Here is a 72,089-nt window from a genome sequence, read left to right on the forward strand (position 1 = left end):
AGAGCCCCACAATCCTGGCACTGTACCCTCCTGTCCTCTGCACACTCCAACTCATTATAACTAAGCCATTATACTAGCAAACACTCAGTGTACCTAGTGGCATCCTAAACGTGGCTATTGGACTTTGCTATAGTCCCACTAGTGCAAAGATATTTACAGCACCTCTGCCTGCATTGCACACTCCAACTCATTATAACTAAGCCATTATACTAGCAAACACTCAGTGTACCTAGTGGCATCCTAAACGTGGCTATTAGACTTTTGTCTAGTCACACTAGTGCAAAGACATTTGCAGCACCTCTGCCTGCATTGCACACTCCAACTCATTATAACTAAGCCATTATACTAGCAAACACTCAGTGTACCTAGTGGCATCCTAAACGTGGCTATTGGACTTTTGTCTAGTCACACTAGTGCAAAGACATTTGCAGCACCTCTGCCTGCATTGCACACTCCAACTCATTATAACTAAGCCATTATACTAGCAAACACTCAGTGTACCTAGTGGCATCCTAAACGTGGCTATTGGACTTTTGTCTAGTCACACTAGTGCAAAGACATTTGCAGCACCTCTACCTGCTTTGCACACTCCAACTCATTATAACTAAGCCATTATACTAGCAAACACTCAGTGTACCTAGTGGCATCCTAAACGTGGCTATTGGACTTTTGTCTAGTCACACTAGTGCAAAGACATTTGCAGCACCTCTGCCTGCATTGCACACTCCAACTCATTATAACTAAGCCATTATACTAGCAAACACTCAGTGTACCTAGTGGCATCCTAAACGTGGCTATTGGACTTTTGTCTAGTCACACTAGTGCAAAGACATTTGCAGCACCTCTGCCTGCATTGCACACTCCAACTCATTATAACTAAGCCATTATACTAGCAAACACTCAGTGTACCTAGTGGCATCCTAAACGTGGCTATTGGACTTTGCTATATTCCCACTAGTGCAAAGATATTTGCAGCACCTCTGCCTGCATTGCACACTCCAACTCATTATAACTAAGTCATTATACTAGCAATTGATGCTGCCAGTTTAAGGGCCGTAGTTGCATTGTCAGAGATATTTATTCTTTAATATTCTGCTGTTAATAAAGCTAGACCACCGCTGCAATCTACACCACCTCTCAATTTTTACTGCCACATTTTCAGTGCACAATCTTGTCGCAATCAACATGAGTGGCAAAATGACAGATGCTGGTGGAAAGGGGACGAGGCGTGGTGAAAAAGGAAAAAAAAGGTTTGTCCGTGGGGAAGGTGGCAAAGCTCCATTATCATCTGCTGAAGATAGACCATCTACCAGCAAAAGTAAGATGTCTACTACTTACCGTGGACAATCCGATGTGCTCCCTTTTTTACGGACACGAACAACAGGAACAAAGGTAGATGATGGCCAAAAAAGGAAAATGCTTGAATGGATCTCAAGTGGTCCAACAAGTGCCCTCTCAGCCACTTCAAGTACTGCATCCAAAAAACACCAGTCCTCTGAGTTGTCATCCCAATCAAACTTGCTTTCTCCCAGCTCTGAAGTCTCCATCAGCCCTGCACAGTATGGTGGAACTGAGATGGCTGAGTCTGCAGAGCTGTTCAGTCACACTATAGCCTGGGAATCAGAGGTCTGCTCCCAAGCTACAGTGAGTACAGAACAGGAAATGGTCTGCAGTGATGCCCAGAACCTTTGTGACTCTGATTCAGGCCGTGAGGACCAAGTTTCTGAGCATAATGTTGACCCTTTGTCACAAACTGTAACACCTGTGGTTATAGACAATGAGGAACATACTGATGAAGATGAGACGCAGATACCCAATTGGGATGACAACTTAAATATTCGGTCAGGGCAAGAAGAGGCTCGGTCTGAGGGGGAGGGGAGTGCAAACACAACAATTGATGATGAAGTTCTAGATCCCACCTACTGTCAACCCACAGTCAGGCACTCGAGGAGGTCAACAGAGGTGGTGGAGGAGGATGCAACTGATGACGAAGTTACCTTGCGCCTTCCTGGACACAGTCGGAGTACTGGTAGCACGTCTACAACTGCATCCTCAGCCACCACTCTGCCTCTGAGCATTATTCGGGGTGGATCAACAGGTCGCATGGCCTCTAAGCCTTGCCTAGCCTGGTCCTTTTTTGACATAGAAAAAGATCGCCCAAATTATGTGATCTGTAAAATTTGTCATGGTTCTCTTAGTAGAGGTCAAAACCTCAGCAGTTTGACAACTTCTTCCATGAATCGTCACATGAATAAATATCATATGTCCCGGTGGGAAGCTCACCGTGCTGCAATGCGGCCTAGCGGAGCGAACCATCCACCGCCTGCCCCTTCCAGTGCATCCGCGCGCTCGTCATCTTCTAGGACTGTGGGGACAGCTGTCACACCTGTTTTTCCACCCACAACTTCCACCACTGTAACCGCAACAGGCAGTTTGCTTGGTAGGTCGTCAGTTGGTTTGGAAGGGGAAACAAGTGAGTGTGTACAGCTCTCTCAGACATCGATAGCACCAACGTTGGATGAAGGCAACATCATGTCTCCGCCTGCACTTTCCTCACAAACCTGCATTTTTCCAGGGACACCCTACTCAACACCGTCTACACACAGCAGCCAGATCTCTGTCCCTCAGATGTGGTCACATAAAAGGCCACTTCCTGCGACCCATGACAAAGCTAAGAGGTTGACTCTATCCCTCTGTAAGCTGTTGGCTACCGAAATGCTGCCTTTCCGCCTAGTGGACACACAGGATTTTAGAGACCTTATGTCTGTCGCTGTGCCCCAGTACCAGATGCCTAGTCGCCACTACTTCTCTAAGAAAGGTGTGCCCGCGCTACACCAGCATGTCGCACACAACATCACCACTTCCTTGAGAAACTCTGTGTGTGAACGGGTGCATTTCACCACCGATACTTGGACCAGTAAGCATGGACAGGGACGTTACATGTCGCTGACTGGGCACTGGGTAACTATGGTGATAGATGGTGAAGGGTCTGCTGCACAAGTCTTGCCGTCCCCACGACTTGTGTGTCAATCCTCTGTCTGTCCAAGGTCCGCCACTGCTTCTGCATCCTCCACCTCATCTGGGTCCTCCACCTCCGCCCCAAGCCTGCCTGGTCAGGCCACCAGCGTTCTCACTGCGCAGAAGGAATCACGCACCCCTCATTACTATGCTGGCAGCAGAGCGCAACGGCATCAGGCGGTCTTTAGCTTGACATGTCTTGGGAATAAGAGTCACACAGCTGAGGAGTTGTGGTCAGCTCTGCGGTCCGAGTTTAATAAATGGTTGTCTCCACTCAACCTGCAGCCTGGTAAGGCCGTGTGCGACAATGCTGCAAACCTGGGTGCGGCCCTTCACCTGGGCAAGGTGGCACACGTACCTTGTATGGCTCACGTGTTGAACCTTGTCGTCCAGCAATTTTTAACACACTATCCCGGCCTAGATGGCCTTCTGAACAGGGCACAAAAACTGTCTGCTCACTTCCGCCGTTCAAGCGCCGCAGCTGAGCGACTTGCATCGCTCCAGAAGTCTTTCGGCCTGCCGGTTCATCGCCTGAAATGCGATGTGGCGACACGCTGGAATTCAACTCTCCACATGTTACATCGACTGTGGCAGCACCGCCGAGCCCTGGTGCAATACGTGATGACGTATAGCCTGGGCCAACGAGATGCAGAGGTGGGTCAGATCACCCTGATGGAGTGGTCTCAGATCAAGGACCTATGCACCCTTCTGCACAGTTTCGACATGGCGACGAATATGTTTAGCGCTGACAATGCCATTATCAGCATGACGATTCCAGTCATTTACATGCTGGAGCACACGCTAAACACTATTCGGAGTCAGGGGGTGGGACAACAGGAAGGGGATGAACTACAGGAGGATTCATATGCGCAAGACACAACAACATCACCAAGGTCCAGACGTTCATCATCAACAAGGCGCCAGGCATGGGACCATGGGGGACAGGGATCAACAAGGGCGCATAGTAGCAGGCTAAATGTTGAGGAAGGTGCAGGAGAACATGAAGAAATGGAGGACGAACTGTCCATGGACATGGAAGACTCAGCAGATGAGGGAGACCTTGGTCAAATTTCAGTTGAAAGAGGTTGGCGGGAGATGTCAGAGGAAGAAAGAACGGTTAGCACCTCTATGCCACAAACACAGCGTGGACTTGGTCCGCATGGCTGCGCAAGACACATGAGTGCCTACTTGTTGCACTACCTCCAACATGACCCTCGTATTGTCAAAATTAGAAGTGATGATGACTACTGGCTTGCCACACTATTAGATCCCCGGTACAAGTCCAAATTTTGTGACATAATTCCAGCCATAGAAAGGGACGCACGTATGCAGGAGTATCAGCAGAAGCTGTTTCTCGATCTTAGCTCGGCTTTTCCACCAAACAACCGTGCAGGTGCAGGGAGTGATTCTCCCAGTTGTAACTTGCCAAACATGGGACGGTCTCGTCATCTTCAACAGTCTACCCGTACCAGTAGGACCGTATCTGGTGCTGGTAACAGCAATTTTATGGAATCTTTTCATAATTTTTTTAGACCCTCTTTTGCAAGGCCACCAGAGACAACAAGTCTGACACATAGTCAACGGCTGGAGAGGATGATACAGGATTATCTCCAAATGAACATCGATGCCATGACTTTGCAAATGGAGCCTTGCTCCTTTTGGGCTTCAAATCTAGAAAAATGGCCAGAGCTCTCCAGTTACGCCTTGGAGATTTTGTCGTGTCCAGCTGCCAGCGTTGTCTCTGAACGTGTCTTCAGTGCTGCTGGGTGTGTGCTGAGAGATAAGCGCACGCGTCTGTCCAGTGACAATGTGGACAGACTGACGTTCATCAAAATGAACAAGTCGTGGATCCAGAAGGAATTTACTACTCCTGTGTCATCCTGGGGAGAGTAAATGCTTGTGGATTTGGAATGTGCTTGATGCAAATCAAAACATCCTGTTTGCAACTAGGGCACAACTGCTGCCACTGAAGGGGTGGGTGTGTGTGGGGCCCAATTTTTGGAAAAAAGGGAGACTCCGCTTGGAGTAACCCTTGCTTGCTGTGTTTTTTAAAAGGAGCCAAGATGAACAAAGCTGGGATCAGGAAAGACTTTGCTACCTACCCTGGTGTCATCCTGGGGACGGTTAATTATGGCGTATTTTTGAATGTGCTTGATGCAAACCTAGCTGTGAATTGTACAACTGGGGCACAACTGCTGCCACTGAATGGGTGGGTGTGTGTGTGGCCCAATTTTTGGAAAAAAGGAAGACTCCGCTTGGAGTCACCTTGCGGTGTTTTACATGATTTTAGAAGGGCGTGCCATGCCTATATCTGTGTCTCCTCCTCTTTTTCCTTGTCCTGCTCTTTTGTTTTCACATGAGTATATGTCCTTGTCACTTTCTCATGTGTTTGTGTTGTGTTGTGAGTTGTTTGTCACCTTTTGGACACCTTTGAGGGTGTTTTCTATGTGTTTTTATGTGTTTGTGAATGCCTGCCATTGTTTCCTATGCGGTTCGAGTTCGGTTCGTCGAACGTTCGACGAACCAAACTCGAACGGGACCTCCGTTCGGCGAACCGACCTCGAGCCGAACCGGGACCGGTTCGCTCATCTCTAATGCTAAGTACACCCAGTACACCAGCAGTACGCAGGTCACAGCGTAGTACTCAGGGTCAGATACCAGCAAGATATAAAGACTAATGTGGAATTGCATATAAAATGTACATATGTTATAATGTTTATATGAAAAACCGTAACAGTTTAGTGTACAGAAAAGGTGAGAGAAGAGTGGTGTAAGGTGGCAGCACGGAGAGTTACAACTTGATTACATTGTTGGTGGCCCGAGGGCCGTGAGGCCTACTGCACTTACGACCAGAGTAGAGACACCTGTAAGAAGCGTTTGGTTGTTTAAATGTTTATATAATTGCAACGTTAAGACCAAAAGCCCAGTACCTACAGAGACTATCCTGTATGAACACTTATATATTTTTGAACATTTTGGACTCTTTTTGAGCTTTAAGGTTTTTGTATTTTTTCCTTTTGAGACTCTGTATATATATAATTGTTGTGATAACTTGTTTGTTTGTTTCACAGTCCCGGAGTACTGTTCTTCACTAAGGGGGAATGTGGCACCCCAGGGTTGCCACAGTAACAACACAAAGGGTTAACTCCCCACACACAACACCAAGACCTCCTGGCCAGAAGGGGGAGACCAAGCTGCTTCCCTGTATATTCTGGTGGGAAGGGGAAATGGTCAGTAGTTTCAGTTTGGAAGTTCAGTGCAGAGCACTGAGGAGAAAGGATCTGCAGGTTGGAAGCTGGCTTTAGCTCACCTCAGGATCCACTGACCATTTCTAGGCCTAGCTGAGGGTCTGAGGGAAGGAGACAGAGTACACAGAGGAACATTCCTGGGAGGCAGAGCATTGCAGAGCTCACCCCAGTGGAGCACACAGAACGGATGCTGGATCCGAGACTGCAGGTTACATACTGTACAGTTAACACCAGAGAAGTGAGGATTCCACATTCTCTATCTGTACCACAGACACAGCAACAAAGGAGAGTTCAGGAACATACTAGGAAGGACTCGAGTTGCCTGTCATGTCGGTTCCTAGGAGCAGAGCAGAGCCGGCTGCCTAGTTCACACAGCAGCAGGGCCACAGACACACAGTGCAGACAAGGAAGCCAAAACGGCCCGGCTGGGTGGGAGAAACCCTGAACCCCTCACAGACTCCGTGGACAGTACTCTGCTGAATACCATCATCAGTAAAGGACAAAGAAACTGCAAAACCGTGAGTCTGCCTGTTTATTGTGCTCGTGTCCTGCACTCCCCCCATAGACTAACACACTGCCCCGGGGAAAAGGCTCTACCCGTGGGGAGCCGTCCCATCTCAAGCTGCCTTCCATCACCCCGGAGGTTCGGCAGCAGCGGTGGTCATCTCTGATCACATTCCACGGGTGGCGTCACGAACATAACCCCCCTTTTTATTGTGGAACCAGGGAGCACAGACCGGGTCACGACACCGTGATCCCCTTTCCAGAAGCGACCCCTTGGCCTGGTTCTGGGTATCCCCTTAACCCCTGGCGACACACTTGCTTACATTGTTTTTTAAAAGGAGCCAAGATGAACAAGTCATGGTTCAGCAAAGACTTTGCTACCTACCCCGGTGTCATCCTGGGGACGGTTAAGTATGGCGTATTTTTGAATGTGCTTGATGCAAATCTAGCTGTGAAGTGTACAACTGGGGCACAAGTGCTGCCACTGAATGGGTGAGTGTGTGTGTGGCCCAATTTTTGGAAAAAAGGGAGACTCCGCTTGGAGTAACCCTTGCTTGCTGTGTTTTTTAAAAGGAGAAAAGATGAACAGAGCTGGGATCAGAAAAAGACTTAGCTACCTTCCCTGGTGTCATCCTGGGGACGGTGAAGGATGGCGTATTTTTGAATGTGCTTGATGCAAATCTACCTGTGAAGTGTACAACTAGGGCACAAGTGCTGCCACTGAAGGGGTTAGTGTCTGTGTGGCTCAATTTTTGGAAAGAAAGGGAGACTCCGCTTGGAGTCACCTTGCGGTGTTTTACATGATTTTAGAAGGGCGTGACATGCCTATATCTGTGTCTCCTCCTCTTTTTCCTTGTCCAGCTATTTTGTTTTCGCATGAGTATATGTCCTTGTCACTTTCCCATGTGTTTGTGTTGTGTTGTGAGTTTTTTGTAACCTTTTGGGCACCTTTCAGGGTGTTTTCTAGGTGTTTTTATGTGTTTGCGATTACCTACCATTGTTTCCTATGCGGTTCGAGTTCGGTTCGTCGAACGTTCGACGAACCGAACTCGAACGAGAACTCGAACCGAACTTGAGCCGAACCGCGACCGGTTCGCTCATCTCTAGTCATAACGTATTGCAGCAGGGTTTGGCGGTGCTGCAACAAACGCTGCAACATGTGCAGATTCAAATTCCTGCGTGTCGGCACATCGCATTTCAGGCGTTTAACCACCAGACCTAAATACTTCTGGAGCAAGGAAAGTTGTTGAGCTGCTGTGTACAAACGATGGAAGTGAGCACATAGCGAGCGTACCCGCTGCAGAAGGCCATGTAGGCCGGGATGGTGTTTTAAAATTTGCTGGAGAATTAGATTCAACACTTGAGCCACACAAGGCACTTGTGTCACATTGTCATGGCGAAGGGCCGCACCCATGTTTGCATCATTGTCACACCCGCCCTTCCCTGGCTGCTGGTTGAGTGGAGACATCCATTGATGAAACTTGGTCTCCAGAGCTAACCGTCCACAACTTCTCAGCGGTGTGACTCACATTTCCCATACATTTCAAAGTAAACATTTGACCGCATGATGGCATTGAGCTCTGCTGCCAGCATAGTAAGGAGGTGTGTGGTTTTCCTTGTGCGCAGTTACAAGGAAGGGTGCCCTGACCACACAGGGTTTTGGCTGAGGTGAAGGACCCACACGAGGTTGAGGAGGCAGAAGCAGTGTATTAACTTCTACATACAGAGGAAGGATTGATACAACTCGTGGGGACAGCAAGACTTGTACAGCAGACCCTTCTACATCTCTCCCCATAGTAACCCATTGCCCAGTCAGCAACATGTAATGCCCCTGTCCATGATTACTGGGCCAAGTATCTTTGGTGAAATGCACCCTGTCACACAGTTTCTCAAAGAAGCGGTGATGTTTGGTGCGACATGCTGGTGTAGCGCGTGGACGCCTTTGTTGGAGAAGGAGTGGCGCCTGGGCATCGGCTCTTGGGGCACTGCGATGGGCATAAGGTCTCGAAAATCCTCGGTTAAAAAGGTTGGAAAGGCAGCATTTTGGTAGCCAACAGTTTGCAGATGCAGAAAGTAAACCTCTAAGCCATGTCATGCCCTTCTAAAAGCATGTAAAACACAGCAAGGGGACTCCAACCACAGTCACCCTCGTTTCCACTAATTGGGCCACACACACCCCACTTGACTGGCATCATTTGACCCCCATTTTCAAGATGAAAAAGATGCTTTGCATGAAGCACTCTCAAAAATACGCGTGCCTTTCACCTCCCCTGGATGAGCCAGGGGAAGAAAAGTCCTCTGAGAGCCATGACTTGTTCATCTTGGTTCTTTTTTCAAAAGCGAGGGGACTCCAACCACAGTCTCCCTCGTTTCCACTAATTGGGCCACACACCCCCCCCTTGACTGGCATCAGTTGACCCCCCTTTTGAAAAAGAAAGAGATGCTTTGCATGAAGCACTCTCAAAAATATGCGTGCCTTTGGCCTCCCCTGGCTGACCCAGGGGAAGAAAAGTCCTCTGAGAGCCATGACTTGTTCATCTTGGTTCTTTTTTCAAAAGCGAGGGGACTCCAACCACAGTTTTCCTCGTTTCCACTAATTGGGCCACACACACCCCATTTGACTGGCATCAGTTGACACCCCTTTTGAAAAAGAAAAAGATGCTTTGCATGAAGTACTCTCAAAAATACGCGTGCCTTTGGCCTCCCCTGGCTGACCCAGGGGAAGAAAAGTCCTCTGAGAGCCATGACTTGTTCATCTTGGTTCTTTTTTCAAAAGCGAGGGGACTCCAACCACAGTCTCCCTCGTTTCCACTAATTGGGCCACACACACCCCACTTGACTGGCATCAGTTGACCCCCCTTTTGAAAAAGAAAAAGATGGTTTGCATGAAGCACTCTCAAAAAAACACGCGTGCCTTTGGCCTCCCCTGGCTGACCCAGGGGAAGAAAAGTCCTCTGAGAGCCATGTCCACATTGTCAGTGGACAGACACGTATGCTTATCTGCCAGCAGACCCCCAGCAGCACTGAAGACAGGTTCCGAGAAAACGCTGGCTGCAGGACACGACAAGATCCCCAAGGCGTACGTGGCAAGCTCAGGCAATTTATCCAGATTGGAAGCCTAAAATGAGCAGGGCTCAAGTTGCACAGTAATGGCATCGATGTTTCCTTGCATATACTCATATATCTGTGTCTCCTCCTCTTTTTCCTTGTCCAGCTCATTTGTTTTTGCATGAGTATATGTCCTTGTCACTTTCCCATGTGTTTGTGTTGTGTTGTGAGTTGTTTGTCACCTTTTAAACACCTTTGACGGTGTTTTCTAGGTGTTTTATGTGTTTGTGATTGCCTGCCATTGTTTCCTATGCGGTTCGAGTTGGGTTCGTCGAACCAAACTCGTACAAGACCTCCGTTCGGCAAACCGAACTCGAGCCGAACCGCGACCGGTTTGCTCATCTCTACTAGTGACTGCGCACACAACATGGCCAAGCAAACGCAAAAGTCTTTACCTGGCTTATCAATCCAATGGAAACTCATAGACAAACCGGTCCATTGGACTAGACAATTACATGCAACCATACAAAATCCATGGGCCTTGCCTCATAGTCGAACCCACAACTTATCGCAGTCAAGCAAAGAGCCTACCACTACACCAACACAGAGAAGTGGGAATTGTATTCTACATTAATTCACATAATCCTAGTGACTGCGCACACAACATGGCCAAACAAAAGCAAAAGACAGTACCTGGCATATCAATGCAATAGAAACTCATAGGCAACACAGTCCATTGCACTAGGCAATTACATACAGCCATTCAAAGTCCATGGGCTTTGCCTCAGAGTCGAACCTACAACCTCTCGTAGCCCAAGCAGAGAGCCTACCACTACACCAACACATAGAAGTGGGAAACTGACTACAATAATTCACATAATCCTAGTGACTGCGCAAACAACATGGTCAAACAAAAGTAAAAGACAGCACCTGGCCTATCAATCCAATGGAAACTCATAGACAACACAATTCATTGGACTAGGCAATTTCATGTAGCCATATAAAGTCCATGGGCCTTGCCTCAGAGTCAAACCCACAACCTCTCGCAGCCCAAGCAAAGAGTCTACTACTACACCAACACAGAGGAATGGAAAACTAGTTCTACATTAATTCACATAATCCTAGTGACTGCGCACACAATATGGCCAAACAAAAGAAAAAGACAGTACCTGGTCTATCAATCCAATGGAAACTCATAAGCAACACAATCCATTGGACTAAGCAATTACATGCAGCCATACAAAGTCCATGGGCCTTGCCTCAGAGTTGAACCCGTAATCTCTCGTAGCCCCAGCAAAGAGCCTTCCACTACACCAACACAGAGAAGTGGGAAGCTGACTCTACATTAATTCACATAATCCTAGTGACTGCGCACACAACAGGGCCAAACAAAAGCAAAAGACAGTTCCTGGCCTATCAATCCAATGGAAACTCATAGGCAACACAGTCCATTGGACTAGGCAATTACATGCAGCCATACAAAGTCTATGGGCCTTGCCTCAGAGTCGAACTGACAACCTCTCGCAGCCCAAGCAAAGAGCCTACCACTACACCAACACAGAGAAGTGTGAAACTGACTCAACATTAATTCACATAATCCTAGTGACAGCGCACACAACATTGCCAAACAAAAGCGAAAGACAGTACCTGGCCTATCAATCCAATGGAAACTCATAGGCAACACATTCCATTGGACTAGGCAATTACATGCAGCCATGCAAAGTCCATGGGCCTTGCCTCAAAGTCAAACCCACAATCTCTTGTAGCCCAAGCTAAGCGCCTACCACTACACGAACACAGAGTTGTGGTGAACTGACTCTACAATTAATTCACATAATCCTAGTGACTGCGCACACAACATGGCCAAACAAAAGCAAAAGACAGTACCTGGCCTATCAATCCACTAAAAACTCATAGGTAACACAGTCCATTGGACTAGGCAATTACATTATATGCAGCCATTCAAAGTCTAAGGGCCTTGCCTCGGAATCAAACCCACAATCTCTTGTAGCCCAAGGAAAGAGCCTACCACTACACGAACACAGAGTTGTGGGGAACTGACTCTACATTAATTCACATAATTCTAGTGACTGCGCACACAACATGGCCAAACAAAAGCAAAAGACAGTACCTGGCCTATCAATCCAATGGAAACTCATAGGTAACACAGTCCATTGGACTAGGCAATTACATGTAGCCATAAAAGGTCCTTGGGCCTTGCCACAGAGTCAAATTCACAACCTCACACCAAACAAGCAAAGAGCCTACCACTACACCAACACAGAGATGTGGAAAACTGACTCTACATTAATTCACATAATCCTAGTGACTGCGCAAAAATCGTGGCCAAGCAAAAGCAAAACACAGGATCTGGCCTATCAATCCAATGAAAACTCACTGGCAACACAGTCAATTTGACTAGGCAAATACATGCAGCCATACAAAGTCCATGGGCCTTGCCTCTGAGCCAAACCCACAACCGCTCGTAACCCAAACAAAGAGCCTACCACTATACCAACACAGAGAAGTAGGCAACTGACTCTACTTTAATTCACATAATCCTAGTAACTGCACACACAACATGGGCAAAAACAAAAGCAAAAGACAGTACCTGGCCTATCAATCCAATGGAAACTCATAGGTAACACAGTCCATTGGACTAGGAAATTACATGCAACCATACAAAGTCCATGGGCCTTGCCTCAGAGTCGAACCCACAACCGCTCGTAGCCCAAGCAAAGAGCCTACCACTACACCAGCACAGAGAAGTGGGAAACTAACTCTACATTATTTCACATAATCCTAGTGACTGCGCACACAACTTGGCCAAACAAAAGCAAAAGACAGTACCTGTCCAATTAATCCAATGGAAACGCATAGGCAACACAGTCCATTGGACAAGGCAATTATATGCAGCCATACAAAGTCCATGGGCCTTGCCTCCGAGTCGAACCCACAACCTCTCGCAGCCCAAGCAAAGAGCCTACCACTACACCAGCACAGAGAAGTGGGAAACTAGCTCTACATTATTTCACATAATCCTGGTGACTGCGCACAAAACTTGGCCAAACAAAAGCAAAAGATAGTACCTGGCCTACCAATCCAATATAAACGCATAGGTAACACAGTCCATTGGACTAGGCAATTACATGCAACCATACAAAGTCCATGGGCCTTGCCTCAGAGTCGAACCCACAACCGCTCGTAGCCCAAGCAAAGAGCCTACCACTACACCAGCACAGAGAAGTGGGAAACTAACTCTACATTATTTCACATAATCCTAGTGACTGCGCACACAACTTGGCCAAACAAAAACAAAAAACAGTACCTGGCCTATCAATCCAATGGAAACTCATAGGTAACACAGTCCATTGGACTAGGCAATTACATGCAGTCATACAAAGTTCATGGGCTTTGCCTCAGAGTCAAACCCACAAACTCTCGCAGCCCAACCAAAGACCCTACCACTACACCAACACAGAAAAGTAGGAAACTGCATCTACATTAATTCACATAATCCTAGTGACTGCGCACACTACATGGCCAAACAAAAGCAAAAGACAGTACCTGGTCTATCAATCCAATGGAAATTCATAGGCAACACAATCCATTGGACTAGACAATTATACGCATCCAAACAAAGTCCATGCGCCTTGCCTCAGAGGCAAACCCAAAACCTCTCGCAGCCCAAGTAAACAGCCTACCACTACACCAACACAGAGAAGTGGGAATGTGATTCTACATTAATTCACATAATCCTAGTGACTGCGCACACAACATGGCCAAACAAAAGCAAAAGACTGTACCTGGCCTATCAATCCAATGGAAACTCATGGGCAACACAGTCAATTAGACTAGGCAATTACATGCAGCCATACAAATTCCATGTGCCTTGCCTCAGAGTCAAACCCACAACCTCTCGCAGCCCAAGCAAAGAGCCTCCCACTACACCAACAAAGAGACGTGAGAAACTGATACTACATTAATTCACATAATCCTAGTGACTGCGCAAACAAAGTGGCCAAACAAATGCAAAAGACAGTACCTGGCCTATCTATCCAATGGAAACTCATGGGCAACACAGTCCATTGGACTAGGCAATTACATGCAGCCATACAAAGTCCATGGGCCTTGCCTCAGAGTCAAACCCACAACCTCTCGCAGCCCAAGCAAAGAGCCTAAAATTACACCAACACAGAGAAGTAGGAAACTGATTCTACATTAATTCACATAATCCTAGTGACTGCGCAAACAAAGTGGCCAAACAAATGCAAAAGACAGTACCTGGCCTATCAACCCAATGGAAACTCATAGGCAACACAGTCCATTGGACTAGGCAATTACATGCATCCATACAAAGTTCATGGGCCTTGCCTCAGAGTCAAACCCACAAACTTTCGCAGCCCAACCAAAGACCCTACCACTACAGCAACACAGAGAAGTGGGAAACTGATTCTACATTAATTCACATAATCCTAGTGACTGCGCACACTACATGGCCAAACAAAAGCAAAAGACCGTACCTGGTCTATCAATCTAATGGAAATTCAAAGGCAACACAGTCGATTGGACTAGACAATTATATGCATCCATACAAAGTCCATGCGCCTTGCCTCAGAGTCAAACCCAAAACCTCTCGCAGCCCAAGTAAACAGCCTACCACTACACGAACACAGAGAAGTGAGAACCTGACTTTACATTAATTCACATAATCCTAGTGACTGCGCACAAAACATTTCCAAACAAAAGCAAAAGACAGTACCTGGCCTATCAATCCAATGGAAACTCATAGGTAACACAGTCAATTGGACTAGGCAATTACATGCAGCCATACAAATTCCATGGGCCTCGCCTCAGAGTCAAACCCACAACCTCTCATAGCCCAAGCAAAGAGCCTACCACTACACCAACACAGAGAAGTGAGAAACTAATTCTACATTAATTCACATTGAGCACACTGAGCGAGCGAGGTGCTGAACTGAAGTAAAGTGCTGAATTTAAGTTAAGTGCATAGTTTCAACACAATTACATAGTTTGACACAAGAACATAGTTTGAATTTATCCTTATACGTTTCCCATTGGGTTTTTTTCGTTTTTTTTTCTCTTTGTTTTTCTACTTTACTGTTTATCCCCATTTGATAGGTGCTCCATGGACAATGCTACCAGGTGTGTATCTTGTCAGATGTATGCATGCCTTGAGCAGCCATTCGAGGGTGACTATGTCTGCACTCGATGCAAGCATGTTGCGTATTTGGAAGCCAAGGTAACTGATCTAAATAAGCAGCTTGCAACACTAAGGGGCATTGCAAACCTGGAGAGGAGTTTAGAGCTCACTGAGCTTTCTCTGGCTGGGGCCAGTGATATGGAGGAGGGTGGAAGTGGGGAAGATCAGGACCCAGAGGTAGGTAGCTGGGTAACAGTTAGAAGAAGAGGTAGGGGGAAAAGTGTCAGGGAGCCTAGTCCTGACCTGGCACAACCTAGTAAATATGCCTGTTTGGCTGATATTAGGAATGAAGGGCCTGGACTAGGGTCACTACAGCAGGATATTGCTCCTAGCCACCAGGAAAACAACTGCTGTAGGAAGGAGGGAAATAGGAGTGCAGCAAAACCCAGACAGATGTTGGTGGTAGGGGACTCTATAATTAGGCGGACAGACAGGGTCATCTGTCGCCGAGACCGTGAATGCCGAACAGTGTGTTGTCTGCCGGGTGCTCGGGTTCGGCATATTGTGGATCGGATAGACAGATTGCTGGGTGGGGCTGGGGAAAACCCAGCGGTCATGGTGCACATTGGTACTAATGACAAAGTTAGAGGCAGGTGGAAGGTCCTTAAAAATGATTACAGGGAACTAGGAGAGAAGCTGAAGTCCAGGACCTCCAAAGGTGGTGTTTTCAGAAATACTACCGGTGCCACGAGCGTCACTAGAAAGACAGCGGGAGCTTAGGGAGATAAATATGTGGCTTAGAAATTGGTGCAGGAAGGAAGGGTTCGGGTTCATGGAGAACTGGGCCGACTTCTCAGTTGGCTAAAGGCTCTACGGTAGGGACGGGCTGCACCTCAATGGGGAAGGTGCAGCTGTGCTGGGGGAGAAAATGGTCAGACGGATGGAGGAGCTTTTAAACTAGGATCGGGGGGGAGGGAGGGTAGTGGAGCAAATAAGGGGATAGATAGAGCAGATAGAGATAGTGAGATGGTAGGGGTCAATGAAGGATAAGGCTATGTGCGCACAGTGCGTTTTTCGCGGCGTTTTTGCGCGTTTTTCGGCTGCGTTTTTGGCCTTAAAACTGAAGGACTTTGCTTCCCCAGCAAAGTCTATGAGTTTTCATTTTTGCTGTCCACACACATCTGTTTTTTTTACCTGCGTTTTTGAGTTAAAAAAAAAAAAATGGACATGTCAGTTCTTTCCTGCGTTTTTCTGCGTTTTCCGCCCATGCAATGCATTTGAAAAACGCAGCAAAACGCAGAGATCAAAAACGCAGCAAAACGCAGCCAAAAACGCACCAAATCGCGGCAAAAACGCATGCGTTTTTTGATGCGTTTTTTCGACGCAGGTGCGTTTTTAGCGGCCAAAAACGCAGCGTCAAAAAGACGCAGTGTGCGAACCTAGCCTTAGGGGGGGATGGGACATACAAGGAACGTAGGGAGGCTAGGAGTAATAAAGGTGTTAATAGGATTAAATGTCTACTGGCAAATGCAAGAAGTCTTGCAAACAAAATTAATGAATTGGAGACTCTTATGTCAACCATGGATTATGATGTGGTGGGCATTACGGAAACCTGGCTGGATGAAAGCCATGACTGGGTGACAAACATACAGGGTTATAGTACATTTAGGAAGGACAGGAAAGGCCAAAAAGGTGGTGGGGTGTGTATATTTATTAAATCTAACCTAAAACCTGTGTTGTATGATGACATTGAGGGGAACAGCAACAATGTAGAGTCAGTATGGGTAAATGTACATGGGGAGGGGAATAATGGAATAATGCTAATTGGACTTTGCTATAAGCCTCCTAACATACCTGAACAAATAGAGGGTGAAATGCTGGAACAAATTGAAAAGGCAGCTAATAATAATAATCGGGTTCTTATTATGGGGGATTTCAACTATCCAGACATTCAGTGAGACATAGAATCTTCTGGTTCTGCTAAAAGCTGTAAGTTCTTATCTACCATTCAAGACCATTTCCTCTCTCAGATGGTAGGTGAACCGACCAGGGGAGATAATTTGCTAGATCTGGTCCTGTCAAATAGACCGGATACAATTTCAGATCTACAGGTCCGGGAGCACTTGGGCACCAGCGATCATAATATGGTAAGCTTCAACATAATATTCAATAGAACATTTCAAAGGGGGAATGCTAAAACCTGGAATTTTAGGAAAGCTGATTTCAACAAATTAAGGGAAGAGCTTAAATGTGTAGATTGGGACAAAGTCATGGTAACTGGGGATACCGAACATAAATGGGTTAAGTTTAAGGATATACTACTAGAGTCCTGTAAAAAACGTATACCCTCTGGTAATAAAATGTCCAGGAATAAAAAGAAACCACTATGGATAAATAAGACTGTACAAAGTATAATAAAACAAAAACAAAGGGCATTTAAAATCTTAAAGGCTGAGAATACAGAAATAGCATTGCAGGAGTATAAAGATATCAATAGGAAATGTAAAAAAGAAATCAAACAAGCAAAATTAGCTACTGAAACAAAAATCGCCAATGACATTAAAATAAATCCCAAAATCTTTTATAAATACATTAATGCCAAAAGGAAAACAAAGGATAGTATCGGCCCCTTAAAATATAATAACAAGTTAGTTATAGAGGACAAACAAAAGACTGAGATATTAAATAGGCATTAGTGATGAGCGAGCATGCTTGTCACTACTCGGTACTCGCACGAGTATCACTGTACTCGGGCTGCTCGGCGGGGACCGAGTAATCTCGCGATACTCGTGCTTTACTCGTGGTCTTCATTTCTGCATGTTGGCGCTCTTTTGAGAGCCAGCCCTCATGCAGGGATTGGCTGGCAGACCACTGCAATGCCACAGCCCTGTTAGTTGTGGAATTGCAGTGATTGGCCGGCCTGCACAGCGTCACCGAGCCTTTATATAGGCCGGCGCGCTGTGCTCTGCTCACAGCTATTCTGACAGTGAGTGTAGGGAGAGTGTCGCTGATTCAGGGAAAGCTTTGCGGCCCTTTATAGCTTTTTCAGTTGCAGGGCTGCAAACAGTGTGACCAAAAGTCCTTCTCAGGACTATTCTAGTTGTATACAGGCAGGCAGGGTATAGCCAGGTCGGCGTACAGTAGCAGAGTCCTTCTCAGGACTATTGTTGCTATATACAGGCAGGGTATAGCCAGGTCTGAATACAGGCTAGTGACCAAAAGAGTCCTTGTCAGGACTATTGTAGCAGTATACAGGCAGGCAGGCAGGCAGGGTAGTGGTGACCGTATACCAGCCTTCATATCTGGGGCTGGTGTACACAGTGTAAAACAGTCCAGAGAGTGTCTGACTTGTCTGTACTGTAATTGTCGCTCCCCAAAAAAACCTGTTAGGTTATTATTGCGTCCGTGCTTGGTTTTTAAAACCGCACGTGTGTGCCTGTTGGTGGCAGCGTACAGGTGCACTGGTGTGCGTTTTTACCAAACTATTATATAACGCACAAGTGTAGTGTATAATACACGTCAGTCAGCAGTGGCTGATAGTGTCAGAGTTCTTAATTTTTGCTCCTAAAACCTGTGTTAGGTTATTATTGCGTCCGTGCTTGGTTTTTAAAACCGCACGTGTGTGCCTGTTGGTGGCAGCGTACAGGTGCACTGGTGTGCGTTTTTACCAAACTATTATATAACGCACAAGTGTAGTGTATAATACACGTCAGTCAGCAGTGGCTGATAGTGTCAGAGTTCTTAATTTTTGCTCCTAAAACCTGTGTTAGGTTATTATTGCGTCCGTGCTTGGTTTTTAAAACCGCACGTGTGTGCCTGTTGGTGGCAGCGTACAGGTGCACTGGTGTGCGTTTTTACCAAACTATTATATAACGCACAAGTGTAGTGTATAATACACGTCAGTCAGCAGTGGCTGATAGTGTCAGAGTTCTTAATTTTTGCTCCTAAAACCTGTGTTAGGTTATTATTGCGTCCGTGCTTGGTTTTTAAAACCGCACGTGTGTGCCTGTTGGTGGCAGCGTACAGGTGCACTGGTGTGCGTTTTTACCAAACTATTATATAACGCACAAGTGTAGTGTATAATACACGTCAGTCAGCAGTGGCTGATAGTGTCAGAGTTCTTAATTTTTGCTCCTAAAACCTGTGTTAGGTTATTATTGCGTCCGTGCTTGGTTTTTAAAACCGCACGTGTGTGCCTGTTGGTGGCAGCGTACAGGTGCACTGGTGTGCGTTTTTACCAAACTATTATATAACGCACAAGTGTAGTGTATAATACACGTCAGTCAGCAGTGGCTGATAGTGTCAGAGTTCTTAATTTTTGCTCCTAAAACCTGTGTTAGGTTATTATTGCGTCCGTGCTTGGTTTTTAAAACCGCACGTGTGTGCCTGTTGGTGGCAGCGTACAGGTGCACTGGTGTGCGTTTTTACCAAACTATTATATAACGCACAAGTGTAGTGTATAATACACGTCAGTCAGCAGTGGCTGATAGTGTCAGAGTTCTTAATTTTTGCTCCTAAAACCTGTGTTAGGTTATTATTGCGTCCGTGCTTGGTTTTTAAAACCGCACGTGTGTGCCTGTTGGTGGCAGCGTACAGGTGCACTGGTGTGCGTTTTTACCAAACTATTATATAACGCACAAGTGTAGTGTATAATACACGTCAGTCAGCAGTGGCTGATAGTGTCAGAGTTCTAAATTTTTGCTCCTAAAACCTGTGTTAGGTTATTATTGCGTCCGTGCTTGGTTTTTAAAACCGCACGTGTGTGCCTGTTGGTGGCAGCGTACAGGTGCACTGGTGTGCGTTTTTACCAAACTATTATATAACGCACAAGTGTAGTGTATAATACACGTCAGTCAGCAGTGGCTGATAGTGTCAGAGTTCTTAATTTTTGCTCCTAAAACCTGTGTTAGGTTATTATTGCGTCCGTGCTTGGTTTTTAAAACCGCACGTGTGTGCCTGTTGGTGGCAGCGTACAGGTGCACTGGTGTGCGTTTTTACCAAACTATTATATAACGCACAAGTGTAGTGTATAATACACGTCAGTCAGCAGTGGCTGATAGTGTCAGAGTTCTTAATTTTTGCTCCTAAAACCTGTGTTAGGTTATTATTGCGTCCGTGCTTGGTTTTTAAAACCGCACGTGTGTGCCTGTTGGTGGCAGCGTACAGGTGCACTGGTGTGCGTTTTTACCAAACTATTATATAACGCACAAGTGTAGTGTATAATACACGTCAGTCAGCAGTGGCTGATAGTGTCAGAGTTCTTAATTTTTGCTCCTAAAACCTGTGTTAGGTTATTATTGCGTCCGTGCTTGGTTTTTAAAACCGCACGTGTGTGCCTGTTGGTGGCAGCGTACAGGTGCACTGGTGTGCGTTTTTACCAAACTATTATATAACGCACAAGTGTAGTGTATAATACACGTCAGTCAGCAGTGGCTGATAGTGTCAGAGTTCTTAATTTTTGCTCCTAAAACCTGTGTTAGGTTATTATTGCGTCCGTGCTTGGTTTTTAAAACCGCACGTGTGTGCCTGTTGGTGGCAGCGTACAGGTGCACTGGTGTGCGTTTTTACCAAACTATTATATAACGCACAAGTGTAGTGTATAATACACGTCAGTCAGCAGTGGCTGATAGTGTCAGAGTTCTTAATTTTTGCTCCTAAAACCTGTGTTAGGTTATTATTGCGTCCGTGCTTGGTTTTTAAAACCGCACGTGTGTGCCTGTTGGTGGCAGCGTACAGGTGCACTGGTGTGCGTTTTTACCAAACTATTATATAACGCACAAGTGTAGTGTATAATACACGTCAGTCAGCAGTGGCTGATAGTGTCAGAGTTCTTAATTTTTGCTCCTAAAACCTGTGTTAGGTTATTATTGCGTCCGTGCTTGGTTTTTAAAACCGCACGTGTGTGCCTGTTGGTGGCAGCGTACAGGTGCACTGGTGTGCGTTTTTACCAAACTATTATATAACGCACAAGTGTAGTGTATAATACACGTCAGTCAGCAGTGGCTGATAGTGTCAGAGTTCTTAATTTTTGCTCCTAAAACCTGTGTTAGGTTATTATTGCGTCCGTGCTTGGTTTTTAAAACCGCACGTGTGTGCCTGTTGGTGGCAGCGTACAGGTGCACTGGTGTGCGTTTTTACCAAACTATTATATAACGCACAAGTGTAGTGTATAATACACGTCAGTCAGCAGTGGCTGATAGTGTCAGAGTTCTTAATTTTTGCTCCTAAAACCTGTGTTAGGTTATTATTGCGTCCGTGCTTGGTTTTTAAAACCGCACGTGTGTGCCTGTTGGTGGCAGCGTACAGGTGCACTGGTGTGCGTTTTTACCAAACTATTATATAACGCACAAGTGTAGTGTATAATACACGTCAGTCAGCAGTGGCTGATAGTGTCAGAGTTCTTAATTTTTGCTCCTAAAACCTGTGTTAGGTTATTATTGCGTCCGTGCTTGGTTTTTAAAACCGCACGTGTGTGCCTGTTGGTGGCAGCGTACAGGTGCACTGGTGTGCGTTTTTACCAAACTATTATATAACGCACAAGTGTAGTGTATAATACACGTCAGTCAGCAGTGGCTGATAGTGTCAGAGTTCTTAATTTTTGCTCCTAAAACCTGTGTTAGGTTATTATTGCGTCCGTGCTTGGTTTTTAAAACCGCACGTGTGTGCCTGTTGGTGGCAGCGTACAGGTGCACTGGTGTGCGTTTTTACCAAACTATTATATAACGCACAAGTGTAGTGTATAATACACGTCAGTCAGCAGTGGCTGATAGTGTCAGAGTTCTTAATTTTTGCTCCTAAAACCTGTGTTAGGTTATTATTGCGTCCGTGCTTGGTTTTTAAAACCGCACGTGTGTGCCTGTTGGTGGCAGCGTACAGGTGCACTGGTGTGCGTTTTTACCAAACTATTATATAACGCACAAGTGTAGTGTATAATACACGTCAGTCAGCAGTGGCTGATAGTGTCAGAGTTCTTAATTTTTGCTCCTAAAACCTGTGTTAGGTTATTATTGCGTCCGTGCTTGGTTTTTAAAACCGCACGTGTGTGCCTGTCGGTGGCAGCGTACAGGTGCACTTGTGTGCAATTTCCAGAAACTTTGATATAACGCACAAGTAGTGAATATACACGTCAGCAGTGCACAGCATTGCAAAATGCGCAAGGGCATTGGCAAGGAACAAGGAAGTGGACGTGATGGTGGTGCAGGCAGAGGCCGAGGTCGTGGGCAAGCTCTAATTTCGCCACAACAAAGGGCCACATCTAGTCACTCGCACGTCCTGTCCCAAATTCTTGGGGACCGCAGCAGTACACCGCTCTTGAACCAAGACCAGTGTCAACAGGTTGTTAGTTGGATAGCGGATAATGCTTCCAGTCAGATTGGCACCACCACAAACACTCTGTCTTCCACACGGTCAAGTGTCAGTAGCCGTGATACTGCACCGCACATTTCTGAACCTGATCCTCCTTCCTACCACCAGGCTGAGTACACGTCCTCCTCGGACATTAATGATCCCACACTTGGACACTCGGAAGAGCTGTTCACGTTTCCATTCACACATTCTGGCCTCTCGCCAGCTCATATCGAAGTGGGTCATGAGGAGATCGTCTGTACAGATGGCCAAATATTTGAGCAGCCACGTTCTCACGAAGTTGGCAACGTGTCTCAACAAGTGGTGGACGATGATGAGACACAATTGTCAGCAAGTCAGGAGGAGGAGCAGGGTGCGGAAGAGGAAGACGACGTGGTGGATGATCCAGTAACTGACCCAACCTGGCAGGAGGATATGCAGAGCGAGGACAGCAGTGCACAGGGGGAGGGAGGCGTAGCATCACAACAGGCAGTAAGAAGCAGGGTGGTGGCCCCAGGCAGAAGTCAGGCAACCGTTCCCCGGAACAACACGACGACACAAGGTGCCTGTACAAATGTTAGGTCTTCACGAGTCTGGCAGTTTTTTAAGTTGGATCCAGATGATTCAAAAAAGGCCATTTGCAACACCTGCCGTGCCAGCATCAGCAGGGGTACCAAAACTAGCAGCCTGACCACCACCAGCATGATCAGGCACATGTCAGCCAAGCACCCGACTTTGTGGGAAGTACAACAGAGTCGAGGAGCAGTGCTTGCTGATGTCACTGCTACGTCTTCGCTGGTTGTGCATGCGAGCCAATCCTCTGTCCATGCTGCCTGCGAACAAGCCTCCTCCACTCCTGCACCTGCAGTTGCCTACGCAGAAAGAACACCATCATCAAGCACGTCCTTGTCCCAGCGCAGCGTTCAGTTATCCATTCAGCAAACCTTTGAACGCAGGCGCAAATACACTGCCAACACCCCACATGCCACAGTTCTAAATGCTAACATTTCGCGACTGCTTGCGCTGGAAATGTTGCCTTTTAGGCTGGTGGAGACAGAAGCATTCCGTGACCTGATGGCGGCAGCTGTCCCACGTTACTCGGTCCCCAGCCGCCACTATTTCTCCCGGTGTGCCGTCCCCGCGTTGCATAACCACGTGTCACAAAACATCACACGTGCCCTGAACAACGCTGTTTCACCCAAGGTCCACCTAACCACAGACACGTGGACAAGTGCTTGTGGGCAAGGCCGCTACATCTCGTTGACGGCACACTGGGTTAATATTGTGGAAGCTGGGACCCAGTCTGAGCGAGGGACGGAACACGTCCTTCCCACACCAAGGTTTGCAGGCCCTACCTCAGTCAGTGTTTCACCCACACTCTACAGCTCCGGAATGTCATGCTCTTCAGCCTCCTCCTCCTCCTGCGCATCCTCATCCACTGTGCCCTCCACACCAGTCACAAGCTGGAAGCACTGCAGCACTGCCTCGGCGAAGCGGCAACAGGCTGTGCTGAAGCTAATCTGCATAGGTGACAAACCCCACAATGCAGAAGAGCTGTGGACAGCTCTGAAACAGCAGGCAGATCACTGGCTCACACCTCTGAACCTAAAGCCAGGAAAGGTCGTTTGTGACAATGGCCGGAACCTGGTGGCGGCTTTGAGGCGAGGCCAGCTGACACATGTTCCATGCGTGGCCCATGTGCTCAACCTCGTGGTTCAGCGGTTTATAAAGTCATACCCAGAGCTGTCTGATCTGCTGGTAAAAGTTCGCCGCCTGTCTGCACATTTTCGAAAGTCACCTACTGCTTCAGCCGGCCTTGCCGGCTTTCAGCGCCGTTTGCATCTTCCGGCTCACAGACTGGTGTGTGATGTCCCCACGCATTGGAATTCAACTCTGCACATGTTGGTCAGGATATGTGAGCAGAAGAGGGCAGTTGTTGAGTACCTGCATCACCTAAGCCGTCGGGAAATGGGTCAAACTCCACACATAACACCTGAGGAGTGGAGATGGATGTCAGACCTATGTACCATCCTCCAAAACTTTGAGGACTCCACCAAGATGGTGAGTGGTGATGACGCCATTATTAGCGTCACCATACCGCTACTCTGCCTTCTAAAACGGTCCCTGCTGAAAAACAAACATGATGCATTGCAGGCGGAGCGCGATGAGTTGCAGCAAGAAACAGTAGTGGGTGTGGGTGATAACACACAGCCCAGCCTCGTCTCATCACAACGTGCAGTGGAGGACTATGACGAGGAGGAGGATGAAGACATGGAGCAACTCTCCGGCCAAATTGAGGATATGACATGCACACCAGTCATATCCTCGATTCAGCGTGGCTGGCCAGAGGACAGGGTAGATGAGGAGGAGGAGGAGGAGGAGGAGGAGGAGGAGGAGGACAGCATGTTCAGTCATCTTGTTGGTCAGGCTACTGAAGTCCTGGCTGTTAAGAGTCTGGCGCACATGGCTGACTTTATGGTAAGCTGCCTGTCTCGTGACCCTCGCGTTAAGAACATCTTGGCCGACAATCATTACTGGTTGGTAACACTGTTAGACCCACGCTACAAGGAGAACTTTTTGTCTCTTATTCCCGTGGAGGAGAGGTCAACCAAAATGCAGCAGTTTCGGAAGGCCATACTCACGGAAGTAGGCAAAGCATTCCCCTCACAAAACGCTAGCGGCATAGGTCAGGAATCAGTGGACAACCGAGGCGTACAGCCGAGAGAGGCACAAGTCCAATCCGCCAGAGGTAGGGGAACAGTCTTTAAGATGTGGGACAGTTTTCTCAGCCCCTCACGTACCACAGCCCCTGAGGTGCGGGGTAGTGCCACAAGAAATCCTAAGTTTGCCCAGATGCTGAAGGAGTACCTTGCAGATCGAACAACTGTACTCCGACATTCCTCTGTGCCTTACAATTATTGGGTATCCAAGCTGGACACGTGGCATGAATTGGCTCTCTACGCCTTGGAAGTCCTGGCCTGCCCTGCTGCTAGCGTTTTGTCAGAGCGTGTTTTTAGTGCCGCAGGTGGAATCATTACAGATAAACGCACCCGCCTGTCAACTGAAAATGCTGACAGGCTGACTCTGATAAAGATGAACAAGGGTTGGATTGGGCCAGACTTCACCACACCACCAGCAAATGAGAGCGGAATTTAAAGTTTGCCATGTACCTCCACTCACCCATGGGTACACTTCTCGACTTTGTATAATCGCTGGACTGCTCCTCCTTCTCCTCATGCGCCATCATGATGACCGTTACAATAGTTAGGTCTTTGTTTCAGGTATACCCCCAGTGGTAAATTTTTTCGCCCATTCTTTGCAGAATGGACATTACAACGACAGGAGACCCGCTCCTTTGCAATGGGAACAATGTTTTGAGGCCCTCATGCACGTCTCTACCCAGGGACAACGTGGAGCCTCCCAATTTTTGGCTGCCCTGCCTAAGGGCTATACTGAAATACACCCACTTCCTTAAAATGGACACTTAATGTTTTGAGGCCCTCATGCACGTCTCTACCCAGGGACAATGTGGAGCCTCCCAATTTTTGGCTGCCCTGGCAAAGGGCTATACTGAAATAGACCCACTTCCTTACAATGGGCACTTCAGGTTTACAGGCCATCATGCACGTCTCTATCCAGGGACAATGTGGAGCCTCCCAATTTTTGGCTGCCCTGGCAAAGGGCTATACTGAAATAGACCCACTTCCTTACAATGGGCACTTCAGGTTTACAGGCCATCATGCACGTCTCTATCCAGGGACAATGTGGAGCCTCCCAATTTTTGGCTGCCCTGGCAAAGGGCTATACTGAAATAGACCCACTTCCTTACAATGGGCACTTCAGGTTTACAGGCCATCATGCACGTCTCTATCCAGGGACAATGTGGAGCCTCCCAATTTTTGGCTGCCCTGGCAAAGGGCTATACTGAAATAGACCCACTTCCTTACAATGGGCACTTCAGGTTTACAGGCCATCATGCACGTCTCTATCCAGGGACAATGTGGAGCCTCCCAATTTTTGGCTGCCCTGGCAAAGGGCTATACTGAAATAGACCCACTTCCTTACAATGGGCACTTCAGGTTTACAGGCCATCATGCACGTCTCTATCCAGGGACAATGTGGAGCCTCCCAATTTTTGGCTGCCCTGGCAAAGGGCTATACTAAAATAGACCCACTTCCTTACAATGGGCACTTCAGGTTTACAGGCCATCATGCACGTCTCTATCCAGGGACAATGTGGAGCCTCCCAATTTTTGGCTGCCCTGGCAAAGGGCTATACTGAAATAGACCCACTTCCTTACAATGGGCACTTCAGGTTTACAGGCCATCATGCACGTCTCTATCCAGGGACAATGTGGAGCCTCCCAATTTTTGGCTGCCCTGGCAAAGGGCTATACTAAAATAGACCCACTTCCTTACAATGGGCACTTCAGGTTTACAGGCCATCATGCACGTCTCTATCCAGGGACATTGGTGAACCTCACAATTTTGGACTGCCCTGGCAAAGGAAAATACTACAAAGACTCACTTCCTCAAAATGGGCACATTAGACTCAAGAGGCCTTCATGTACGTCTCTTCTCAGGGACATCGGAGTGCCACACAATGTTTTCACGTAAAATCTTTCATGTATTAATCTCAAAAAGTAACATACACCAGCTCTATCTCACTATTGGGTATGTGCCCTTAACATTTCTGCCATGAAAAATCATTTTGGGGTCATTTTGGAAGGTTTTCTGGTGAGTCCGTAAAAATGGCGTAAAACGCGGACAAAATTGTTCACAGCTGTGACTTTTGAGTGATAAATGCTTCAAGGGGTCTTCCCCATGCTGTTGCCATGTCATTTGAGCACTCTTCTGAGACTTTTGTGCCATTTTTAGGGTTTCTCCATGCTGCCGGGAGGTCATTTCACAAAAATACTCGGGTCTCCCATAGGATAACATTGGGCTCGTTGCTCGGGCCGAGTACACGAGTATCTTGGGAGGCTCGGCCCGAGCTTCGAGCACCCGAGCTTTTTAGTACTCGCTCATCACTAATAGGCATATAAGGAACTGACTGTACCAGGGATCATTCAACAAGTGAAAAATCAAAGTCCACCACCCGATATAATTAATTTAACACAAGATGAAGTACGCCTATGTCTGAATAAATTAAACATTGACAAATCCCCAGGGCCAGATGGCATTCATCCACGAATATTGAGGGAATTGAGCTCCGTAATCGACAGACCGCTGTATCTCATCTTTTTAGACTCACTTGTAACAGGGTTGGTGCCTCAGGATTGGAGGATTGCTGATGTGGTACCGATATTTAAGAAAGGTAAGAGGGTAGATCCATGCAACTACCGTCCAGTAAGCCTGACATCAGTAGTATGCAAAGTTTTTGAGGGCATTTTAAGGGATGACATGCAAAAATATATTGCAGAAAATAATATGATAACTGACAAACAGCATGGATTCATGAAAGATAAGTCGTGTCTAACCAACCTGTTGGGGTTCTATGAGGGGGTAAGTTCAAACCTGGATATTGGTAATGCAGCTGATGTGATTTATTTGGACTTTGCAAAGGCATTTGATACTGTACCACATAATAGCCTTATACTAAAGCTCCAGAAGCAAGGACTAGGGGACACAATATGCAACTGGGTAAGGAATTGGCTAAAAGATAGGAAACAAAGAGTAGTCATAAATGGTACATTCTCTAAATGGGCTATAGTCAGCAGTGGGGTGCCGCAGGGATCTGTCCTTGGACCGATTCTTTTTACTCTCTTTATTAATGACCTTGTGGATGGGATTGATAGTACAGTGTCAGTCTTTGCCGATGACACCAAACTATGTAGGATATTAAAAACTGACCTGGATAGTACAATATTACAAAACGATCTGGATAAGATGTCAGAATGGGCAGATACTTGGCAAATGAGATTTAATGTTGATAAATGTAAAGTAATGCACCTAGGACGGAGTAATCCTATAGCTGCGTATACATTAAATGGAAGTAAACTCGGGACTACAGAACAGGAGAAGGACTTGGGTATTCTCATTACAAATAAGCTGACCAGCAGCACTCAATGTCAAGCAGCAGCTGCTAAAGCAAACAAGATTTTAGGGTGTACAAAAAGAGAGATTAGATCCCGTGATCCCAACGTATTGTTACCCCTCTATAAATCACTTGTAAGGCCACATCTGGAATATGGGATTCAGTTTTGGGCTCCACATTTTCAAAAGGACATTCAGAAGTTAGAGTCAGTTCAAAGGCGGGCAACTAGACTATTACAAGGAATGGAAGGCCTCCCATATGATGACAGGTTGAAAAAGTTAGATATGTTTAGCTTAGAAAAAAGACGTCTCAAAGGAGATCTCATTTATATGTATAAATACATGTGTGGTCAATATAAAGGACTGGCACATGACTTATTTCTTCCAAAGACAGTACTAAGGACTAGAGATGAGCGAACCGGTCCCGGTTCGGCTCGAGGTCGGTTCGCCGAACAGGGGTCCCGTTCGAGTTCGGCTCGTCGAACGTTCGACGAACCGAACTCGAACCAATAGGCTATAATGGGAGGCAATCACAAACACATAAAAATGCATTATAAATGTACACAAACAGTTAATAAACATTGCCATAACACTTACCGGTCCCCGCGATCCCTTCTGCACTCTGTCTCCTGCCGCTATTCCATCCGATGATCGCTGAATCCTCCCGGTGACGGCACTGCCAGCAGAGATGCAGGACCTATCGTGACGTCAAAATAGCCATGTGACCAGTCACGTGGCTATTATCTCATTGGCTACAGACTGGTCACATGACCATGACACGTCATGTAGGACCTGCGAGTGCTTCTCTCCGGTACACGGTGCACATATGTGTATCGCCGTGTACCGGCGATATGCTCTAGCACACGGTCGACTCCCCGTTCCGTTAGGGACCGGCTGACACAGCCGGTCATTAACGGAGATCACCGTTGCCATAGCAACGCAGTTAGCGGTGACGTCACCGCTAACCGTGGCTCCAAGAGCACCATTGCTATGGTAACGCGTCTGTCAGCATTACCGCTGTTACCGCTGACAGCCAGCACTGATCACTCACGGAGTGAAGGCTGCACGCTGCTTCCCGATTGTAGTGAGGATTGTACTGAGGATGAGGTTCCCCAGCCCCAAGTGATGAGCTGGTGAACCTCATCCTCACTACAATCGTCACTACTACTACACTAGTGAGGATTGTACTGAGGATGAGGTTCCCCAGCCCCAAGTGATGAGCTGGGGAACCTCATCCTCACTACAATCGTCACTACTACTACACTAGAAAGAAAGAAGACAGAAGAGCAGGATCGTGGAGGGCTGACAGGGGGTAGTAAAGATGGAGTCTCTAAAGTGTCTGTGTATTTATTTCTATTAAAGTATTTTTTCTCTGTGTGGTGTTTTTTTTTAACCCTTTATTGGAGATTCTTAATGGCCGGGTCAAACGTGCCTGACATTAAGAATCTCTGGCTTAATACTGGCTAGTAAAACAAAGCCAGTATTAACTCATGATTACCCAACAAGCCACCCGGCTCCAGGGCTGTTGGAAGAGTTGGATACAGCGCCAGATGATGGCGCTTCTATGAGAGCGCCATTTTCTGGGACGGCTGCGGACTGAAATCCGCAGCAGAGGCGCCCAGAAACCTCGGGCTAACCTGTGCTGCGGATTCCAATCCCCAGCTGCCTAGTTGTACCCGGCTGGACACAAAAATGGGGCGAAGCCCACGTCATTTGTTTTTTAATTATTTCATGAAATAAGTGAAATAATTAAAAAAAAACGGGCTTCCCTATATTTTTGGTTCCCAGCCGGGTACAAATAGGCAACTGGGGGTTGGAGGCAGCCCGTGGCTGCCTGCTGTACCTGGCTAGCATACAAAAATATGGCGAAGCCCACGTCATTTTTTTGGTGGGCAAAAAAATTCTGCATACAGTCCTGGATGGAGTATGCTGAGCCTTGTAGTTCTGCAGCTGCTGTCTGCTCTTCTCCATACAGACAGACAGCAGCTGCAGAACTACAAGGCTCAGCATATTCCATCCAGGACTGTATGCAGAAGTTTTTTGCCCCCTGAAAAAATTATGTGGGCTTCGCCATATTTTTGTATGCTAGCCAGGTAAAACAGGCAGGTACGGCTGCCCCCAACCCCCAGTTGCCTATTTGTACCCGGCTGGGAACCAAAAATAAAGGGAAGCCCTTTTTTTATTATTTCATGAATTTCATGAAATAATTAGAAAACAAATGACATAGGCTTCGCCCCATTTTTGTGTCCAGCCAGGTACAACTAGGCAGCTGGAGATTAGAATCCGCAGCACAGGTTGGCCTGAGCTTTCTGGGCCCCACTGCTGCGAATTGCAGTCTGCAGCCGCCTCAGAAAATGGCATTTTCATAGAAGCGCCATCTTCTGGCGCTGTATCCAACTCTTCCAGCACCTGCCTGCTATACCTGGCTAGCATACAAAAAAATGGCGAAGCTCACGTCCTTTTTTTGTAGTTTTTTGGCAAAAAAAATAAAAAATGCTTCCCTGGATTTTCCATTGCCAGTGAAGGTAACACCAAGCAGTGGGGGTTAGCAGCCAGTAGCTGCTTGGATTACCCTTAGCTAGCAATACAAAAAATGCAGCGGGAGCCCATATATATTTTTTTTAATTATTTATTTAAATAACTAAAATTAAATGGGCTTCCCTGTATTTTAATTGCTGGACATCACAGTGCTGTAAAAATAAATCTTTAAAAAAATGACGTAGCGCTCCGCGGTATTTTTGATTCTCAGCGCAGATAAAGCAGACAGCTATGGGTTGCCACCCCCATCTGCCTGCCGTTACCTTGGTTGGCAATCAAAATACAGGGAAGCCCATTAATTTTTTCTATTTAAAAAATAGTTAAAAAAAAAATTGACGTTGGGTCCCCCCATTTTTGATAGCCAGCTAGGGTAAAGCAGACGGCTGTAGCCTGAAAACCACAGCTGGCAGCTTTACCGTGGTTGGGGATCCAATGTGGAGGTCCCCTCAGGCTCTTTTTTATAATTATTTTATAAATATTAATAATTACACAATAAAAGTAGGGTCCCCCCCAAATTAGATCACCAGCCAAGGTAAAGCGGACAGCTGTGGTCTGGTATTCTCAGGGTGGGAAGGTCCATAGTTATTGGGCCTTCACAGCCTAAAAATAGCAGGCCGCAGGCACCCCAGACGTGGCACATCCACTAGATGCGCCAATCCTGGCGCTTCACCCCAGCTCATCCCGTGCCCTGGTGCAGTGGCAAACGGGGTATTAAATCGGGTTGATACTAGCTGTAAAGTAACCTGAGATCAAGCCCAGCAGTTTGTGATGTCATGGCGTCTATTAGATACCCAACATCATAAACTGTCAGTACTAACAAAAAAAAAAAAAAAATCGACAAAAGAAATTTATTTGAAAAAACAGTCCCCAAAACATTTCCTCTTTCACCAATTTATTGTAAGAAAAAAAATAACGGGGTCCCACGACGACTCTGGACCGTCTAGAATATGGGGGGGAGACACTCAGGGAACGTATCCCCCATTTTCTAGGAGTGCGGACCCTTCATGTGAGGAGTGTGGGTGCAATGAATCTGCACTCACTCTTCTCGGGTCCACAGCAGCAGAGTCCATGTCGTAATGGTTGCTACCAAAGCTGCAATGCCCTGCTCATGAGGTAAGGGCATGCCTAATCAGTAGAACTACTGTAGAGGAAGCTTTGCTCACTGGTATATAGGTGCTCAGAGGTAATAACAGATAAAATTAGTGAGTAACCTCGGCACTCTAAATCTCCCAGACTAAGTCAGTAAGTCACAACGGATAGTAATGCAAAATCACTCTTTATTGGTCCGTATTAAGAAAAAAAAAAATTTTCATAAGCAGATATGTTTTTGTCCAAAACAAGTTACAAATGACGTTTCGGTCTGAGCCTTCGTCAGATTGGACTTATCTGCATGTAATCATGAAAAATGACAATAATCAGTATCACATAAGAGTGAGAGAACAATAACATAAACTCGAACAATGTAGAGGTACAATTGGGATGCAGCAAAAAAATTGCAACACAGCAAGAAATGAAACACATGATACAAATGTCATAATACAGTACAAGGACAATATAGTAATGACAAATATGGGGTCAGAGTAGGCTTAGACAGCTCTGGTACGAAAGAGATGCCAATCATAAAGTAACATGTGCAGTAGGTGTAGAGCTACAGTATGCATGGTAGAGCTAATGGGTAGACCGACCATAGAAAAAGAACGGAGAAAAAGTGGAGAAAAAGTGGAGAAAAAGTGGAGAAAAAGTGGAGAAAAATGGAGAAAAAAATGGAGAAAAAGTGGAGAAAAAGTGGAGAAAAAGTAGAGAATAAGTGGAGAAAAAATGGAGAATAAGTGGAGAAAAAATGGAGAAAAAGTGGAGAAAAAGTGGAGAAAAAATGGAGAAAAAAATGGATAAAAAGTGGAGAAAAAGTGGAGAAAAAGTGGAGAATAAGTGGAGAAAAATGGAGAATAAGTGGAGAAAAAATGGAGACAAAGTGGAGAAAAAATGGAGAAAAAAATGGAGAAAAAGTGGAGAAAAAGTGGAGAAAAAGTGGAGAAAAAGTGGAGAATAAGTGGAGAAAAAATGGAGAATAAGTGGAGAAAAAAAGGAGAAAAAAATGGAGAAAAAGTGGAGAAAAAGTGGAGAAAAAGTGGAGAAAAAGTGGAGAAAAAGTGGAGAATAAGTGGAGAATAAGTGGAGAACAAATGGAGAATAAGTGGAGAAAAAATGGAGACAAAGTGGAGAAAAAGTGGAGAAAAAATGGAGAAAAAAATGGAGAAAAAGTGGAGAAAAAGTGGAGAAAAAGTGGAGAAAAAGTGGAGAATAAGTGGAGAAAAAATGGAGAATAAGTGGAGAAAAAAAGGAGAAAAAAATGGAGAAAAAGTGGAGAAAAAGTGGAGAAAAAGTGGAGAAAAAGTGGAGAAAAAGTGGAGAAAAAGTGGAGAATAAGTGGAGAACAAATGGAGAATAAGTGGAGAAAAAATGGAGAAAGAAATGGAGAAAAAATGGAGAAAAAGTGGAGAAAAAGTGGAGAAAAAGTGGAGAAAAAATGGAGAAAAAATGGAGAAAAAAATGGAGAAAAAGTGGAGAAAAAGTGGAGAAAAAGTGGAGAATAAGTGGAGAATAAGTGGAGAAAAAGTGGAGAAAAAGTGGAGAAAAAGTGGAGAAAAAATGGAGAAAAAAATGGAGAAAAAGTGGAGAAAAAGTGGAGAAAAAGTGGAGAAAAAGTGGAGAATAAGTGGAGAAAAAATGGAGAATAAGTGGAGAAAAAATGGAGAAAAAGTGGAGAAAAAATGGAGAAAAAAATGGAGAAAAAGTGGAGAAAAAGTGGAGAAAAAGTGGAGAAAAAGTGGAGAATAAGTGGAGAAAAAGTGGAGAAAAAATGGAGAAAAAAATGTAGAAAAGGTGGAGAAAAAATGGAGAAAAAGTGGAGAAAAAATGGAGAAAAAGTGGAGAAAAAGTGGAGCACCCTTTGGTGCCTTTCATGTGGCACTAAGGGGTGCTTAGCTTTGTATTTAGCCAAAAGATGAAAAGAAAAATGACGTAGGGTTCCCCCTAGTTTTGTAGCCAGCTAGGGTAAAGCAGACGGCTGCAGCCTGCAGACCACAGCTGGCAACCTCACCTTGGCTGGTAATCGAAAACTGAGGGCACCCCACGCTGTTATTTTAAATTAAATAAATAATTAAAAAAAAAAAAACACGTAGGGGTCCCCCAAAATTGGATCACCAGCCAAGGTAAAGCAGACAGCTGGGGCCTGATATTCTCAGACTAGGGAGGTCCATGGTTATTAGACTCTCCCCAGCCTAAAAATAGCAGGCCGCAGCCGCCCCAGAAGTGGCGCATCCATTAGATGCGCCAATCCTGGTGCTTCGCCCCAGCTCATCCCGCGCCCTGGTGCGGTGGCAAACGGGGTAATATATGGGGTTAATACCAGATGTGTAATGTCACCTGGCATCAAGCCCTGGGGTTGGTGAGGTCAGGCGTCTATCAGATACCCGACATCACCAACCCAGTCAGAAATAAAAAAAAATAGACGACAAACACATTTTTATTTGAAAAAACACTCCCCAAAACATTCCCTCTTTAACCAATTTATTAGAATGAAAAACAAATCCAGGTCTGCTGTAATCCAAGGGGTTGCCATGACGATCCACACTGTCCCAGTCAATGAAGAGCAGAATGTTCCCCATTGGCTGGGAGAGCAGTGCAGTGACCTGAGCTAACATCAATGGGTCAGCCCAGGTCACTGCAGGGCAAGTGCTGCAGTCAGCGAGGTACATTACCTGCGCTGATCTCCAGCACACTGACAGCCCCTGTCACTGAGTTCAATGACCGGCGCCTTCACAGCCAAATGTCGCGAGAGGTCCGTGACGTCACCGCTAGTCAGTCTCGGGTCGGAAGCGAGAGGTGATGTGACAAGCGGCGGCCATGGAGGACAGTGACAGCGCTGAGGTCGGGATGGCGGGACTTCATCACCGCAGGTAAGCCGAGCGGGGGGCGGGTGTGTGTGTGTGTGTGTGTGTATGTGTACATGCCGCAGGCAGGAGGGGGCGGAGCGAGCTGAGCGGCGAAGTGTGGGCTTCCTGCACGTAACTAGGATAAGCATCGGGTTACTAACCAAAGCGCTTTGGTTGGATACCCGATGTTTATCTTGGTTACCAGCTTCTGGCAGGCTGCCAGCGATGGCTCCTGCACACTGTAGCTGTAAAAAGCCCTGCTTTTTGCTGCTAGAACCGTTCTCGAACGTATCTAGAACTATCGAGCTTTTGCAAAAAGCTCGAGTTCTAGTTCGATCTCGAACAGCCCCCAAAATCACTCGAGCTTAGAACTGGAGAACCTCGAACCGCGCTCAACTCTACTAAGGACCAGGGGGCACTCACTGCGAGTGGAAGAAAAGCGATTCCGACACCTAAATAGGAAAGGGTTCTTTACAGTTAGAGCGGTCAGACTGTGGAATACACTACCACAAGAGGTAGTAATGGCAGATACTATAACAGCTTTTAAAAAAGGGCTGGATGATTTCCTCAGTACACAAAACATTGTTGGTTATAAATGACTTAGTGACTAAATGTAGAACTGGTGGAGGAAGGTTGAACTAGATGGACCTAGGTCTTTTTTCAACCTAAGTAACTATGTAACTATGTAACATAATCCTAGTGACTGCGCACACAACATGGCCAAACGAAAGCAAAAGACAGTACCTGGCCTATCTATCCAATGGAAACTCATGGGCAACACAGTCCATTGGACTAGGCAATTACATGCCGCCATACAAAGTCCATGGGCCTTGCCTCAGAGTCGAACCCACAACCTCTTGTAGCCCAAGCAAAAAGCCTACCACTACACCAACACAGGGAAGAGGGAAACTGACTCTACATTAATTCACATAATCCTAGTGACTGCGCACACAACATGGCCAAACAAAAGCAAAAGACAGTACCTGGCCTAACAATCCAATGGAAACTCATAAGAAACACAGTCCATTGGACAAGGCAATTACATGCATCCATACAAAGTCCATAGGCCTTGCCTCAGAGTCGAACCCACAATCTTTGGAAGCCCAAGCAAAGAGCCTACCACTACACCAACACAGAGATGTGGGAAATTGTCTCTACATTAATTCAGATAATCCTAGTGACTGCGCACACAACATGGCCAAACAAAATCATAAGACAGTACCTGGCCTGTCAATCCAATGGAAACGCATAGGTAACACAGTCCATTGGACTAGGCAATTACATTCAGCCATACAAAGTCCATGGGCGTTGCCTCAAAGTCGAAACCACAACCTCTCGCAGCCCAAGAAAAGAGCCTACCACTACACCAACACAGAGAAGTGGGAAACTGATTGTACCTGTGGGGGGAGGGTGGCTTGCAGCACATGGAGGGATAGGAGGTGTAGTGGCGATGGAGAAGGGGCAGCCGATGAAGGAGGCGGCGGCGGCCGTTGATCGGGAACAGTGGGGGCCGATTCGGGAGCAGCAGCGGCTGAAAAAGGTGGGTGCGATGGCGGCGGGGACAGTGGCGACCGTGGCGGCGGGGACAGTGGCGAGCGTGGCAGCGGGGACAGCGATGGATCGGGAGCGACGGCGGGGACAGTGGCGAGCGTGGCAGCGGGGGCAGCGGTGGATCGGGAGCAGCGGCGTGGACAGTGGCGAGCGTGGCGGCGGGGACAGTGGCGGCGGTGGATCGGGAGCAGCGGCGGGGACAGTGAGGATTTTCCCCCTCAGTGGATTGTTGAGGAACTCCCTCAGAGTAAAACTCACAACCTCTCGCAGCCAAAGCAAAGAGCCTACCACTACACCAACACAGAGAAGTGGGAAACTGATTGTACATTAACTCACATAATCCTAGTGACTGCGCGCACAACATGGCCAAACAAAAGCAAAAGACAGTACCTGGCCTATCAATCCAGTGGAAACTCACAGGCAGCACAGTCCATTGGACTAGGCAATTACATGCAGCCATTCAAAGTCCATATAATTTACAATTATTTTTGAAGCTCAAAAATCTCGACCTATCTCCCGAAAAAAATTCAGGAACGGGAATTTTAAGCTCTGCAAGGGGAGTCTGTGCAAGATAAGACTCTATACGACGAACCTTAGCTTCAAGATGAGCAACACGCTCACCCAATTCATCCATGCTAGAAAAAAGAAATCTTCCAGAGAACCCAAAGAAGAAGAGGAAAAACACCCTAAAAAAAAAAAAAAAATTCTCAGCAGCTTTTTTTTTTTTTTTCCTTCTTAACCCCTTCAGCCCCCAGCCTGTTTTCACCTTAAAGACCCGGCCATTTTTTGCAATTTTGACCAGTGTCACTTTGACAGGTTATAACTCTGGAACACTTCAACGGATCCTGGCGATTCTGACATTGTTTTTTCGTGACATATTGTACTTCATGTCAGTGGTAAATTTAGGCCGATATGTTTTGCGTTTATTTGTGAAAATTTCGGAAATTTGGCGAAAATTTTGAAAATTTTGCAATTTTCAAAATTTGAAATTTTATGCCCATAAATCTGAGAGATATGTCACACAAAATAGTTACTAAATAACATTTCCCACTTGTCTGCTTTACACCAGCGCAATTTTTTTTAAAAAAAAAAAATTACGTTAGGAAGTTAGAAGGGTTCAAAGTTCATCAGCAATTTCTCATTTTTCCAACAAAATTTACAAAAAAAAATTTTTTTTTTAGGTACCACATCACATTTGGAGTGATTTGAGAAACCTAGGCGACAGAAAATACCCAAAACTGACCCCATTCTAAAATCTGCACCCCTCACTCTGCTCAAAACCACATCCAAGAAGTTTATTTACCCTTTAGGAGCTTCACAGCAACCAAAGCAATGTAGAAGAAAAAATGAAAATTTTACTTTTTTAACACAAAAATGTTACTTTAGCCATAAAAATTTGTATTTTCACAAGGGTATCAGGAAAAATGCATCATAAAATGTATCGTGCATTTTCTCCTGAGTACGCAGATACCTCATATGTGGTGGAAATCAAATGTTTGGGCACACGGCAGGACTCGTAAGGCAAGGAGCGCCATTTGAATTTTTGAATGCAAAATTAGCTGCACTCATTAGCGGACGCCATGTCGGGTTTGAAGACTCCCTGAGGTGCCTAAACAATGGAGCTCCCCCATAAGTGACCGCATTTTGGAAACTAGAGCCCTCAAATAATTTTTCTAGATGTTTGATGTGCACTTTGAACCCCTGGGGGCTTCACAGAAGTTTATAACGTTGAGCCGTGAAAAGAAAAACATTTTTTTTTACCACAAAACTGTTGCTTCAACCAGGTACCTTTTTTTATCACAAGGGTATCAGGAAAAAATGCACCATAAAATGTATTGTGCATTTTCTCCTGAGTACGCAGATACCTCATATGTGGTGGAAATCAAATGTTTGGGCACACAGCAGGACTCGGAAGGCAAGGAGCGCCGTTTCACAGCAAAATTGGTTGGAATTATTAGCGGACGCCATGTTGCGTTTGGAGACCCCCCTGAAGTGCCTAAACAATGGAGCTACCCCACAATTGACCCCATTTTGGAAACTAGACCCCTCATGGAATTTATCTAGCTGTTTAGTGAGCACTTTGAAACCCTGGAGGCTTCACAAACGTTCGTAATGTTCAGCCGTGAAAATATTTTATTCTTTTTTTTACCACAAAATTGTTTTTTCAAACAGGTAGCTTTTTTTTCACAAGGGTATCAGGAAAAAATGCACCATAAAATGTATTGTGCAATTTCTCCTGAGTACACAGGTACCTCATATGTGGTGGAAATCAATTGTTTGGGCGTACGGCGGGGCTCAGAAGAGAAGGAGCGCCATTTCACAGTAAAATTGATTGGAATTATTAGCAGACGCCATGTTGCATTTGGAGAACCCCTGAGGTGCCTAAACGATGGAGCTCCCCCACATGTGATCCCGTTTTGAAAACTAGACCCCCCCCCATACAAAAAAAATTAGTTTGGCGAAATAAAAAATACAGACATCAGTAAAAAAAAAAAAAAATAGAATAAAGAAAAAAAAATATGAGCGCCTGCCACTAAGACAAGTGCCAAACGTGAGAGCAATGCACGAGTCTCGCATCGCATCATCCACTGCAGTCTGGAAGCGAGCAACTGCGCTGGATAATGCGATGCGAGAGGGCGGGGTGGCAGATGAGAAAGGGCGCAGCGGATGGAAGATGAGAAAGGGTGCAGCGGATGGAAGATGGGAAAGGGCGCAGCGGGTGGAGGAGCGGCAGAGGATGGGAAAGGGCGCAGCGGATGGATGATGGGAAATGGCGCAGCGGATGAAGGAGCGGCAGAGGATGGGAAAGGGCGCAGCGGGTGGAGGAGCAGCAGAAGATGGGAAAGGGCGCAGCGGATGGATGATGGGAAATGGCGCAGCGGATGGAGGAGCTGCAGAGGATGGGAAAGGGTGCAGCGGATGGATGATGGGAAATGGCGCAGTGGATGGAGGAGCGGCAGAGGATGGGAAAGGGCGCAGCGGATGGAGGAGTGGCGGAGGATGGGGGGGGAAGGGAGGTGAGATGGGGATACCTACCTTACAGGATGGATCTAGGCAGCAGGATCACAGCAGACAGAAGAAGCAGCAGATGACGGAGGCAACAGATTGAGGAGGGTGAAAGGGGGCAGTAGATGAAGAGGATGGGAGAGAGCAGGCAGCAGATCGGGGAGGGGGGCAGAGTCTGATGGGAGAGAGAGATGGCACATGGAGGAGGGAGGGCCCCGGGGGGAGGGTGGCCCCGAGAACATGGAGGGGGGAGGGTGGCTTGCAGCACATGTGGGGGGACGGTGGCTTGCAGCACCCCACATGTGCTGCAAGCCACCCTCCCCCCACATGTGGGGGGAGGGTGGCTTGCAGCACATGGAGGGAAAGGAGGTGTAGTGGAGAAGGGGCAGCCGATGAAGGAGGCGGCGGCGGCCGCCGATCGGGAACAGTGGGGGCCGATTCGGGGGCAGCAGCGGCTGAAAAAGGTGGGTGCGATGGCGGCGGGGACAGTGGCGACCGTGGCGGCGGGGACAGTGGCGAGCGTTGCGGCGGGGACAGCGGTGAGCGTGGCGGCGGGGACAGTGGTGAGCGTGGCGGCGGGGACAGTGGCGAGCGTGGCGGCGGGGACAGTGGCGGCGGGGACAGCGGTGGATCGGGAGCAGCGGCGGGGACAGTGGCGAGCGTGGCGGCGGGGACAGTGGCGAGCGTGGCGGCGGTGGATCGGGAGCAGCGGCGGGGACAGTGGTGAGCGTGGCGGCGGGGACAGTGGTGAGCGTGGCGGCGGGGACAGTGGTGAGCGTGGCGGCGGGGACAGTGGTGAGCGTGGCAGCGGGGACAGCGGTGGATCGGGAGCAGCGGCGGGGACAGCGGTGGATCGGGAGCAGCGGCGGGGACAGCGGTGGATCGGGAGCAGCGGCGGGGACAGCGGTGGATTGGGAGCAGCGGTGGGGACAGTGGCGAGCGTGGCGGCGGGGACAGCGGTGGATCGGGAGCAGCGGCGGGGACAGTGGCGAGCGTGGCGGCGGGGACAGCGGTGGATCGGGAGCAGCGGCGGGGCTGGCAGGGCGATCGGGGACAGGGGCGACTGGCGGGGGCAGCAACTTACCGATGGGCACCCGCAGAGACCGCTCTCCTCGGCTTCCAGGGACGGTCACAGGCCCCAGAACCACATTGATTGGAGAAATCGGTCACAAGACCAGTCTCTCCAATCAGAGCTGGGGGCGGGTGAAGCACCGATCACCCAGCTCCAGTCGATGGCCAGTGCTACAGCAGCACTGATCAGGACTGGATTTAAATGTTCCAGCCATTTTCAATGGCTGGAACATTACAGTGACTGTAATTGGCTGAGCGGCGTTTGTCAGCCAATCACAGCCTCTGTAGGTTCGGGGAGGAGGCACCACCCCTCCTGAGGTCAGGCAGAGGTCCCCTCCTTCCCGAATCTACCGTTTAATCAAAGAAATTGGACTCCCCAGGGCTCCGGGACCGCGATTTCGCCATGACGTACTGGGTACGTCATGGGTCGTTTAGCACCATGTCACCGTGACGTACCCAGTACGTCAAAGGTCGTTAAGGGGTTAAGAGTACCCTTTAAATTTGTTTGGCCGGATGTACTGTTATGATCCGGAACCATGGAAGATCACCACAAATCATTGGCAAAAAGGTGACAAGAGCCTTGGCAACTAATCTGGCCGCCATCCCCTTACTAACCAACACAACTAGAAGTAGCCGAGGGGTGAACTAACATCCTGTGCACCGCGAACCCAGCCGGAGAACTAACTATCCTAAAGGTAGGAAAGATGAATAACTCTCTGCCTCAGAAAATATACAAGGATAGCAAGCCCCCCACATTCAAAGACTGCGGTGATATAGGAAAAACACAATACACAGGTAGATGACAGGATAGCAAAAGGTGAGGCCCCCACTGACTAAAATAGGAAAGAACAGGAAAGGGACTGTTTTGGTTAGCCAGAGAAAAACCCTGCAAAATACCAACTTCTTGATAGTACAAAAAGGCCCTCAGATCGCTCGATCTGAACTCTGTCCTATACCAGGTGCCCTTGTCATACCAATGAACAGAAAACAAGAATTATAACAAATTCAACAAGCCACAAACACATGGATCCAAAGGAGTTAAACTCCACACAGAACTGCAGGGAGTTCCTCAACAATCCACTGAGGGAGAAAATCCCTGGAAGGAAACCAACCACAACAAATGACAAACCCAGATAAGCAAAAGAACCAGGCAATAAATAAAGAGCAAGACCTTATCTGGAGTGGATGAAATGTAGAGCAGGATTAAGCAGGCTGGAGATACAAAGAACAACTGACATCCGGCAACAGCCTGCAATCAGACCAGGACTTAAATAAGCAGAGAGTCAGGAAAGGAAACACCCACTGCACAACCCACCTGGTCTCTGTCCAAACCCTTCCTGGCCACCAGAGGGAGCCTCCCAGCAGCCAAGACATAACTAACATTCACAACAATGTGCATTCCAGACTACATGTATACCCTCAGTATTTCTGTAGACATCATGTGGATGAACATTGTCCATGCAGCTTGAGATTCATCCAATGGGAGAGGCGATCTTGTCCAACCAATCGATGAGGACGCAGTGTGCCCAGAGGGAAGGCTGTGGCTATAAGAGAGGACTTCTTTAAGCCACCAGATTGATGAAGGTTGTTGATGGATGCTGATGGATCCAGTCTAAGCTCTTAGGAGCTGACTAGAAGATCAGGATATCTATGGCTTCAATCTAGGGACTCCGGTTCTGGTTGGAGACCATATCCACAGCCTAGGGATTTCGACTCCGGCTGCCAGGATTGTATCATCATACCAGGACTACCTAAGGAGGACACTCAGGTTGGGACAGTTCAGTCACCTGCTACAGACTTTGCAGACCTCACACAGCTTCCTAAATCTGGCATTATTCCTTTCTCGGTGGGTGCCTGCCAAAAGCGGGGTGCTGCTGGATTGGAGTAAGCGGCCCTGGAAGCTCTAAGGCAAGGACATTCTAATCCCTGGTTAGCCAGCGGAAGGGTGAGACTCTGTTGCCTGTTACATTTGTGTTTTGCTGGTTCTGTGTTAGGTGCCGTTAATTGTTTGGGAATCCAATAAAGTCTAATTATTGTGGTTCCCTCACCCTGTGTTGTCTGAGTAGTGTTCCGCCCACGGTTAAGGAGGTCGTGCGTTCAGTTGGGATGAGCCCTGAGCCACGCTGTCTTTCTAAAGGTGGCTGGTTCAGTGGACAAGAGCACCCACTGAGCCCCGTGTCTCCACAATTGGTGGCAGCAGTGGGATACTACTCAGCCTGGTTTACCCAGGGGAGCTGCAGCGGACTGGTGTTCGTGGACACTGTCCAGGGCTCAACAACCAGGGAGGCGCATAAGCATACCTATCGGGCCATAAGGGAGGCATTCAGGTTTCGGACGCTGCCATGTTCAACCCCACCAGCTCAGCCATGGGACAAGGGCCAGAGAGGAGTTACGACCGCAGCAGTAAATGGATGCTACAGGATCTGTGCCAGAGGCGAAAGATTATCTACTGGAACACTGAGACTCGGTCGGACTTGATCCAGAAATTAGTCCGTTGGGATGCCCAGAATGATGCAGAGGACGATGAGGATCCCGCCGATATTGACCCAGAGGATTTAAACTATGTGCCACATAATGAATCTAGTGACAATTGGGAGTCAACTTTGTCCAAAATGGCCCAAGCCACAGCGTTGTTGGATGCATTGGGGCCCTGATCCTCAAGAGAAGAGAGGGCTTGGGTTCTGGAATATGTTTATGGGATTCCAGCTGCCTTACTGCTAGCACCAGCCACTCAAGAAGGATGGTCCCGCTACCCAGCAGAAGCTGCACCAAAACAGAGGACTAAAACAGGGCCGGTGACTTGCCCAATCTATGGCGCTGGTATACATGTGGGTGCCATGGATATATAGATAAAGATTGTCTCCAAAACCGAGGCCGTATGCTTGGAGCCCATCTGCCAGCTCAGCCGGTCAAGAGCCAGGGACTACGAGACACTGGTTCCTCCATTACCCTGGTAAGCCCAGTTATTGTTTCCCCAGAAGACCCTTTACCAGATTCCCAATTATCCATCTCCCTGGCTGAGGGCCAGCGCTCAGACGTCCCTCTGGCATGTGTGCAGTTGGACCTAAGGACCGACCAGGAAGAGGTCGAGGTGGACCTTGTGGATAGCCTCCCCACACCTGGTATTTTGGGAACTAACCAGGAAGCGATCGATGTGGGACTTGTAAACAGTCTCCCTATACCTGTCCTTCTGGAGACTGACCAGAGCAAGGCTGATGTGGAGCTTCCAGCATCCACTTCTGAGCCAAGAACCGTAAGTAAGCCTAACCAAGATGTGGCTATTGACTGGGGGAAGATTGATAGTAAGAAATATATGCAAGCCCAACTCATCGACCCCACCTTAGTGCTTGTCCACAATATGGCTGCTCAACTTGGGGGAGATAAACAGGGGGAGGTGTATAGATGCGAGCCTCTGTTGCTGACCTCACCATTAAAAAGGACAATGCCGTCAAGAGGAGAAGGATGATCGGAAGCCTATCATGTCTGGCTAATATTAAGAAGGGGGAGGAATGTGACGACATGGACTCTCATGGGTTAAAGTTTCTTAAAATTCAGCCAGACAGGATGATAGATTGTTTATAGATGGGGGATAAGTCCTTCATTGTTTTTACAAGACTCTTGTTGACTCATGTAATTGTGTTGGCCACTCAAAGCCAGACGTATTGTTTCTCCAGACTCTTCCAGTAATCAATGTATTGTAGTTGTGTATTGCTAATGTGATTACCTTAGTAGCCATTATCTAGTATGTGCATTCCAGACTACATGTATACCCTCACTATTTCTGTAGACATCATGTGGATGAACATTGTCCATACAGCTTGAGATTCATCCAATGGGAGAGGCGATCTTGTCCAACCAATCGATGAGGACGCAGTGTGCCCAGAGGGAGGGCTGTGGCTATAAGAGAGGACTTCTTTAAGCCACCAGATTGATGAAGGTTGTTGATGGATGCTGATGGATCCAGTCTAAGCTCTTAGGAGCTGACTAGAGGATCAGGATATCTATGGCTTCAATCTAGGGACTCCGATTCCGGTTGGAGACCATTTCCACAGCCTAGGGATTTCGACACCGGCTGCCAGGATTGCATCATCATACCAGGACTAAAAAATCAAAAATTTCGTATAAATCACCTTAAATTATAATATTAATCAAAAAATACCTCAAGAAGGAATAGGTGTCTTTTTTTCACGTTAAAAAATAATTTTTTATTCAGAAATTTTGGTTAAAATTACATCAAGTGCTTATTTATAAATACTAATAAAAGGACTGGATCGAATGCCCATAATACAGCAGCAGCGGTTAAACCAAAAATTACAACCTTTTAATTATTAGACCAACTAGTATGTAATACCATAATTTTGATGTTTTTCAAAAAATAAAGCATAAAGTGCAAAGTGCTTTTTCATTATAAAAAACACCAAATAATCGTGGTAAGAAAGGCATTTAAGTAAAGAACCATTATAATGGAAGTGCCAATAAACCGCAATGAATAATGCTGAATACAAAATACCTTAAAGATGGTCAGGGTTGTTAGGTATGCCGCATATATCCCGACGCGCGTTTCAGCGTATCTTCTTCAGGGGATGCTGAGAGGGAATGAAGCTAGGGTTCTTAAATACCCTGTTTAGTTCAATAGTGACCGCCCATAACGGGGAACAGCTGCTAGTTCCGATGACGGGATTCTGTTCGTGCTCGCATACCATGACAACCATCACTATATGCGATCACTGCCCGCCGGACATGAAGCACATGGCAGGCCGGGTCGTCAAGACAACAGACGACCCGGGATGTCAGCACTCCTACTTGCCGGCGGAAAGCAGAGATCAGTGAGTGGAGCATGTATGAAATGCACACTCTCCCGTGATCAAGAAGACAGTGTGTCAGAAGTTTGTGCCATTAAGTAAGCAGTATAAGAATCACCAGAAATACAATGTATAATTTATAACATGTGAAAGCTTAATATATAATTAATGGTTGCTAAATGTGAAGGATATATAAATAAGTGAAGGAAGAACAAATCTTATGGAATGTGGAAACCAGAAATGCAAAGTGTAATTTATAATATGTGAAAGCATAATATATAATAAATATTGCTGTATGTGAGGGATATATAAATAATTGAAGAAAGGACAAATCTTATGAAGTGTAGAAACAACATTGATCCCTAGTGAAATTACTAAAACATCAACCAATAGTGAAAAAATTTTTTCCTACAAAAGACAATTAGTGATAACTATAGGATGCGTATCAGGCAAAAAGATGCCACACAAAACTTTTAGTGACATTTTCAAAATATATAATAGTGAAAAAAGGAGAAACAGAAAAATAAAATTAAAATAAAAACTGTAAATAAAAATGTGGAATGTCCATATTTGCTGCAGAACCCGTGAAAATGAACACGAGCTCCCCTGCTGTCCTCAGATTGCTGTTAATGTCTTCTTTTTTATTCTTTTCTTTCTTTTACATTCTTAAAGGCATTTTCTTAAAACCAAAATCAGCCGAATTTTCATTCAATGGCAAGTCACTCGAATAAATGACGGTATGTAAATTCTATAAATAAATAAATTGAATTAATTTTTATTCATTAAAATTGTATGATGACTTTAAAACCCTATAATAAATACAAAACACCCCCCCTAAAAGAATGTCTTATCCAAAAACTTTTTAATCACATTGTTAATTATATTGAAACCAGAATGCAGATGTGCATGGGCGGGATTGCGCCCCTACTTAAAGGCGCCCACACAGAAACACATATATCAATACGCATATACGATATCTTCACCAGCTATGTTTAATCCCTATAGAAATGCCCCAAACCCAAAATTCTCATTTAGACCTCTAGGAGCAACACTATTTAGTCTGTAAATCCATTTACTCTCCGTACGGGCTAGTGTCCTTTTCATACAGCCCCCTCTAACTCCCATACTGATCTGATCAATTGCTTTTGCCTTAAGGAGGCTCGAATCTGAATTATGGTGGTAAAAGAAATACTTGGCAATAATTTTGAGCTGAGAAGGATCCTCTGTTTCTTTCCCTTTTTCGATGTCTCTTATGTGTTCGCGTATACGGATGCGAAACTCCCTGGATGTGAGGCCAACATAAATCTTTTTGCAGGGACATTCTGCTACATATACGACTCCTTTTGAGGCACAATTCAAAAATTGTCTAATTTGAAAAAATTGAGAAAAATCCGCATTGTGGAAATCCTTGCTTTTCATCATGTTAGGACAAGCCTTGCAATGTCCACAAGGAAAGAATCCTGTAGTCGTCAGCCAGTTGCGTTGTTTTTTGTTCTTATTAGGGTCAAAATGGCTGTGCACTAAAATATCACGTAGATTCTTCGATCTACGAGCCGTGATTTGTGGATGAGGGGGAAGACACTTATTTAGAATAGGATCACTAAGTAGAATGGGCCAGTGCTTATTGATGATAGAGCTGAAATCCCTCCATTGTTTATTGTAATCAGCTATTAGCCTAACTCCATTATCAGGGGTTCTAATTTTACTAGATGGTTTGTAAAGCAGATTATTCCTGTCCATTCTTTTTGCTTTATTGTATGCATCCCTGATCCTTTTCCCACTATACCCTCTTTCCTCAAATGTTTTTTGTAAACTTTCAGAATGCCTTTCGAAAGATTGGTTAGTAGGGCAGATTCTTCTAGCACGTATAAACTGCCCTGTAGGAATTCCCTTTATAGTAGCCGGAGGATGTGAGGAGTTAGCTTTAAGGAAAGAATTGGTTGCCGTAGGTTTACGGTAGATCTCAGTGGCTATGTCACCATTATCCAAAGTGGATAAACTAATGTCAAGGAATTCAATCTTCCTTCCAAACTGGTAAGTAAATTTCATGTTGATGGTGTTACTATTAAGGTTCAGCATGAATTTCTCAAGATCAGAGATTGTACCTTCCCAAACAAAGAGGACATCATCAATGTACCTCATCCATTGATGAACATGCTCACTGCCTGACATTGGTTCACTGATGAATATTTCCCTTTCCCAGGCCCCCAAAAATAAATTAGCGTAAGAAGATGCGCAAGAAGCACCCATGGCGGTGCCTTGTTTTTGTAAATACACCTGTTTATGGAAATAGAAACAGTTGTGTGTCAAAATAAATTCTAGGAGTAATAGAATCAATTCTGATAAACCAGGGTCCATATTACTATTGTTGAGAAACCAGGCAACCGCTTTGAGGCCATCATTATGTCGTATGGAGGTATAAAGAGCCTCAATGTCAGCAGTGACTAAGATCATATCCTCTGTCAAATTTAACTGATCCAAACGTTGGAGGGCCATGGTAGTATCCCTCAAATAAGATGGTAAGGTATTGACCAACGGTTTAAGAAAGTGGTCTATTGTTTGGCAAATTACCTCATTGAGACCATCATTACCCGATACAATGGGCCTGCCCGGGGGATCCTGTAAATTTTTGTGCACCTTGGGAATGATATAAAAAGTAGGAAGTTTGGGGTTCAATAACCGGAAATATTTGACCATCTCCTCAGGAATTAACCCTGCTTCATGGGCTTTTTGAAGGATATCCAATAATTTTGTTTTAAAGGAAGGAAGGGGGTTGTGTGGCAATTTGGCGTAACAATCACTATCCTCCAATAGGATGTGAGCTTGTTTTATGTAAAGGTGGTTGGGCCAAATTACCACATTCCCTCCTTTATCCGCCTGTTTAAAAACAACATCATCCCAATTCTTCAACTCCTTGAGAGCTTGTTGTTCCTCCTTCTTTAAATTATGTGACCAAGCGGGTTGTCTAGCTAGATCCTCTATATCACTGGTAACCATTTTGGTAAAAATATCTATCAAAGGACAGATGCTTAATGAGGGAAATGTTCTAGATTTATGGAACAAATGTGTAGGAAATTTACTGACCTCAGTGGTGGATTCATTTTCATCAAGGAGGGATTCCAGAGTAGCCAGGGCTTCCAATTCCTCTCTAGTTTGAAAAATATCATTGGATTTGAAATGCAGTTTTTTGAGGAGGACCTTCCTGGCAAATAGGTGAATATCCTTAATAGTTAAGAATGGATCTAAAGAACGGGCAGGAGAAAAAGTTAGGCCCATACTCAATAGGTTATATTGTGCATCACTCAAAATATGTTCAGATAAATTTATCACCTTATTATGTTCCCTTGGTTGTTTATGTTTATTCATACTTCTGAATTGGGGAAATTTTTTTCTTTTACCAGATTGTCTAGTGATAGGGCCATGTGCCACACTAGCCTCATGGTCACTAGTCGAGGTATATCCTTCTCCAACTGAGCTAGTCGAGGTCAAGGAGCCTCGGCGTGTTTGGGGGTTATTTGGAGGAAGTTTCTTGCATTGCCATCTAAATATTCTTTTGTTCTCATAATCTTGGATGTCCCTAGAGAATTTTTTCTTCTTGTTGGTGCTGATGTCCTGCTCCCACTTTTCAAGGTCCTTGTCAATTTCTTTACTATGATTATCAAAAGTCTCCTTGTCTGTATTATTTTGCAAAGCAGCTTCAATTTTACTAATGTCTTCTTCAATTTCCTGTAAGGCCTGATTATTGTGTTCATTAATAATTTGTAAAAAAGCAAGGGAGCAATTATTAGCGGTTTCTATCCATTTCTGTAAAAGATTTTCATTTTTGAATTCAAAAGTCGTGAAGAGTTGGATTCTCAATCCCCTTGGTATAATTTTGCGTGAGATATAGCTATCTAATGTGGTGATCGTCCACCACATTCTGGTTTTTCTGTGACATTAGTAAAATTGAAGCTGCTTTGCAAAATAATATGGACAAGGAGACAAATAACCCCCAAACACGCCGAGGCTCCTTGACCTCGACTAGCTCAGTTGGAGAAGGATATACCTCGACTAGTGACCATGAGGCTAGTGTGGCACATGGCCCTATCACTAGACAATCTGGTAAAAGAAAAAATTTTCCCCAATTCAGAAGTATGAATAAACATAAACAACCAAGGGAACATAATAAGGTGATAAATTTATCTGAACATATTTTGAGTGATGCACAATATAACCTATTGAGTATGGGCCTAACTTTTTCTCCTGCCCGTTCTTTAGATCCATTCTTAACTATTAAGGATATTCACCTATTTGCCAGGAAGGTCCTCCTCAAAAAACTGCATTTCAAATCCAATGATATTTTTCAAACTAGAGAGGAATTGGAAGCCCTGGCTACTCTGGAATCCCTCCTTGATGAAAATGAATCCACCACTGAGGTCAGTAAATTTCCTACACATTTGTTCCATAAATCTAGAACATTTCCCTCATTAAGCATCTGTCCTTCGATAGATATTTTTACCAAAATGGTTACCAGTGATATAGAGGATCTAGCTAGACAACCCGCTTGGTCACATAATTTAAAGAAGGAGGAACAACAAGCTCTCAAGGAGTTGAAGAATTGGGATGATGTTGTTTTTAAACAGGCGGATAAAGGAGGGAATGTGGTAATTTGGCCCAACCACCTTTACATGAAACAAGCTCACATCCTATTGGAGGATAGTGATTGTTACGCCAAATTGCCACACAACCCCCTTCCTTCCTTTAAAACAGAATTATTGGATATCCTTCAAAAAGCCCATGAAGCAGGGTTAATTCCTGAGGAGATGGTCAAATATTTCCGGTTATTGAACCCCAAACTTCCTACTTTTTATATCATTCCCAAGGTGCACAAAAATTTACAGGATCCCCCGGGCAGGCCCATTGTATCGGGTAATGATGGCCTCAATGAGGTAATTTGCCAAACAATAGACCACTTTCTTAAACCGTTGGTCAATACCTTACCATCTTATTTGAGGGATACTACCATGGCCCTCCAACGTTTGGATCAGTTAAATTTGACAGAGGATATGATCTTAGTCACTGCTGACATTGAGGCTCTTTATACCTCCATACGACATAATGATGGCCTCAAAGTGGTTGCCTGGTTTCTCAAAAATAGTAATATGGACCCTGGTTTATCAGAATTGATTCTATTACTCCTAGAATTTATTTTGACACACAACTGTTTCTATTTCCATAAACAGGTGTATTTACAAAAACAAGGCACCGCCATGGGTGCTTCTTGCGCATCTTCTTACGCTAATTTATTTTTGGGGGCCTGGGAAAGGGAAATATTCATCAGTGAACCAATGTCAGGCAGTGAGCATGTTCATCAATGGATGAGGTACATTGATGATGTCCTCTTTGTTTGGGAAGGTACAATCTCTGATCTTGAGAAATTCATGCTGAACCTTAATAGTAACACCATCAACATGAAATTTACTTACTAGTTTGGAAGGAAGATTGAATTCCTTGACATTAGTATATCCACTTTGGATAATGGTGACATAGCCACTGAGATCTACCGTAAACCTACGGCAACCAATTCTTTCCTTAAAGCTAACTCCTCACATCCTCCGGCTACTATAAAGGGAATTCCTACAGGGCAGTTTATACGTGCTAGAAGAATCTGCTCTACTAACCAATCTTTCGAAAGGCATTCTGAAAGTTTACAAAAAAGATTTGAGGAAAGAGGGTATAGTGGGAAAAGGATCAGGGATGCATACAATAAAGCAAAAAGAATGGACAGGAATAATCTGCTTTACAAACCATCTAGTAAAATTAGAACCCCTGATAATGGAGTTAGGCTAATAGCTGATTACAATAAACAATGGAGGGATTTCAGCTCTATCATCAATAAGCACTGGCCCATTCTACTTAGTGATCCTATTCTAAATAAGTGTCTTCCCCCTCATCCACAAATCACGGCTCGTAGATCGAAGAATCTACGTGATATTTTAGTGCACAGCCATTTTGACCCTAATAAGAACAAAAAACAACGCAACTGGCTGACGACTACAGGATTCTTTCCTTGTGGACATTGCAAGGCTTGTCCTAACATGATGAAAAGCAAGGATTTCCACAATGCGGATTTTTCTCAATTTTTTCAAATTAGACAATTTTTGAATTGTGCCTCAAAAGGAGTCGTATATGTAGCAGAATGTCCCTGCAAAAAGATTTATGTTGGCCTCACATCCAGGGAGTTTTGCATCCGTATACGCGAACACATAAGAGACATCGAAAAAGGGAAAGAAACAGAGGATCCTTCTCAGCTCAAAACTATTGCCAAGCATTTCTTTTACCACCATAATTCAGATTCGAGCCTCCTTAAGGCAAAAGCAATTGATCAGGTCAGTATGGGAGTTAGAGGGGGCTGTATGAAAAGGACACTAGCCCGTACGGAGAGTAAATGGATTTACAGACTAAATAGTGTTGCTCCTAGAGGTCTAAATGAGAATTTTGGGTTTGGGGCATTTCTATAGGGTTTAAACATAGCTGGTGAAGATATCGTATATGCGTATTGATATATGTGTTTCTGTGTGGGCGCCTTTAAGTAGGGGCGCAATCCCGCCCATGCCCATCTGCATTCTGGTTTCAATATAATTAACAATGTGATTAAAAAGTTTTTGGATAAGACATTATTTTAGGGGGGGTGTTTTGTATTTATTATAGGGTTTTAAAGTCATCATACAATTTTAATGAATAAAAATTAATTCAATTTATTTATTTATAGAATTTACATACCGTCATTTATTCAGGTGACTTGCCATTGAATGAAAATTCGGCTGATTTTGGTTTTAAGAAAATGCCATTAAGAATGTAAAAGAAAGAAAAGAATAAAAAAGAAGACATTAACAGCAATCTGAGGACAGCAGGGAGCTCGTGTTCATTTTCAAGGGTTCTGCAGCAAATATGGAGATTCCACATTTTTATTTACAGTTTTTATTTTAATTTTATTTTTCTGTTTCTCCTTTTTTCACTATTATATATTTTGAAAATGTCACTAAAAGTTTTGTGTGGCATCTTTTTGCCTGATACGCATCCTATAGTTATCACTAATTGTCTTTTGTAGGAATTTTTTTTTTTTTTTTTCTGACATTCAATAAGAAACGGAATGTATTGCAAAAGCTACTCTTTTGCAGGTTCACGTTCTGATATATGTATTGGCAATGTCTCTGGTTCACTATTGGTTGATGTTTTAGTAATTTCACTAGGGATCAATGTTGTTTCTACACTTCATAAGATTTGTCCTTCCTTCAATTATTTATATATCCCTCACATACAGCAATATTTATTATATATTATGCTTTCACATATTATAAATTACACTTTGCATTTCTGGTTTCCACATTCCATAAGATTTGTTCTTCCTTCACTTATTTATATATCCTTCACATTTAGCAACCATTAATTATATATTAAGCTTTCACATGTTATAAATTATACATTGTATTTCTGGTGATTCTTATACTTCTTACTTAATGGCACGAACTTCTGACACGCTGTCTTCTTGATCACGGGAGAGTGTGCATTTCATACATGCTCCACTCACTGATCTCTGCTTTCTGCCGGCAAGTAGGAGTGCTGGCATCCCGGGTCGTCTGTTGTCTTGACGACCTGGCCTGCCATGTGCTTCATGTCCGGCGGGCAGTGATCGCATATAGTGATGGTTGTCATGGTATGCGAGCACCAACAGAATCCCGTCATCGGAACTAGCAGCTGTTCCGCGTTATGGGCGGTCACTATTGAACTAAACAGGGTATTTAAGAACCCTAGCTTCATTCCCTCTCAGCATCCCCTGAAGAAAGTACGCTGAAACGCGCGTCGGGATATATGCGGCATACCTAACAACCCTGACCATCTTTAAGGTATTTTGTATTTAGCAATATTCATTGCGGTTTATTGGCACTTGCATTATAATGATTCTTTACTTAAATGCCTTTCTTACCACGATTATTTGGTGTTTTTTATAATGAAAAAGCACTTTGCACTTTATGCTTTATTTTTTGAAAAACATCAAAATTATGGTATTACATACTAGTTGGTCTAATAATTAAAAGGTTGTAATTTTAAGTTTAACCGCTGCTGCTGTATTATGGGCATTCGATCCAGTCCTTTTATTAGTATTTATAAATATGCACTTGATGTAATTTTAACCAAAATTTCTGAATAAAAAATTATTTTTTAACGTGAAAAAAAGACACCTATTCCTTCTTGAGGTATTTTTTGATTAATATCATACCAGGACTACCTAAGGAGGACACTCAGGTTGGGACAGTTCAGTCACCTGCTACAGACTTTGCAGACCTTACACAGCTTCCTAAATCTGGCATTATTCCTTTCTCGGTGGGTGCCCGCCAAAAGCAGGGTGCTGCTGGATTGGAGTAAGAGGCCCTGGAAGCTCTGAGGCAAGGACATTCTAATCCCTGGTGAGCCAGCGGAAGGGTGAGACTCTGTTGCCAGTTACATTTGTGTTTTGCTGGTTATGTGCCGTTAATTGTTCGGGAATCCAATAAAGTCTAATTATTGTGGTTCCCTCACCCTGTTTTGTCTAAGTAGTGTTCTGCCCACGGTTAAGAAGGTTGTACGTTCAGTTGGGATGAGCCCTGAGCCACGCTGTCTTTCTAAAGGCGGCTGGTTCAGTGGACAAGAGCACCCACTGAGCCACGTGTCTCCACACCTACCACTACACCAACACAGAGAAGTGGGAAACTGACTCTACATTAATTCACATAATCCTAGTGACTGCGCACACAAAATGGCCAAACAAAAGCAAAAGACATTACCTGGCCTATCAATCCAATGGAAACTCATAGGCATCACAGTCCATTGGACTAGGCAATTACATGCAGCCATACAAAGTCCAGGGGCCTTGCCTCAGAGTCGAACCCACAACCTCTCGTAGCCCAAGCATAGAGCCTACCACTACACCAACACAGAGAAATGGGAAAATAATTCTACCTTAATTCACATAATCCTAGTGACTGCGCACACAACATGGCCAAACAAAAGCAAAAGACAGTACCTGGCCTTTCAATCCAATGGAAACTCATAGGCAACACAGTCCATTGGACTAGGCAATTACATGCAGCCATACAAAGTCCATGGGCCTTGCCTCAGTGTCGAACAAACAACCTCTCGTAGCCCAAGCAAGAAGCCTACCACTACACCAACACAGAGAAGTTGAAAACTGATTCTACATTAATTCACATAATCCTAGTGACTGCGCACACAACATGGCCAAACAAAAGCAAAAGACAGTGTCTGGCCTATCAATCCAATGGAAACTCATAGGCAACACAGTCCATTGGACTAGGCAATTACAAGCAGCCATACAAAGTCCATGGGCCTTGCCTCAGAGTCAAACCCACTACCTCTCGTAGCCTAAGCAAAGAGCCTACCACAACACCAACACAGAGAAGTTGAAAACTGATTCTACATTAATTCACATAATCCTAGTGACTGCGCACACAACATGGCCAAACAAAAGAAAAAGACAGTGTCTGGCCTATCAATCCAATGGAAACTCATAGGCAAAACATTCCATTGGACTAGGCAATTACATGCAGCAATACAAAGTCCATGGGCCTTGCCTCAGAGTCGAACCCACAACCTCTCGCAGCCCAAGCAAAGAGCCTACCACTACACCAACACAAAGAAGTGGGAAACCAATGTAGAGTCAGTTTCCCACTTCTCTGTGTTTGTGTAGTGGTAGGCTGTTTGCTCGGGCTACGAGAGGTTGTTGGTTCGACTCTGAGGCAAGGCCCATAGACTTTGTATGGCTACATGTAATTGCCTTGTCCAATGGACTGTGTTGCCTATGAGATTCCAACGGATTGATAGGCCAGGTACTGTATTTGCTTTTGTTTGGCCATGTTGTGTGCGCAGTCACTAGGATTATGTGAATTAATGTAGAGTTAGTTTCCCACTTCTCTGTGTTGGTGCGGTGGTAGGCTCTTTGCTTAGGCTGCGAGAGATTGTGGGTTTAACTTTGAGGCAAGGCACTTGGACTTTGTATGGCTGCATGTAATTGCCTAGTCCAATGGACTGTGTTGGCTATGAGTTTTTATTGGATTGATAGGCCAGGTACTGTCCTTTGCTTTTATTTGGCCATGTTGTGTGCGCAGTCACTAGGATTATGTGAATTAATGTAGAGTCAGTTTCCAACTTCTCTGTGTAGGTGTAGTGGTATGCTCTTTGCTCAGGCAGCGAGAGGTTGTGGGTTTGACTCTGAGGCAATACCCATGGACTTTGTTGGTTTACTGGTAGGCTCTTTGCTTGCGCTGTAAGAGGTTGCGGGTTTGACTCTGAGGCAAGGCCCATGGACTTTGTATGGTTGCATGTAATTGCCTAGTCCAATGGACTGTGTTGCCTATGCGTTTTCATTGGATTGATAGGCGAGGTACTGTCTTTTGCTTTTGTTTGGCCATGTTGTGTGCGCAGTCACTAGGATTATGTGAATTAATCTAGATTCAGCTGCCCACTTCTCTGTGTTGGTGTAGTGGAAGGCTCATTGCTTGGGCTACGAGAGGCTATGGTTTCGAATCTGAGGCAAGGCACATGCACTTTGATTGGCTGCATGTAATTGCCTAGTCCAATGGCCTGTGTTGCCTATGAGTTTCCAATGGATTGATAGGCCAGATAATGTCTTTTGCTTTTGTTTGGCAATGTTGTGTGCGCAGTCACTAGGATTATGTGAGTTAATGTAGAATCAGTTTCCCATTTCTCTGTGTTGGTGCAGTGGTTGGCTCTTTGCTTGGGCGGCGAGAGGTTGTGGGTTCGACTCTGAGGCAAGGCCCATGGACTTTGCATGGCTGCATATTATTGCCTAGTCCAATACACTTTGTTGCCTATGAGATTCCAACGGATTGATAGGCCAGGTACTGTATTTGCTTTTGTTTGGCCATGTTGTGTGCGCAGTCACTAGGATTATGTGATTTAATGTAGAGTTAGTTTCCCACTTCTCTGTGTTGGTGCGGTGGTAGGCTCTTTGCTTAGGCTGCGAGAGATTGTGGGTTTAACTTTGAGGCAAGGCACTTGGACTTTGTATGGCTGCATGTAATTGCCTAGTCCAATGGACTGTGTTGGCTATGAGTTTTTATTGGATTGATAGGCCAGGTACTGTCTTTTGCTTTTATTTGGCCATGTTGTGTGCGCAGTCACTAGGATTATGTGAATTAATGTAGAGTCAGTTTCCAACTTCTCTCTGTAGGTGTAGTGGTATGCTCTTTGCTCAGGCAGTGAGAGGTTGTGGGTTTGACTCTGAGGCAATACCCATGGACTTTGTTGGTTTACTGGTAGGCTCTTTGCTTGCGCTGTAAGAGGTTGCGGGTTTGACTCTGAGGCAAGGCACATGCACTTTGATTGGCTGCATGTAATTGCCTAGTCCAATGGCCTGTGTTGCCTATGAGTTTCCAATGGATTGATAGGCCAGATAATGTCTTTTGCTTTTGTTTGGCAATGTTGTGTGCGCAGTCACTAGGATTATGTGAGTTAATGTAGAATCAGTTTCCCGTTTCTCTGTGTTGGTGCAGTGGTTGGCTCTTTGCTTGGGTGGCGAGAGGTTGTGGGTTCGACTCTGAGGCAAGGCCCATGGACTTTGCATGGCTGCATATTATTGCCTAGTTCAATACACTTTGTTGCCTATGAGTTTCCATTGGATTGATAGGCCACATACTGTCTTTTGCTTTTGTTTGGCCATGTTGTGTGCGCAGTCACTAGGATTATGTGAATTAATGTAGAATCAGTTTTCCCCTTCTCTGTGTTGGTGTAGTGGTAGGCTTTTTGCTTAGGCTACGAGAGGTTGTGAGTTCGACTCTGAGGCAAGGCCCATAGACTTTTTATGGCTGCATGTAATTGCCTTGTCCAATGGACTGTGTTGCCTATGAGATTCCAATGGATTGATAGGCCAGGTATTGTATTTGCTTTTGTTTGGCCATGTTGTGTGCGCAGTCACTAGGATTATGTGAATTATTGAAGAGTCTGTTTCTCACTTCTCTGTGTTGGTGTAGTGGTAGGCTCTTTGCTTAGTTTGCGAACGGTTGTGGGTTTGACTCTGAGGCTTGGACTTTGTATGGCTGTATGTAATTGCCTAGTCCAATGGACTGTGTTGGCTATGAGTTTTTATTGGATTGATAGGCCAGGTACTGTCTTTTAATTTTGTTTGGCCATGTTGTGTGCGCAGTCACTAGGATTATGTGAATTAATGTAGAGTCAGCTGCCCACTTCTCTGTGTTGGTGTAGTGGAAGGCTCATTGCTTGGGCTACGAGAGGCTATGGTTTCGAATCTGAGGCAAGGCACATGCACTTTGATTGGCTGCATGTAATTGCCTAGTCCAATGACCTGTGTTGCCTATGAGTTTCCAATGGATTGATAGGCCAGATAATGTCTTTTGCTTTTGTTTGGCAATGTTGTGTGCGCAGTCACTAGGATTATGTGAGTTAATGTAGAATCAGTTTCCCATTTCTCTGTGTTGGTGCAGTGGTTGGCTCTTTGCTTGGGCGGCGAGAGGTTGTGGGTTCGACTCTGAGGCAAGGCCCATGGACTTTGCATGGCTGCATATTATTGCCTAGTCCAATACACTTTGTTGCCTATGAGTTTCCATTGGATTGATAGGCCAGATACTGTCTTTTGCTTTTGTTTGGCCATGTTGTGTGCGCAGTCACTAGGATTATGTGAATTAATGTAGAATCAGTTTTCCCCTTCTCTGTGTTGGTGTAGTGGTAGGCTCTTTGCTTAGGCTACGAGAGGTTGTGAGTTTGACTCTGAGGCAAGGCCCATAGACTTTTTATGGCTGCATGTAATTGCCTTGTCCAATGGACTGTGTTGCCTATGAGATTCCAATGGATTGATAGGCCAGGTATTGTATTTGCTTTTGTTTGGCCATGTTGTGTGCGCAGTCACTAGGATTATGTGAATTATTGAAGAGTCTGTTTCTCACTTCTCTGTGTTGGTGTAGTGGTAGGCTCTTTGCTTAGTCTGCGAACGGTTGTGGGTTTGACTCTGAGGCTTGGACTTTGTATGGCTGTATGTAATTGCCTAGTCCAATGGACTGTGTTGGCTATGAGTTTTTATTGGATTGATAGGCCAGGTACTGTCTTTTAATTTTGTTTGGCCATGTTGTGTGTGCAGTCACTAGGATTATGTGAATTAATGTAGAGTCAGTTTCCAACTTCTCTGTGTAGGTGTAGTGGTATGCTCTTTGCTCAGGCAGCGAGAGGTTCTGGGATTGACTCTGAGGCAATACCCATGGACTTTGTTGGTTTAGTGGTAGGCTCTTTGCTTGCGCTGTAAGACATTGCGGGTTTGACTCTGAGGCAAGGCCCATGGACTTTGTATGGCTGCATGTAATTACCTAGTCCAATGGACTGTATTACCTATGAGGTTCCGTTGGATTGATAGGCCAGGTAATGTCTTTTGCTTTTGTTTGGCCATGTTGTGTGCGCAGTCACTAGGATTATGTGAATTAATGTAGAGTCAGTTTCCAACTTCTCTGTGTTGGTGTAGTGGTAGGCTCTTTGCTTGGGCTTCGATAGGTTATGGGTTCGACTATGAGGCAAGGCCCATGGACTTTGTATGGCTGCATGTAATTTCCTAGTCCAATGGACTGTGTTGCCTATGAGTTTCCATTGGATTGATAGGCCAGGTACTGTCTTTTGCTTTTGTTTGGCCATGTTGTGTGCGCAGTCACTAGGATTATGTGAATTAATAAGTACATAATACCAAAAGACACGACCAATCCCGTGCCATTTTTTGAATATGGATAGAGCCATATACAGATTAATGGTTAAACAAAGAAAGAAAAATGCTGTACAACGACTCAATTGCAAAAACACTTGAATTTTATTCATATAGAAAAATTAATAACAAATAGAAAATACGATAAAAAGTAGAGACAGATGGTTAATGCCAACAGGTGGCGCTCACACCACAACATACGGTAGGCAAAAGCACATGTGCGAGAATTAATGTCTAAGTGTACACAACCTAAGGCTCACCTATAGAAAAGGTGGCCCAAGGTGGGACACAATGCAAGAAGGTAGAGGTGCTAAATGCAGCTAATTCAAGACACCAAGGAACCCAAATACATAGTGACTAAAATATCCCTAAATCAGCTGCAGTACTATTACCATACCTGGAGATGTGGTGGGAACCCTAAGGGCTTAGGGTTCCCACCACATCTCCAGGTATGGTAATAGTACTGCAGCTGATTTAGGGATATTTTAGTCACTATGTATTTGGGTTCCTTGGTGTCTTGAATTAGCTGCATTTAGCACCTCTACCTTCTTGCATTGTGTCCCACCTTGGGCCACCTTTTCTATAGGTGAGCCTTAGGTTGTGTACACTTAGACATTAATTCTCGCACATGTGCTTTTGCCTACCGTATGTTGTGGTGTGAGCGCCACCTGTTGGCATTAACCATCTGTCTCTACTTTTTATCGTATTTTCTATTTGTTATTAATTTTTCTATATGAATAAAATTCAAGTGTTTTTGCAATTGAGTCGTTGTACAGCATTTTTCTTTCTTTGTTTATGTGAATTAATGTAGAGTCAATTTCCAACTTCTCTGTGTTGGTGTAGTGGTAGGCTCTTTGCTTGGGCTACGCGAGGTTGTGGATTTGACGCTGAGGCAAGGCCCATGGATTTTGTATGGCTACATGTAATTGCCTGGTCTATTGGACTGTGTTACTTATGTATTTCCATTGGATTGATAGGCCAGGTACTGTCTTTTGCTTTTGTTTGGCCATGTTGTGTGTGCAGTCGGTAGGATTATGTGAATTAATGTAGAACCAGTTGCCCACTTCTCTGTGTTGGTGTAGTGGTAGGCTCTTTGCTTGGGCTGCTAGAGGTTGTGGGTTTGACTCAGAGGCAAGGCCCATAGACTTTGTATGGCTGCATGTAATTGCTTAGTCTAATGGACTTTGTTGCCTATGAGTTTCTATTGGATTGATAGGCCAGGTACTATCTTTTGCTTTTGTTTGGCCATGTTGTTTGCGCAGTCACTAGTATTATGTGAATTATTGTAGAGTCAGTTTCCCACATCTCTGTGATGGTGTAGTGGTAGGCTCTTTGCTTGGGCTACGAGAGTTTGTGGGTTTGATTCTGAGGCAAGGCCCATGGACTTTGTATGGCTGCATGTAATTGCCTAGTCCAGTAGACTGTGTTGCGTATGAGTTTCCATTGGGTTGATAGGCTAGGTACTGTGTTTGGTCACGTTGCGTGTGCAGTCACTAGGATTATGTGAATTATTGTAGAGTCAGTTTCCCACTTCTCTGTGTTGGTGTAGTGGTAGGCTCTTTGCTTGGGCTGTGAGAAGTAGTGGGTTTGACTCTGAGGCAAGGCCCATGGACTTTGTATAGCTGCATGTAATTGCCTAGTCTAATGGACTGTGTTACCTTAGTGTTTCCATTGGATTGATAGGCCAGGTACTGTCTTTTGCTTTTGTTTGGCCATGTTGTGTGTGCAGTCGGTAGGATTATGTGAATTAATGTAGAATCAGTTTCCCACTTCTCTGTGTTGGTGTTGTGGTAGGCTCTTTGCTTGGGCTGCGAGAAGGTGTTGGTTTGACTCTGAGGCAAGGCCCATAGACTTTGTATGGCTGCATGTAATTGCCTAGTCTAATGGACTTTGTTGCCTATGAGTTTCCATTGGATTGATAGGCCAGGTACTGTCTTTTGTTTGGCCATGTTGTGTGCGCAGTCACTAGGATTATGTGAATTAATGTAGAGTCAGTTTCCTACTTCTCTGTGTTGGTGTAGTGGTAGGCTCTTTGCTTGGGCTACGCGACGTTGTGGATTTGACGCTGAGGCAAGGCCCATGGATTTTGTATGGCTACATGTAATTGCCTTGTCTATTGGACTGTGTTACTTATGTATTTCCATTGGATTAATAGGCCAGGTACTGTCTTTTGCTTTTGTTTGGCCATGTTGTGTGTGCAGTCGGTAGGATTATGTGAATTAATGTAGAACCAGTTGCCCAATTCTCTGTGTTGGTGTAGTGGTAGGCTCTTTGCTTGGGCTTCTAGAGGTTGTGGGTTTGACTCAGAGGCAAGGCCCATAGACTTTGTATGGCTGCATGTAATTCCTAGTCTAATGGACTGTGTTGCTTATGAATTTCCATTGGATTGATAGGCCAGGTAATGTCTTTTGCTTTTGTTTGGCCATGTTGTTTGCACAGTCACTAGTATTATGTGAATTATTGTGGAGTTAGTTTCCTGCTTCTCTGTGTTGGTGTAGTGGTAGGCTCTTTGCTTGGGCTGCAAGAGGTTGTGGATTTGACTCTGAGGCAAGGCCAAGGACTTTGTATGGCTGCATGTAATTGCCAAGTCCAATGGGCTGTGTTGCTTATGAGTTTATATTGGATTGATAGGCCAGGTACTGTCTTTTGCTTTTGTTTTGCCATGTTGTGTGCGCAGTCACTAGGATTATGTGAATTAATGTAGAGGCAGTTTCCCACTTCTCTGTGTTGGTGTAGTGGTAGGCTCTTTGCTTGTGCTGCGAGAGGTTGTGGGCTTGATTCTGAGGCAAGGCCCATGGACTTTGTATGGCTGCATGTAACTGCCTAGTCCAATAGACAGTGTTGCCTCTGAGTTTCAGTTGGATTGATAGGCAAGGTACTGTCTTTTGCTTTTGTTTAGCCATGTTGTGTGCGCAGTCACTAGAATTATGTAAATTAATGTAGAGGCAATTTCTCACTTCTCTGTGTTGGTGTAGCGATAGGCTCTTTGCTTGCGCTGTGAGAGGCTGTGGGTTTCACTCTGAGGCAAGGCCCATGGACTTTGTATGGCTGCAAGTAATTGCCTAGTCCAATGGACTATGTTGCCAATGAGTTTCCATTGGATTGATAGGCCAGGTACGGTCCTTTGCTTTTGTTTGGCCATGTTGTGTGCGCAGTCACTAGGATTATGTAAATTAATGTAGAGTCAGTTTCCCACTTCTCTTTGTTGGTCTAGTGTTAGGCTCTTAGCTTGGGCTGTGAGAGGTTGTGGGTTCGACTCTGAGGCAAAGCCCATGGACTTTTTATGGCTGCATGTAATTACCTTGTCCAATGGACTGTGTTGCCTATGAGTTTCCATTGGATTGATAGGTCAGGTACTGTCTTTTGCTTTTGTTTGGCCATGTGTTGTGCGCAGTCACTAGGATTATGTGAATTAATGTAGAGTTAGTTTCTAACTTCTCTTTGTTGGTGTAGTGGTAGGCTCTTTGCTTAGGTTGCGCGAGGTTGTGGCTTCGAATTTGAGGCAAGGCACATGTACTTAGTATGGCTGCATCTAATTGCCTAGTCCAATGGACTGTGTTGTCTATGAGTTTCCATTGGATTGATAGGCCAGGTACCGTCTTAGGTTTTGTTTGGCCATGTTGTGTGCGCAGTCACTAGGATTATGTGAATTAACGTAGAGTCAGTTTCCTACTTCTCTGTGTTTTGTTGTTGTGGTAGGCTCTTTACTTGGCTGCAAGAGGTTGTGGGTTCGACTCTGAAGCAAGGCCCATGGACTTTGTATGGCTGCATGTAATTGCCTAGTCCAATGGAGAGTGTTACCTATGTGTTTCCATTGGATTGATAGGCCAGGTACTGTCTTTTGCTTTTGTTTCGCCAAGTTGTGTGCGCAGTCACCAGGATTTTGTGAAATAATGTAAAGTCAGTTTCCCACTTCTCTGTGTTGGTGTTGTGGTAGGCTCTTTTCTTGGGCTGCGAGAGGGTGTGGGTTCGACTCTGAGGCAAGGCCCATTGACTTTGTATGGCTGCATTTAATTTCCTTGTCTAATGGACTGTGTTGCCTACGAGTTTTCATTCTATTGATTTGCCAGGTACTGTCTTTTGCTTTTGTTTGGCCATGTTGTGTGCGCAGTCACTAGGATTATGTGAATTAATGTAGAGTCAGTTTCCAACTTCTCTATGTTGGTGTAGTGGTAGGCTCTTTGCTTGGGCAATGAGAGGTTGTGGGTTTGATTGTGAGGCAAGGCCCATGGACTTTGTATGGCTACATATAGTTGCCTGGTCTAATGGACTGTGTTACCTATGTGTTTCCATTGGATTGATAGGCTAGGTACTGTCTTTTGCTTTTGTTTGGCCATGTTGTGTGTGCAGTCAGTAGGATTATGTGAATTAATGTAGAATCAGTTTTCCACTTCTCTGTGTTGGTGTAGTGGTAGGCTCCTTGCTTGGGCTGTGAGCGGTTGTGGGTTTGATTCTGAGGCAAGGCCCAATGAACTTTGTATGGCTGAATGTAATTGCCTTGTCCAATAGACTGTGTTGCCTATGAGTTTCCATTGGATTGATAGGCAAGGTACTGTCTTTTGCTTTTGTTTGGCCATGTTGTGTGCGCAGTCACTAGGATTATGTGAATTAATGTAGAGGTAGCTTCCCACTTCTCTGTGTTGGTGTAGTGGTAGGCTCTTTGCTTGCGCTGCGAGAGGTTGTGGGTTTGACACTGAGGCAAGGCACATGGACTTTGTATGGCTGCATGTAATTGCCTAGTCCAATGGACTGTGTTGCCAATGAGTTTCCATTGGATTGATAGGCCTGGTACTGTCTTTTGCTTTTGTTTGGCCATGTTGTGTGCGTAGTCACTAGTAGAGTTGAGCGCGGTTCTCGGTTCAAGGTTCTCCAGTTCGCGGCTAGAGTGATTTTGGGGGCTGTTCTAGATTGAACTAGAACTCGAGCTTCTTGCTAAAGCTCGATAGTTCTAGATACGTTCGAGAACAGTTCTAGCAGCAAAAAGACCAGCTAATTACTAGCTGGCTTTCTGCTGTAATAGTGTAAGTCACTCTGTGACTCACGCTATTATGAAATTTCAGTGTATAGTGTGCGGGAACAGCGCATTCAGATCACGGCTGTATGTATAATGGCGATCGCCATTTTGTTTTGTTTTTTTTTCCTTCTCTTCCTTCCCTAAGCGCGCGCGTGTAGTGGGGAGGGCCAGCATGTCAGCCAATCCCAGACACACACACAGCTAAGAGGACTTTTAGCCAGAGAAGCAACGGCATGTGTGATAGGATGTCCATGTCACATGTCCCTGCATTATAAAAACGGACATTTTCCTCCAGCACGCCATTATCTGAGTTCTGCGTCCTTGGTGTCAGACACCGCTGGCGCAGCTCCTATCTCCGATACTGCTGTGTCCGCTCTATACACAGCGCTGTACAGAATAGGGATAGAAGTTTCTATCAGTCCTTTTAAGGGCTCATACCGGCAGGGTCAGAGCCATAGGTGACAGAGTTTAAAATAGAGTTTAACAGCTACACAAGATGACAGCGTCTGTGTAGCTAAGGTCAGGGATTTCCTCGCTGCATTTCCCCATTAGGAGGAATAGAAAGGCAGGCTTCCTTTCCTCTACCCAGACCCACAACCCTGCCACTGTACCCTCCTGCCCTTTTCATACTCAAGCTCATTGTTACTAAGCCATTATACTAGCAAACACTGAGTGAACTTAGTGGCATCCTAAACGTGGCTGTTGGACTTCTGTATTGTCCCACTAGTGCAAAGATATTTGCAGCACGTCTGCCTGCATTGCACACTCAAACTCATTGTTACTAAGCCATTATACTAGCAAACACTGAGTGAACTTAGTAGCATCCTAAACGTGGCTGTTGGACTTCTGTATTGTCCCACTAGTGCAAAGATATTTGCAGCACGTCTACCTGCATTGCACACTCAAACTCATTGTTACTAAGCCATTATACTAGCAAACACTGAGTGAACTTAGTGGCATCCTAAAAGTGGCTGTTGGACTTCCATTATTGTCCCATTGGTGCCAAGCTATTTCTAGCACCTGTGCAGTACACCCTCCTGCTCTGTTTTTAATAAGCTATAATCATAGCAAAAAATGCTGCCATTAAGCGGCATACAAGAAGTGACTGTTGGACTTACATTAGTGTCCCACTGGTGCAAATCTATTTGCAGCACCTCTGCATGACACCCTCATGCACATTTTTCTACGCTAATTTTATAGCAAACTCAGGGAATTCCTTGTTGCATTTGATCATTCGGACGGATAGAAAGTGAGGCTTCCTTTAGCTTTTCCTTCTGTTCATAGACAGCATCTCCAAGTCCACACCCGAAGAGCAATTTCTCCTCCACGTCTAAGTGTGGAGAGGCAGCTAGTGCGCATGCGTGTGCCGATTTACCCCAGCCGCAGCCTAACTACAGTGTTTCGCCTAGTGAGTATGCTCAGCCTGACTGTGCCATTCCTGAGGCTAAGTCTTCATTTCGGGATACAGCGCATGCTCCCACACTTAGTGCGAAAAGCCTCTTTGCACGGGTACTTGCATTCCGTGCCGGGTCTAAGTCCTGTTTTGTACCTAGACACCATGCTAAAGCTGATAGTCTTTTTTCAGAGACTGTATTTCATGCTACTGAGCATGCTCAGGCACTTACTGCATCAGAGACTAGGTCCGGTAATGAACTCTTTGGCCCTGCCCCTGATGTGGGGGGCCCATATAGACCACAGGGCATCAGGTGTCCTGACGATGTGGCCAGGCCACTGCCAAATGGCTTGCAGAGGCCCGCCCCTATGACTTGTCACCTCATTATTGATGGTCAGACGATGACTGGTGAGGTGTTTGTGTCGTGGCAGCCATCAGGTCATTATTGAAGTTGCGGTTCCAAAGAGGACGCTAGTTATGCCACTCATGACGTGTCACTCTGCTTTTGTCTCCAGGAGGTGCATTGTGGTCCACCCTGGTTTGGGGTGGACCCAGGTTATAAAACGGGCTTGAGCCAACAAGGAGGTGCGCATTCCTCTATTATGCTCCGAAAGAGCACACCTCCATGTGTTGAACCCATTGCGGCTTTAGACCAGAGGTAGGCAGGGATAGGGCGTTGATGCAGGCCGCCACCACAGTTGGTAACGCAGAACGGTTAAAACCAGCTCCTGTACTACAAGTCCTGCTTGTGCAGCCCAGTGGCATTAACAGGCCTGCTGCTGCTGATGCGCCTGCTGTCCACAGGTGTGGCCCCAATGCACACGGTCAGCGTACTGAATGGCCCCTGTGATGTTAACAGGGAGTTCCTGGGCTGGGTGGGCGTGTGGACCCTGTGACGCTAACAGGGCTCCCAGTCTCCAGATCCGAGTGGCGTCTAACTCGGTTCAGGCAACTATTAGTTTCATAGCCACACAGATCTGTATCCTCCACCTAACCTTCCAGTTGCCAACCTCTCCTTTTCCATCTGGCAGCACGGTGGACATTGACTGCTGATATGGATATATACCTTTCTTTTTCTTTTCTTATTAATTTTCGTTATATAGCGGTAATATAGTATATACCACCTTATCCAAATCTGCCAGTCCCACCGTAACAGATGGTGTTTCTTCATCAAATGTTACTTTTGCTTAACCACCAAACCCACGGACAAAAACTTTTTTCCCCTTTCCAACACAACTGTTCCCCTTTCCACCAGCATCTGTCCTTTTTCAACTCATTTGGTATATGACCAAAAGTGCAACTCTGCAGGGACACCGTACTCAATGCCATCTCAGCACAGCAGCCAGCCCTCGGTCCCTCAGATGTGGACAAGTAAAAGCCCATTTCCTCCTATCCATGACAAAGCGTTGAGATTCACTCTGTGCAGCACTGGTGTCTACTGGAAAAGCAGATCTAAGAATCCGTACCACCTTCTGCAGATACTCCTGTACACGTGCGTCCCTTTATATGGCAGGAATTATTTCGCCAAATTTTGTCTTGTACCAGGGATCTAACAGTGTGGCAACCCAGTAGTTAGCATTACTTCGAATTCGTACAATCCGAGGGTCATGTTGTAGGTAGTGCAGCAAGAAGGCGCTCATGTGTCTTGTGCATCCAGGAGGACCAAGTCCTTGGTGTGTTGGTGGCAGAGAGGTGAGAATCGTGCCTCCTTCCTCTGCCCTCTCCCCCCAACCTCGCACAACCGAAATGTGAGCAAGCTCTCACTCATCTGCTGAGTCTTCCATGCCCATCGCCAGTTCGTCCTCCATTTCTTCATGGGCTCCTGCACCTTCCTCAACAATTTTTGCTGATACTATGCGCCCTTGTTAATCCCTCTCCCCCACCGTCCCTTGACTTCCGCCTAGGTGCCGCTCACCGTCTGGACCTTGTAGATCTTATTATCCCTTCTGCATATGACTCCTCCTGTACTTCCTCCTCTTCCTCTTGGACCAACACCTGACTCCGAATAATGCTTACAGTGTGCTCCATCTTGTAGATGACCAGAATTGTCACGCTGAGAATGGCATCGCCAGTGCTAAACATCTTCGTCGACATTTGTAAACTGTGTAGAAGGGTGCATCGGTCCTTGACCTGACACCACTCCAGCAGCGTGATCTGCACCACCTCTGGATCATGTTAGCCCAGGGTATACGTCATACCATATTTCAGCAGGGCTCTGCGGTGCAGCCACAGACACTGCAACATGTGCAGATTCCAATTCCTGCGTGTCGGAACATCGCATTTCCGGCGTTTAACCGCCAGACCCTAAGACTTCAGGAGCGATGAAAGTTGTTGAGCTGCTGGGTGCGAAGGATGAAAGTGAGCACATAGCAGCGTGCCCGCTGCACAAGGCCATGTAGGCCGGGATGGTATTTTAAAAATTGCTGGAGAACAAGATTTAACACGTGAGCCATACAAGGCACGTGTGTCACATTGCCCTGACGAAGGGCCGCAGACAGGTTTGCATCATTGCCGCACACGGCTGTTAAGTCACCAACGTAGTCCACTCAATCAATTTGTACTCCGGTCGCCAGGTGACAACGTGTTCCTTTCGTGCATAGTGCTGATGATTTGAAAGGAGTCGATGCCAGCGGCGCAGGTGGACGCAGGTTATGGTCACCCACTGGGTTGCGTTACCTTGACAGATACAGAACCACAGGCTGAATGTAGGTGGTGGGTATCTCACAGATGAAGTACCTTCATTCAGCTACAACCAATGGGAAGACACCACACCCTTTTTTAGGCCCCTCCTGTCTGCAGACCACTGCCAGACAAAGCTATGAACCTCTTATTACTGTTACCCCCAGTTCAGTTTTATGATTTTGTGTGCTTGTTACCTGACTACTTTTCCTGCTTGCTGTTTATGTACCTCGTTGGCCGATCCGCATTTCACCTCTGCTTGTTTTCTGATTAAGTCCTGGCCATCCCATTCTGGTCCTCTTCCTCAATTAATGTTTTTGACCCTGCATGACTACTATTCTCTTGAACTGCAGCCTTCTTCAGGTATTGATCAACTTGGGCCCTGTGTAATTCCAAATCACTGTATAGGGGTTAAAGGGTTTCAGGGTTCTGTGTGTCCAGTTTGGTGAGTGGCTTGCCTCTAGCCTATCCTTTACAGCCCATCTGAGTGTGTCGATCCAGGCAGGCGTTACACCGTGCCCTCTGCAGAAGGCCATGTAGGCCGGGATAGTGTTTTAAAAATTGCTGGACAACCAGGTTCAACACGTGAGCCATACAAGGCACGTGTGTCACATTGCCCTGAAGACGGGTCACAGACTGGTTTGCTTCATTGTCGCACCCGACCTTCCCTGGCTGCTGGTTGAGTGGAGACAACCATTGATGAAACTCGGTCTCACTCTCCAGAGCTTACCGTCCACAACTCCTCAGCGGTGTGACTCACATTTCCCAGACATTTCCAAGTAAAGAGTCGACCGCATCATGCTGTTGAGCTGTGCTGCCAGCATAGTAAGGAGGTGTGTGGGCTTCCTTGGGCGCAGTTACCAGGAAGGGTGGCCTGACCACACAGGGTTTAAGCCGAGGTGGAGGACCCACATGAGGTTGAGGAGGCAGAAGCAGTGGAGGAACTTGTACATACAGAGGAAGGATTGACACACAAGTCGTGGGGACGGCAAGACTTGTACAGCAAACTATTCTCCATCTCTCACCATAGTTACCCAGTGCCCAGTCAGCAACATGTAACTCCCCTGTCCATGCTTACTGGTCCAAGTATCTGTGGTGAAATGCACCCTGTCACACACAGAGTTTCTCAAGGAATTGGTGAGGTTGTGTGCAACTTGCTGTGGTAGCGCGGGCACGCCTTTCTTGGAGAAGGAGTGACGACTGGCCATCGGCTCCTGGGGCACTGCAATGGGCATAAGGTCTCGAAAATCCTCGGTCTCAAAAGGGTGTAAAGGCAGCCTTTCTGTTGCCAACAAGTTGCAGATGATGAACCTCAACCTCTTAGGCATGTCATGCCCTTTGAAAATCATGTAAAACACAGCGAGGGGACTCCAACCACAGTCTCCCTCGTTACCACTAATTAGGCCACACACACCCCACTTGACTGGCATCAGTTGACCCCCCTTTTGAAAAAGAAAAAGATGCTTTGCATGAAGCACTCTCAAAAATACGCGTGCCTTTCGCCTCCCCTGGATAACCCAGGGGAAGAAAAGTCCTCTGAGAGCCATAACTTGTTCATCTTGGTTCTTTTAGAAACACAGCGAGGGGACTCCAACCACAGTCTCCCTCATTACCACTAATTAGGCCACACACACCCCACTTGACTGGCATCAGTTGACCCCCCTTTTGAAAAAGAAAAAGATGCTTTGCATGAAGCACTCTCAAAAATTCGCGTGCCTTTCACCTCCCCTGGCTGACCCAGGGGAAGAAAAGTCCTCTGAGAGCCATGTCCACATTGTCAGTGGACAGACACGTATGCTTATCTGCCAGCAGACCCCCAGCAGCACTGAAGACAGGTTCTGAGAGAACGCTGTCTGCAGGACACGACAAGATCCCCAAGGCGTACGTGGCAAGCTCAGGCAATTTATCCAGATTGAAAGCCTAAAATGAGCAGGGCTCAAGTTGCACAGTAATGGCATCGATGTTTCCTTGCATATACTCATATATCTGTGTGTCCTCCTCTTTTTCCTTGTCCAGTTCTTTTGTTTTCGCATGAGTATATGTCCTTGTCACTTTCCCATGTGTTTGTGTTGTGTTGTGAGTTGTTTGTCACCTTTTGGACACCTTTGAGGGTGTTTTCTAGGTGTTTTTCTGTGTTTGTGATTGCCTGCCATTGTTTCCTATGCGGTTCGAGTTCGGTTCGTCAAACGTTCGACGAACCGAACTCGAACGAGACCTCCGTTCGGCGAACCGAACTCGAGCCGAACCGGGACCGGTTCGCTAATCTCTAGTCTCAAGGATTATGTGAATTAATGTAGAGTCAGTATCTCACTTCTCTGTGTTGGTGTAGTGGTAGGCACTTTGCTTGGGCTGCGAGAGGTTGTGGGTTTGACTCTGAAGCAAGGCCCATGAACTTTTTATGGTTGCATGTAATTGCCAAGTCCAATGGACTGTGTTGCCTATGAGGTTCCATTGGATTGATAGGCCAGGTACTGTCTTTTGCTTTTGTTTGGCCATGTTGCATGCGCAGTCACTAGGATTATGTGAATTAATGTAGAGTCAGTTTCCAACTTCTCTGTGTTGGTGTAGTGGTAGGCTCTTTGCTTGGGCTACGAGAGGTTGTGAGTTCGACTCTGAGGCAAGGCCTATTGACTTAGTATGGCTGCATGTAATTGCCTATTCCAATCGACTGTGTTGCCTATGAGTTTCCATTGGATTGATAGGCCACGTACTGTCTTTTGCTTTTGTTTGGCCATGTTGTGTGCGAAGTTACTAGGATTATGTGAATTAAAGTAGAGTCAGTTTCCTACATCTCTGTGTTGGAGTATTGGTAGGCTCTTTGTTTGGGCTACGAGAGGTTGTGGGTTTGACTCTGAGGCAAGGCCCATGGACTTTGTATGGCTGCATGGAATTGCCTAGTCCAATGGCTGTGTTACCTATGCTTTTCCATTGGATTGATAGGCCAGGTACTGTCTTTTGCTTTTGTTTGGCCATGTTGTGAGCGCAGTCACTAGGATTATGTGAATTAATGTAGAGTCACTTTCCCACTTCTCTGTGTTGGTGTAGTTGTAGGCTCTATGCTTTGGCTGTGAGAGGTTGTGGGTTTGACTTTGAGGCAAGGCTCATGGACTTTGTATGGCTGCATGTAATTGCCTAGTCCAATGGACTGTGTTAGCTATGAGTTTCCATTGGATTGATAGGCCAGTTACTGTATTTTGCTTTTGTTTGGCCATGTTGTGTGCGCAGTCACTAAGATTACGTGAATTATTGTAGAGTCAGTTTCCCACTTCTCTGTGTTGGTGTATTGGTAGGCTCTTTGCTTGGGCTACGAGAGGGTGTGAGTTCGACTCTGAGGCAAGGCCTATGGACTTTGTATGGCTGCATGTAATTGCCTAGTCTAATGGCTGTGTTACCTATGCTTTTCCATTGGATTGATAGGCCAGGTACTGTCTTTTGCTTTTGTTTGGCCATGTTGTGTGCGCAGTCAGTAGGATTATGTGAATTAATGTAGAGTCAGTTTCCCACTTCTCTGTGTTGGTGTAGTGGTAGGCTCTTTGCTTGGGCTGTGAGAGGTTGTGCGTTCGTCTCTAATGCAAGGCCCATGGACTTTGTATGGCTTCATGTAATTGCCTAGTCCAATGGACTGTGTTGCCTATGAGTTTCTATTGGATTGATAGGCCAGGTATTGTCTTTTGCTTTTGTTTGGCCATGTTGTGTCACTAGGATTATGTGAATTAATGTAGCTTTTTGCTAAAGCTCGATAGTTGTAGATACGTTCGAGAACGGTTCTAGCAGCAAAAAGACCAGCTAATTACTAGCTGGCTTTCTGCTGTAATAGTGTAAGTCACTCTGTGACTCACACTATTATGAAATTTCAGTGTATAGTGTGCGGGAACAGCACTGCTGTATGTATAATGGCGATCGCCATTTTGTTTTTTTTTTTTCCTTGTTTTCCTTCCCTAAGCGCGCGCGTGTAGTGGAGCGGGCCAGCATGTCAGCCAAT

Source organism: Anomaloglossus baeobatrachus, chromosome 3 (genome assembly GCF_048569485.1).
Source record: "Anomaloglossus baeobatrachus isolate aAnoBae1 chromosome 3, aAnoBae1.hap1, whole genome shotgun sequence".
NCBI lineage: Eukaryota > Metazoa > Chordata > Amphibia > Anura > Aromobatidae > Anomaloglossus > Anomaloglossus baeobatrachus.